The sequence below is a fragment of the Chionomys nivalis genome, chromosome 12, assembly GCF_950005125.1.
Source record: "Chionomys nivalis chromosome 12, mChiNiv1.1, whole genome shotgun sequence".
NCBI classification, from domain to species: Eukaryota; Metazoa; Chordata; class Mammalia; order Rodentia; family Cricetidae; genus Chionomys; species Chionomys nivalis.
Genome location: NC_080097.1, coordinates 51,458,143 through 51,530,231, shown reverse-complemented (window position 1 = coordinate 51,530,231; position 72,089 = coordinate 51,458,143). Strand labels below are relative to the sequence as shown.

The following is a 72,089-nucleotide window of genomic DNA, read 5'->3' as shown; positions in this document are numbered from 1 at the left end:
GCAGAGGATTTTTATTGGAGACATGAGGGAGAGTATAGTCAGAGGCATCTGGAAGAGTGCAGAGCAGGGAGAGAAAGCAGTGAATTGAACCTCCCAGCAGTGGAGCTGGGGTTGGGGTAGCTGGAAAGGAGGACTAAAAAAGGGAGCCAAGAGCAAATAAATAGCCTAGATGGCAGGATTACATAGGGATGAAATGCTGAGAGAAGCCAGATACTGCCCAGCTTGGACTTTTTGCATTTTCTGAAAGATCTGTTTAATATGTATAGTGTTCTGTCTGCACTCCAAAAGAGGGCACCAGATCTCACTACAGATGGTTGTGAGCCACCATGTGGTTGCTGGGAATTGAATTCAGGAACTCTAGAGGAGCAGCCAGTGCTCTCAAACTCTCTCCAGCCCCAGCCTGGACTCTTAACAGGTCCTTTCAATGCTGAGAGCCTGGAGGCCAGTGTGCTCTTTGATATGCTAACAGGCACCACAGTCAGCCATTTATCCCTAGTTTCTTTTGGACCTGAAAACAAGTATTTAAAAGCATTACAAAATTTTCTTGAGTTTTAGCAACACAGAACTTATATAGAGAAAAAGTGATTGTATTTAAAACCATTGCAAAGTTCTCTTTGAGTTGCACCAACAAAGAACTTTCTAGAAAAAGTTATTTCTTGCATTTTCATTTTTTTTCTTCTTCTTCTTTTTTTTTTTTAGAATTCAGAGGATCTCAAACCTAAGCTCTTCCTGCTACAGCCTTTCAATTGCTAGGATTACAGATGTGTACCAGAAAACTTGGCTAAGTTACCAAAAACTACAAAGTACTTGCATTTTGGAGGCTTCTAAGAAAATCATAATCGAGTTAGGCAGTAGTGGTGCATATCTTTAATCCCAGCACTCAGGAGGCAGAGGTAGGTGGATCTCTGTGAGCTCGAGGCCAGCCAGGTCTACAAGAGTTAGTTCCTGGAGACAGGCTCCAAAAGCTACAGAGAAACCTTACTTGTCTTGAATATCCAAAAAGACAGAAAAAGAAAACCAGAATTACTAATTTAACTTATGATAGCCATTATAGATTGTAAAGCTTTACTTTTGGGTCTTTTCTTAAAGACTCTAACCTGAAATTTAATTTTTAAATTGTTTTTTGAGATGGCTTGTGTGGTAAAAGCAACTGATGCCAAGCCTGACAACCTAAGTTTGATTTCAGGGGTTCAGATGGAAGTTTTCTCTGACCTCTACTCTTAAGGTGTGGCATGCGAGCAACAGAGCACACATGGATACACCTATACAAAAGAACATTGTTTGAATGTGTGTGGTCAGAAGAAAACTTGCAGAAATTTGTTCTTCCCTCTTTTACCATATGGGTTCCAGAGATCAAACCTTAGTTCTCAAGCTTGGTGGCAAGTGTCTTTACTCGCCTACCCATCTTGCTGGCCATGACTTGAAACTTTGATTCCAAGCTTGTTTTTGAGGGAATATTTCCCCCTTAATCAGATTTTTATTTTTTATTTCTTTTTTAAGATTTATTATGTAAACAACATTCTGCCTCGATGTTCGCCCGCATGCCAGAGGAGGGCACCAGATCTCAGTACAGATGGTGTGAGCCACCATGTGGTTGCTGGGAATTGAACTCAGGACCCAGTCTGGAAGAGCAGTCAGTGTTCTTAACCTCTGAGCCATCTCTCCAGCCCCCTTAATCAGATTTTTTAAACAAATAGCTTATTAATAATTTTTATCAAGTTGAGTTTTGTAAAATAATTATAAAAAAATGAACTGAAATATTTGCTTATATTCTAAATGAGTCATTCGAGAAAAACTTCATTGTAATAAACTAAACTTACCCATTTTATTGTTGTCATGTTTACAGCTTATAACCACAATTACTATCACTAACATTTCCAGAATTTGAGAGGTGAGGCGGAATTGGACTTTATGCATGCTATATAAACACTAGGCTGAATTTTTTTTATTAATTTATTTATTAAAGATTTCTGTCTCTTCCCCACCACCGCCTCCCATATCCCTCCCCGTCCCCCAATCAACTCCCCCTCTCTCATCAGCCCTAAGAGCAGTCAGGGTTCCCTGCCCTGTGGGGAGTCCAAGGACCTCCCACCTCCTTCCAGGTCTATTAAGGTGAACATCCAAACAGCCTAGGCTCCCACAAAGCCAGTATGTGCAGTAGGATCAAAACCCACTGCCATTGTTCTTGACTTCTCAGCAGTCCTCAACGTCCACTATGTTCAGTGAGTCCGGTATTATCCCATGCTTTTTCAGACCCAGTCCAGCTGGCCTTGGTGAGTTCCCGAAAGAACATCCCCATTGTCTCAGTGTGTGTGCAACCACTTTGGAAAGCAGTGTGGCGGTTTCTCGGGAAATTCGGGATCAACCTACCCCTGGACCCAGCAATACCACTCTTGGGAATATACCCAAGAGATGCCCTATCATACAACAAAAGTATATGCTCAACTATGTTCATAGCAGCATTGTTTGTAATAGCCAGAACCTGGAAACAACCTAGATGCCCTTCAATGGAAGAATGGATGAAAAAAGTATGGAATATATACATATTAGAGTACTATTCAGCAGTAAAAAACAATGACTTCTTGGATTTTGCATGCAAATGGACAGAAATAGAAAACACTATCCTGAGTGAGGTAGGCCAGACCCAAAAAGAGGAACAGGGGATGTACTCACTCATATTTGGTTTCTAGCCATAAATAAAGGACATTGAGCCTATAATTTGTGATCCTAGAGAAGCTAAATAAGAAGGTGAACCCAAAGAAAAACATATAGACATCCTCCTGGATATTAACCTTCATCAGGCGATGAAAGGAGACAGAGACAGAGTCCCACATTGGAGCACCAGACTACAACCCCTAGGCTGAATGTTTTTACAACACCAAATATAAATTTCATTTCACATTTTGATGAACTTAATGTGGTCACGGAAGTACAAAACTTAAGGACCTCCTTCCCCTCAAAGTACCTTTTACACCATGGGAAGCATAAGCAGGCATGGTAAAGGAAGAAGCCACACAGGAAACATGCTTTACCTTTCTATATTCTCAAACTCAAATTTAGAATTATTTCACTCTTTTTACATTATGTTTACAATACTATTATATAGCTAATGATCTTTTAGAAATAAACTTTTTTTCTAGAAGTTGGGGCTAGAAAAACTAGGCTGTACCTTAAGAACCTAGGAAGCATATTTGAGGGCCTAGGTTTCATCTTTAGCAAAAACCAACCAACAGGAGGGTTGGGGAGGTTGTTCAGCAGTTAAGAGTACATGTTTTTGCAGAAGACCTAGATCTGATTTCCAGAATGCACATGGTGTCTAACAACTGTCCATAACTCCAGGAATCTCATACCTACTTTCGATCTCTTAGGCACAAGGCACACAGGTGGTAGACAGACATGCATGCAGGCAATATACACACAAAACAAAAATGAAAAGATAAAGAAAAAATACACCACCACTAACAAAAGAACTCCACACATGTCTAGAAGAGCCTAAAGCTAAAGAATATTAACATTAAGAATGTGTTTGTTTTTGAGTATGGTCTCACTCATAAATCTTCTCCTGCGTAGCTTATACAGTTTTACTAATCAAATGTCACTTGCAGGAGGGCACCCCCAAGAATACTTTCAAAAGTATTTTTGAAGATATACTTCCAAATAACAGTAACTATATCACTTGTATCTTGCCTAATTAATTTTTTCCCACAGAACATAAAACTATCAATTTTTTCTTCAAGTATCCATCCACTCTCCACCAGTACTGTAAACTCCATGAAAACAAGGGACTTAATCTGATTGGTTTCGTGATATTTTCAATATTTAAAAATGAAGTAATATTTTTTAGTACAAAAATGGAAAAATTCTCAAGATGTCTCCTAGACTGTCTTGAACTCTCAGAGATCCACTTGCTCTGCCTTGAGAGCCAAGATTAAAGATATGTGCCACCATGCCTGGCTATTTTTGTACCTTACTGGCTTAATGAGACAGGGCTGGGATTACATGTGGGCATATCTGGCTTAAAATATATTTTTAGTGCTATTTGACAAATATTCAACATTTTCATATGACTAAAATGAAAATATAAAACTTTTATATAAAAATCTAATTAAAATTCAAATTTTCTAAATAAACAATTTAAACATACTATTTTATTTTAGCTCAGTACTAGACTTCATTGATTCACACTAAAATGACATTTTAAACTTTGCATATTAAAATTTTACATATAAGTATTCCTAAATATAAGAAAAATGAAAACTAGCATTTTCCAAAGAAATTACTTAATAGAATCACCAAAGGCAAATGGAGGAGCAGGGAGAAACCTTACTAAAGGATGATTCATTGGACATATTAATAAGTTAAGGCTGAAGAATATTTGGCAGAAAAATAGTTTCAATAGTTTTCTTTTTTGGTATTGGGATGTTTTAGAAGTAGAGCCCTTTTGGAGGTCCTGAGTTCAACTCCCAAGCACTAAAACAAACAAGCAAACATAAAAAGAAAAGGAAAAAGAATTAAGTGAAGAAACGAGAAAAGTGAAACGCCTAGGATATATTTTATGAATACACAAGGCAAGAAGGGTTACAATCCCTTAAAGTTTCTGATGGAGGAACAATCTGTGTATTAAAGACTTCAAGGGATTAGAAATAAACTATCCCTTAAAACTCTTCGCTAGATGGACTGTATTAATAATGCTCTTTCATTTATTTTCCAAGGAATATATTTACTGGATCCAAATCTACTCCCCTCCAAATCAGGACCCTATTCTTTCCCCTTTTCAATAGTATTTAATGAGAATCAACTCAGAAGAAATGCTTCCCCAAACCCCTGCAAAGAGAGACAAAAAAAGCCAAAAAGCAGAAAAAAGCAATTTTAATTAGAATGTTAGTTAACTTGTAAAACTGAGCATGTAAAACCTAAGAGCACAAAAGAACATCCATCTGTAATAATTTCTTCTTTGAAAGATGACTATATTATTATTAATGTAAACGGGCATAACTTTTTACTACTAGCTATTTGTTTCAAAATCAGTCACAAAGATGGAAATTAACTCCAGATTTCCAAGTCAGTGAAAATGTATTTAAAATAATACACTTAAATGTGTATATATGAAAAGAAGTTATGTACAATTAAAGTAATGCTTAGTGACTTTTCTGTTGCTATGAAGAGACACCATGACCAAGAGAAATTTATCTAAGTGTTTAATTTGGGGCTTACAATTTCAGAGGATTCGAGTCTGTGACCATCAAGGCAGCAGACAGGCACAGCATGGGAACAACTCATAACTCACATCCCCATCTGTAAACAGCAGGCAGAGAAGGAGCTAACTAGGAAGTATTCCCAATGACACACCTCCTCCTATCCTTCCAAACAGATCCACCAAATGAGGACCAAGTATTCCAACACATGGTCCTATTTCTTATGCAAACCACAATTACCTTTCCATGCCCCTCCCTCCCGCAAGGTTCAAACAAGTAGCACATATTTTATCACCAAGTTACAACCTAGTTTGAGTACACTAAGATTTCTTTGGTTCTTGTTGGTTTGTTGCTTAGGGTGAGCTGGAGCTGAAGTTGACTTTCAACTCCTGATGGTCCTCTCGTCTCCACTTCCCGAATGCTGGTATTATAGGGTTGTGTCACCTATTTTCTTTCTAGCCATAGTATTTAAAAATTTCTTTAGCTATTTTTAGAACGGAAAACAAGAATTAAAAATTTAATGTGGAAAACATTGGACAAACTATAAAGTCATTCAATAAATACTTCTAAGCAGGTTTTAATAGAACAAACTATGGATTTATAATTATTTAGTAATTGTTTTTCATATAATGGTTAAAACAAAGAAAAAAGTTCAGTGATTAAAACAAAACTTTATCATGATTTCTATGGAGATCAGAGAATAATTCCGTAGGGTTGGTTCTCTCATTTCTCCTTTATGTTGATTTCACAGTTCGAACACCAGCTGCCATGCTTGTGCAGCAAATGCTTACCCCAATAGCCAACAAAGACTTGCAAAAGAACCATCATTCTCATGTAAAAGTTAGTATTTTAACTCTGACCACAATAGGTATGATCTCTTACTACTTTATTTATGGACAGCCCCACCAGAAAAAAGTGGTTGTTCTTAAATATATATTTTATAATTAAATAAATTAGTTAAAATTAATTTTACCTTTAAATTAGAATTGAGTAGTAGTTCCTTTGAATATTAATCTTGAAAAGTAACTGTGAAATACATTAGGATTTCCACAGCACACAATATAGGTTAGTTGAAAAGGTTAAGACGATCCTTACAGGAAGTAATGACAGTTAAGTAATGACCTAAACAGTCAAAAAAGGAATACAGAGAGTACAAACAACATTTCCTTTGAACTGTAATTAAAATATTCTGACTATATTTACATTCATAAAATAATAACTAAACCACAACTTGGTTTAAATCTGAAGTTAAATATTAATAAGGTACAGAAGCCCTTCAGACTTTGACTTATTAAATGTCCTCTCTAAGAACTTAAGAAAATATTTTAGTAAAAATTATAAAAACAGCAATTATTAGTTAGAAGACATATCTGTCGCAAATTAAATTTCAGGTTGTTTCCTCAGTTACCCAATGAAAAGGCTGGTCATCTCTAAGGATTTTCCTACAATTGAAGTTTAGAAATTCAAAACATATTTTAATGTTTTCCCTCCATTTAAAATGAAAAAATTCTGACACATTATACTAAAGATTATCTTCTAAATTCTGTTCAAAATCAGTAATACTTTAAGATAAAACTTCAAGACAAGATGAAAATAAATTAATAAAAATTAATATTTATTTTCCTATCTTAAGTAATAATCTGAATTCACATTCACATAGAATATAAAAACACATTAAAATAAATTCTATGGTGCTTCTAAATTCTCTCAAGAAATTTTTAATGGAAATGCTGGGGAGAGATCTCAGGACTTGTCTGTACTAGGGAGTTAAGAGACTCTTGAGGGCATTCAACAATTAAAAAGACATTAAATCAGTTACAGTTACTGCTCCATCTGTAGATTCAACTGACCAGATTCAAAACACTGGAGTGGCCACCAAATGTGGAGGCACACACTTCTACTAATTAAAGCACTTGAGAGGCAATGGCAGGTTGATTTCTGATTTCCAGGCCAGCCTTGTCTACATAGTGAGACACTGTCTCAAAACATCAAACCAACTAAACATTTTTTGGTTTTGGTTGGGGGGGTGTGGAATTGCATTTGTATATTTTTTTCTTGTCATTACAGGAATAAGCTAAATAATCAATGTATCTGTGTAACATAACACCGCATTGCACATAAAAAGCAATCAGAGATGGATTTAAGTATAAGAGGAATATACACCGGTCACCAGTAGACATACCTTTTTTTTTTTTTTGAGACAGGATTTCGCTATGGAGGACATTATACCATTTTACATATGGTACTCATCTGAGTATCCCTGAAGCCCCAGAAACAATTCCTCCTAGACACAGAAACAATTATATGCTTTTTTTGGAGACAGATTCTCATGTAGGTCTTAGACTTGTTTTGTGGCTGACGATGACCTTAAATCTGATTCTCCTGCTTCCACTTCCTGAGCACTGGATTACAGATGTGTACCTGGTATGTAGTGGTGAGACTGGAACCCATGGCTTTGTGCCTGCTAGTCAGAAGCATGCTACCAACAATTACACAGCATTTTAACAGACACAATACATGTGGGAAGCTATTACATTATTACAGAATTATACTGAACAAAATCACTAATATAGAAAATGCAATAGAAAAACTTGAAACACACCGGTAGTATCAATATACATTAAATTATAGTTGTAGAGTATGGCCAACCTTACTTCAGCAGCACAGTTAATACTGGAGATAATTTTAGAATCTTAACGCCAATATTTACGTGCTGCTAAGGCACTGCTGACATTGCTATCATAGGAGCTATGAATATAAAACACGTGTTTTTTTCAGAAGATCAGATCCTTGTATTTTGAGGCAGCACAATATGGCCTGCACCTTTTCAAAATCCACAAACCATTATGTGCTGCTACTTTACTCCAAGGTTTTTTTGTTTTTGAAAACACAATAGCACCTAAATACTAATTTACAAAAACTCTTTTTAGGAAAAAACAGAATATATAAGAGCCATGTTTGAAAACCCTAACACTAGTAAATGCATAATTTTATAAGCTTCGAGTAGAAAAAAATTTATGTCCATATCATAAATTTAATAAAAGCTTACTGTATACTTAATATAGTGCTGTAATTTATAGTAATCATAAAAATGAGGAAAGCAAGCCATTTTTCTGTACCAACTTAATAAGAATGATTTATTAATAGCCAAACTTTTGAAAATATTTAACAAATGAAGCAATTATAAAAGTTGGCTTTTACCTTACTAAAAGGAACACACCTTTCAAAGCCCAAGTCATAGGATAAGGGTTAACATTTCAGAAAAAACACGAAACATACAAGAACTTAGTTTCAAGAAATTTATGCCAACAAAATACTTAGAAAAAGACTAAAAGTGACTTCAAAGTATTTTCATACTAATAATATGTCTCTGTATGTGTACAGACCACACACACACACACATACACACACACACACAATGTAGCCTCCCCCAATTCATACATGAACACTCATTATCTCCATATTGGAATGATTATTACTGTAAATTCAGTGTTATTTAATATATATTACCCAGAATAACATGTCTTAGGATAACATGTCAATTTGGTTTCCTAAAAAGATATAAAACAGGCATCCTGCAGCTCAAGCCTAAGTGACCATTTATTTGTTTCTCATTAAAATGGCTATTCTGTCTTAGAAGTTTGTATGCTTTCTATTACAGGACAAATCTATACCAACAAACCGTGAAATTTTCATCTCTATTCTAATCAGTTAAAGGAAACAGTCATATTTCATTCATTCTAATGTTGACAAGCAGTCATATTCCATTAGTTATATATTTTGTCTTCTATTAAAATTATATAGAGCAACTGTTGTTTCACCCATTTCATTATTGCCTAAAGTTTTAACACGATGTTTACATCTATTTAAGATAAATCAACACATACTTCAGTTTATCAGTGTCCTATTGTTTTCCACTGTTGTGAAAAACACAATCATAAACAACTTGGGAGGGAAAAGGTTTATTTCATCTTATAACCTAATATCCATCATGAAGGGCAAAAACTCAAGTCAGGAACCAGGAGGCAGGAACTGAAGAAAAGGCCATAGAGAAGTGCTGTATATTGACTTGCAAAGCTTTCTTTTATATCACCCAGGACCATCTGGCCAGGGATGATGCTGCCCACAGTGTGTAGCCCTGCCACATCAAGCATTAATCAAGAAAATGCTCACTAGATATGCCCACAGGACAATCTGATGAAGGCAATTCTTCTACTGAGATTCCCCCTTTCTAGATGTCTGTTTGTAAGTTGCCAAACTAATCAGCATGATCAATCAGTTACATGGAATTTTAGGTTCTCCTCAAACCCATCTCATTAAATTTTAAACAGACATGTTTATTTTTCACTTAATATTTTATTGAACACCTACTCTGTTACCACTATCCCATTTGTTACACTGTAGTTGGTACAGCAGTACACAAAATATAGTTTCTCTATAATCCCAACACTTGGGAGATAAAGGAGTAGGATCAAGATCTCAAGGCCATCCTTGGCTGCACAGTAAGTCTGAGGGCATCCTGGGCCACATGAGGCATTGTTACAAACATACACTTATCAAGGTCTCCCTCACTGTTCTTTGTCCCTGTACAGAACATCTACACATTGAATGATTATTCCAATGTCAGATGAATGATTTCAAAATTAAGTCAATCTTTTGTGTGTAAAATCCTACTTTTAAAAGCCAAGACAGCCAAACTTGAAACAGAATGAGTATTTACATTCATGCTCATGTTCATAAACATTAAATAAAAATCACAGTGAGAAATGCCCTTTATTTCTAAAAACTGGTCAAGCATATTTAACAAAATGCAGCACTTTATAGATCTCAGTTTGGTGGAATTAAGTGCATTTATACCCAAACACCGTCAACCCTACCACTTTAAATTTCTCACCTCCAACCCATACACTTTACTCATTAACACCAGCTGCCAAGTCCTATCTCTTAGTTATAAGAAATTAACTTTCTGTCTCCTAAATTTGCCATATCAGACAATCATATCAATAAATAAAGTCAAGAGGAATTTATATTTGAGTTGCTTCACTTATACAAATTTTAAAAGATTTATTCTCAAGCATATACTAGAATCTTGTAATTTCTGGGAGTAAAAACATGTGTTACTGTAACCAACTTACCATGCTCTACTTAGTGCTGGAAATTGAACTGAGGTCTTCTTGTTTATACAGCAAATGCTTCATTATTCTCCAGTTCTAATTAAAACAAAAACACAACACCTTTTATTTATGTGTGTGTACCTGTTTTTCTGTATGTGCCAAGTATGGGCAGTGACTAATATCCCTTAGAACTATAGCTATAGATTGTGAGCCACCTGATGTGTGCTGAAGGAATGCTGGGTCCTCTACAAGCACAGAAAGTTCTCTAAACTATTTCTTCACCGCACTCCTTAAATATCTATTTATGATGTATGTATGTGTGCACCATTGAAAACAAGTAGAAGTCAGAAGACAACCTCAGATATTTTTCTCACCTTGCTAGAGTAAGATAAGGTCTTTTATTTGATGTTACTTTATCTGGCTTATGTAGGTTCTAGGAATCCAAACTCAAGTCCTCTGTGTAGCAAGAATTTTATTCACTGAGCCATTTCCTCAACTCCCAGTTTTATTCTCATTTTGGAGCTTTATGAAATTTTTCTTTGATAATGTGTTTCTCTGAGACAGAATCCTACTAGTAACCCAGGTTGGCCTGAAACTTGCAATCCTACTGCCTCAGTCCTGCCCCCCAACCTGGCACTACAGGCATAAGACACTATCTCTGGGGACAGTATTTCTCTATGCCTCAGTCTCCCATGTGTGTGTATTTAAACTACATTTATTTGTGTATCAGTGTGAATGTCACCACCATGCACATGTATGGAGATTAAAGAATGTCTTGTGGGAGTTGGTTCTATTGCTTTTCTATTCATTCATTCATCCATTCATTCATCTATTTGTGAGCCAGGGTTTCTCTGTGCAGCCTTGGCTGTCTTGGAATTTGCTCTGTAGGCCAGACTGGCCTCGAATTCACAGAGATCTGCCTGCCTCTGATTCCTCATGATTCTGGGATTAAAGACATATGCCACCAATGGTGAGCAACTTCCCCCCTCCTCCCTTAAACCAAGGTTTCTCTGTGTAGCTTTAGAGCCTGTCCTGGAACTTGCTCTGTTAAACCAGGCCGGCCTCAAACTCACAGAGATCCACCTGCCTCTGCCTCCTGAGTGCTGGGATTAAAGGCGTGTGCCACCACTACCTGTCTACTTAAGGGAGTTTCAGTTTTAGACTTTTTTTAGTCTTTGACTATTTAGAATGAATTTTTTATGCATGGTAATAATGTCTAGCTTCTTTTTTTGTGGGATTACCTAGTTTTCCTGACATTATTAAAAGGCCGTCTTTCCCCTTTCATGAGGGACTCCATCTCTTGACAAACAACAGCTTTTACTATTTCATTTCATACCAAATTTTCAATTCAAACTGGGTTAGTTATGTAGCAACCCACTCCTAGTATATATGGTCCATGCCATTTCTCGATTCCTGTACCTTAGGTCACTTGAAATATCATACTGTCTTTAAGTCCTCAAATCTTTGCTTTCAAGTGTGCCAGCTAAAAGAAAAAGTATGAAAATCATTACATTACAGGTAAAGGTTAGTAAAAAATATTTTGTTCTTTTTGTAACTTTAAATTCAGTAGTTTATATTCTGGCCCAAGGACCATTTATTTTCTTTGTTGTTTTTTGAGATAGTTCAACATTTTACTTAAGTTCTTAGGAGAAAAACTAATTTTGAAAGGTGAGATAAAAATAGGTAAATTAAATGTTTTGTTTAAGAAGTAAACTCTATGGGACTTTTCATAAATACCTAAATTAATATTCCTTGTATAACAAAATAGAATAGCAATTTTAAAAGACAGAGCAATCCGCAATTTCCGACCTTTCCCTCAACTCTACTGTTTACATTAATATTTTTGTTTAGAAATATTTACTACTTTTTTTTACTTTAAAAGACTTTTAATATTAATTTATCTTGTTTCCATAGCATTTCACAAAACTTAAGAGATTTTAGGGATGTTGTCTAAACTATAACATCATCTTGACTGAATTTTTTAAAAAAAACTTATTAATAAGCATCATAGTTTGTTAGAGCATAATGACAGAATACAGACTGTGAGGGCAGAACCCTGGCATTCTATCCCTTAGGAGACCTTATCTTGGCTCAGTTACTCTAGTACACTGACCCTGTTCTGGTTCCTTTAAGGTAAAATGTGGCAAATGCCTACCTCATTTAAATTTATACCTTAAACTTATATGAGCACATTTAATAGTGACTAGATGTTCATTAAATGCCTATTCAACCTAAGTTCTCCGTAGGGTTTGCATTTCTGACGAATTCAGTGTTTCAGTGAACTATTTCATTGCTAACCTGATATAGTTCCTACATGGGAAGTGGTTTTATCGCTTTTATTTTTACCAGCATAATCTGAGAGTAGTCAAATTGAGTAGGTTTCCTAAATTAGAAAGTAACTGGTTTCTGTTATTATTAAATTACAGGATTATCAATACTGACAGGACTGAATGTGAATTTTTCTTCATATTTCCTTTCTTTATTAGGTTAATATCTTTGCTGTTTTATATTTAAAAGATAAGTGTAATATTCTTTTGTTTGTCTGGTTTGTCTTGGTTGCCATGGCTGGAACTTGCTCTATAGATCAGACTGGCCTCAAACTCAAAGAGATCTGCCTGTCTCTGCCTCCCGAATGCTGGGATTAAAGGTGAGCACCACCACTGCCTAGCATAATATTCTTAAATGTGAACAACGCACACCACAAGGTTTTAATCAATAACATGTATTTAAATTAATTTTACTGTGAATGTTATATGTAAATAATGCCACAAGTATGTGGGTGCCTGCCGAAGGGTGAGTGCTGGTTCCCTTGGAGCTGGGAACAGTTTGCTGTGAGTAGCCTGATAAAGGTTGCTGTAGATTCTGGGAATCAAACATGGGCCTTCTGAAGAGCAGCAAGTGCTCTTAACCAAAGCTCAAATAATATATTTTCAATTTGTATAATATAGATAATTTAAATTTATATAGCTAAAAATGCCATGTGAGAAATAAAAGCATTTATAAAAAGAAAACAAAGGAGAAAAAGAAAACTATGACTTTTGAATTTCTTATTTTTTAAAAAAAGATTTTATTTATTTATTTATTATGTATACAATGTTCTGCCTGCATTTATGTCTGCAGGCCATAAGAGGGCACCAGATCTCATTATAGATGGTTGTGTGCCACTATGTGGTTGCTGAGAATTGAACTCAGGACCTTTGGAAGAGCTGTCACCTTAACCTCGGAGCCATTGAGACTTTTGAACTTCTTAAGTAACCAAAATTTCCTATTAGAACTTTAAACTGGAAAGTGAACTATGCAACTTGGAAAAATGAGAGCAACACACTACCACTATTTAATTGAGAACACGTAACATACTAACACCATTATGCCACTTCTAGGACGCCCATATTCTACAGAAGGGCTAGGGATAAAGTGCTTGCTCAGATTCCTGAAAAAAAAAGTCACCTCCATCAACAACAACAAAAAACTTTCTCTCTTACACATACTTCATAAAGGAACAGCTTAAAAGAAATTACTATGTTAAAAGAAACTATGGTATTAAATAAACACCAAGACAAAAACCACACAGTGTCATGTAAAGTGGGTCATAGCAGGAGTCTACACTAGCAGTATAGTATCAACTAGAAAACTCTTTTTTAGTAACTTAAGTTAAAAGGAAGGCTGAAGCTGACTTCTAAGGTTTCAGTTAAGAAATCCAAGCCTGGACTGTGTAAGATTCTTTAGGGATTTGCAAATATTTTCACTGAAATTTCCAAGAGATAAAAATATGAAAAAAATAATTTTTATATAAAAAGGTAGGATTTTGCTGCTAGTAAAACAAAGTTTTCAGTATTTAACTTATCTCCCCTTTGTACCCCCCCACTTTCCCCACCAAAATAATTACATCCTCACTACTTGAGTTGAATGGTTGATCATCTTGACATTAAGTCATCTAACATACACAGGTTTTAGATTACTAATGCAATGTGTGAACAATGGACAGGCAGCATCTGAAGCACTAACTTTCATTTAAACTGGGTCACCCAACCCTTAACACCATTAGGATTAGAAACATGAGTCTGACTTTTTTTGAGAGATGCAAAATTAGCTCAACGAATCTTTTGTTAATTTTAGAATTTTTTTTTTTTTTTAGTTTTTTTTTTCTTTCTTTTTTTTTTTGGATACAGGTTTTCTCTGTAGCTTTGGAGCCTTTCTTGGAACTTACTCTGTAGATCTGGCTGGCCTCGATCTAAAGAGATCCATCTGTCTCTGCCTAAATTGCTGGGATTAAAGGTGTGTGCCATAACGACCTGGCAATTTTAGAGTCTTGAATACTTGCATAGAAATAGTTGTCTGTGAGCATTAAATATGGCTTATTAATATGCTAGTTTTTCTAGAGATATATTTATTTCAGCTAACCTGTTAGCATTATTCTGCTGTAATTTATAAACTTTCGAAAAATTTAAGTCAAGAAAACTTTTAATGTGTGCAAATGTGTGTATATTTGTGTTCGTAAGTGCACAGACAGAAAAGGGATTGCTTTTGCTGTTTGCCCTATCTCCTGAAGTTTTAAGAGCTAAATGTAAAAAGCTTCTCACAAGGAAGTCTATTTTCAAGTTATAAAACTTTAAGATCAATAAACCTGAATAATGATAAAAAAAATACCATTACTGGGGCTAGACAGATGGCTCCTTGGTTAAGAGTATTTCTTGCTCTTGTAGATAGATACTAGGGTTCCCAGGACCCACATGGTGGCTCACAACCAACACCCTAGAACTGGAGTTCTAAGGGATCTAATGTCTTCTGGCCTCCATGGACACCAGGCACAGTACAGATATGTAAATGCAGTCAAACACACATATAAAATAAAAATATGTAAGCCTTTAAGAAAGATCTTTACTTATCTGTAAACTTTAGAGAAATGATTTAATATTGTGATCCTCACACTTGGAGATTAACAGGGCCTTTACTTTCCACACTAGTAAAATACTTTCCACACTAGTCAAGTTGCCTAAGGAAATGAAATAATTCTTGCTCTAAACTATTAAAATCAAACATCAATAAATAGGGAGCTAAGGAGAAATTTAAGTTATTCTAGAATAGAAAAATCAGAAATGAATGGAAACGTGATAGCAAACAGTAAATTTCTGTAGTTAATAGTGGTGAGGAGGGAGCTGGAAGCTAATACTTACAAAATAATTGTTGAGCTACTTAGAGGGCTGTTTTAGCAATATCTTCATTTTATCATTGTTAAACCTAGGAAAAAAGAGTGAAGACTTTAAAATTTGAGCTTATTACATAAGCAAAAGCATTTTCAACTGGTGTCGGCACTGTTTTCTGGTTGTTCTACATTACACAATAATCACAGATTACAACTTGCCGGCAGCACTATTTGCGATTTTAATCCAGTGCACTGTCATTAAGTCTGTAAAATGTGTAAAACTACCTTCTGAATATTTAAAACTCAAGTGTGTCAAGTGTAGCTAACACTACCGCTTTGGTGTCTAACCTGGAGTATGCTGAGTTTCTGAGGACATCATAAAATTCCAAGTATTTTACAATTTTACAATTCAAGGTCACATCCCAAGATTATTTCCCCTTTTCTCAATTCACAGCACACCCACAATCACACACACAAAGTCTACACGAACTCTAATACAATGTAGAAAACCACGAGTTTAAAATGTGTTGAAAAGAAAAAATCAGTGGAAATAAAACATTTGTGCTATGACCACAACAAAAGAAAATATTGTTCAGAAATTGAAGCAAAAAGTGAAAGAAGTGATAAAGAAATTGTTTTCACGGCTGTACTTTATCTTGCAGAGAAAGGATTCAAAACCTTTGAAGTATAGAAGAATACTAAAGCCCTGCCTTTAGAACATCTCAGTAACTTCGCTGGTCACAGTATTTTACTTCTGTAAGACATTATAAACCGTGCTTTTATTTTTTAAGACAGTCTTGTTACTATGGTCCAGCTTGGCCTTGAACTTGAGATTTTCTTGCCTCATCTTCCCAGGTGCTGGGGATTACTGGAATATGTCAACATAGCAACATACAAGTACTTATTACAAGATACAGTATAGAAAGAATACACAAAATCTTTATGATTTTGCCAGAGCATTCCAAGAATATATTACAGATTACTTTCTCACAAAAGGGTCAGCATTTCTTTTTATTTTAAAATAATCTATTTCGCTGGGCGGTGGTGGCGCACGCCTTTAATCCCAGCACTCAGGAGGCAGAGGCAGGCGGATCTCTGTGAGTTTGAGGCCAGCCTGGTCTACAAGAGCTAGTTCCAGGACAGGAACCAAAAAGCTACAGAGAAACCCTGTCTCGAAAATCCAAAAAAAAAAAAAAAAAATCTGTTTCAAAATCCACCAATTCCCCACTCTAATAATGCCAATGTGAATTTCTACCCCAAATCTAGCTCTACTGAAATCTAAACAATATCCCAATTATACATAAAGATCCAGATGTGCCAAGCTAGATCTCATTCCATTCTTAAGATGCAACTACAGTCTTGAATTTTCTATTTATTTTCCATGCATTTTTTTACACTATAACTACAAATTTAACTGTTAAACATATACGTATTTTCCTCAAAGGTTTATTTTTTGCTGAATTCAGTCATTCAGAATAATATATACATGCAGTGTATGAGACTATGTCACATTGTATAGTGGGGGGGATCTACTATAAGTTCAACAGTACTATGACATTGCCAATTGCTCCACAAACTAAACAAAAACTTTTGTATTTTCCCTGACATTTGAAAAATTCATTTAAGGTTGGGCAGTGGTGGCATATGCCTTTAATCCCAGCACTTGGGAGGCAGAGGCAGGATCTTAGTGAATTCGAGACCAGCCTAGTCTACAGAACAAGTTCCAGGAAAGGCTTCAAAGCTACAGAGAAACCCTGTCTTAAAAAACCAAAATAAAACAAAATAAAATAAAAATTAAGAAAAATAGCTACTCCTGTGTAGAAATGAACATTTTTTAATGTTGAGTTTTTTTTTTTTTTTTGGTTTTTCGAGACAGGGTTTCTCTGTGGTTTTGGAGCCTGTCCTGGAACTAGCTCTTGTAGACCAGGCTGGTCTCGAACTCACAGAGATCCGCCTGCCTCTGCCTCCCGAGTGCTGGGATTAAAGGTGTGCGCCACCACCGCCCGGCTTTAATGTTGAGTTTTTATTTTTTATCTTATTCTTGACATCTATTATGTGTATGGGTGCTTTGCCCAAATGTATGTCTATGTACTATTTGCATGGCTGGTTCCCACAGAGGCCAGAAGGTCTCAGATTCCCTAGAACTAGGGCTGTGAGCTGCCATGTGAGTTCAGGGAACTGAATCTGGATCCGCTGCAGGAGTTTAGCAGTTGAGCCATCTCTCCAACAGTTCTCAAGTGATCCATCTCTTCTGCTCGGAAGTGTGTATCTAACATAGGGACAAAATTTGTCCCAAAACAGCTTCACAAAAATGAAAGTTGTGAAAACAGATTGCTCTTCATATGACTGAGAAAATACCAAAACTTAGAAGTGTTGTAGAAATGATAAAATTTCTAATTAGATTCTGAACTTTGTTAGATCCAAGATAACCAACCAATAGCTGGGGATGGTGGATGGGCCAGATATAAATGGTTTGGTATGAATAATCCTTCCCACCCCCGCCACTCTACTGGCTCATTTGCGGTGCTCCTTAAAAAAGAGAAGGGGGGGGGGGCAATCCTTTAGAGCTTGTAAAAACTGTAAATTGTAAACATCTAGGATCAGAGATTTTGATTAAGCAGGTCAGGAAAAATGTTGTATTTTAGCTCATTCTAGTAGTCAGTCCACAGACATTCAGCAGGAGTCCATCAAGGTGGAAGATATTTTCAACAGAGGATTAGGTAGCTAACTTTTAGGTTAAACATGTGCAATATTAATGTCTGTCAAACTACATCAACATATTAAAAACAGTAGTAGCCTTAAAAAGCAATTTCAATTTACAATTGACTATGCTTAATTTAACAATACCAGAATAGACTGTGGTCTCAATTATTAATTCAGATAAATAAACACACAATATGACAAATGCCATTTTTTGTTAGTAATACCAAAGAAATGATATTCTGAGTTTACTATGACTGGTAGAGCAAACATTAAGCATGGAGATGGATCAGAAGTGATTTAATGAAGGTAACCAAGGAGCAATGATGGTTCTATCTTTTAAAATACACCTGCAAATGTCAGACTTTAAATTAGGACACTGGCTAACACAAAACTTGTAGTTTTCTACCAAAGCTTTATAAATGAAACTAGAACTTTAACAGAGGTCCACTATTCACTTATCCAGCACTGTAATTATATAGCTAAAAGGGGAGAACAACATATGTAGGGTATGCAAGTTTGTGCAAATAGAAATACAAGTCTACAAAACCAACTTACTTGAAATTACAAAGTCTAATTCTAAAAGATGTAGAATATAACATGGTATCTTTTTAAGAACTCATAAAAATAGTTTAAGGGTTTTCACCTATGCCCTATGTTGGTTCCAATTACTGACAACATGAAGAATAGGATGTCTTTATTATAGTGAAACTAACAATAATTCAAGCTTCTTTATATGAAGCTATAAAAAGAAGATCTATGCCCTTAAAGTAAAGGAAATACTCCTGTATGGCCACAACTTTTCTTTCTTAAACATATATCTGAATTTGTGGCATCAGCAACCTAGTTACTAATAGGTTTTACTATTCTATTAGCTTAAAAGTAAAAAGTACGGAATAGCACACATACTTCTAGAATTCTTCAACTCTAACAGATGAAATTTCCTGACTAAAAATTAAATACACCACCACTGAATAAATGGTTAATAAAAGTCCAAGAACCACAAATATTTACTATTCTCTTAAGGGTGCACTGGAAAGAAAGTATCTTTCAAGGGAACTATTCTGCAAACCACACATGGAAAACCCTTTCCACCTGGGTGCAAACTCCTTTGGCCACTCTTATCCCACACTGACAGTACTCTGCAGAGCAGCCAGCTGATAAACAGCAGTAACTATTCAACTCCAGTGCTTAAAAGGGACAAGAACAACTGCTATGATGGTGATACTTCTTCACCACTGATGCTCCTACTACTGAAAAAGCACTCCTCGAGAAAGGCATATGCAGCTAACTCAGAGAAAGAAAGTACTCCAGTACAATTCACTTGCCAAGTCCATTTGTATCATTATTTAAAAAGGAATTTTAAAAGGGAAGGGTGAAGAGAGAAGACAAAATTAGTATTTTGGTTAGAGAAGGGAACCTACAATGTATCTAAAAAAGCTAGTAACAAATAACAATTTCAGCTTCTATGGCTACATTTAACTACTCAGTTACCAAAACTCTCTTAAGAGTTTTAATCATTTGTCAGAGTGATCAAAGAGTACCTTCCCTAGTGGTACAAATTCTAATCAAGACATAAAATTACACTTTTGCTCACAAAATATCCCTGGTTCCCTCCCAGGCACCATTACTGAATCACTATCATATGCTGACTTCAGATACTACTTAGAAAAACAAAACAAAAACAACAACCACCCCACCCCTGAGATTCAAGCACTGGGTATATAGTTCAGTGGTAGAGAATATGCTAGTATAAGAACTTTGATTCAATCTCTAGAATAATAAATAATAAAGCATTAAGACTTCAGCCAATGACTTTTTTTTCCCTTTGGTGGTTTCAGGGACTGTTCTGGGGCCGTGGCATGCTAGCCAAGTGCTCTAACACCAAGGTATAATATTTCCTAGACCTAGCCTAAAAGAGTTAACAAAAACTACAACTGAGGCTGGCAATGTGACTCAGTGGGTAAGGGTACCTACTCTGCAGTCCTGACAATCTTTGAATCTCATCCCTGGAACACACTGAAGTGGAGGGAGAGACTGGACACAATGCTGTTCTCTGAACTCTGTGCATACACCACCCTATCACACAATGATAAAATAAAAATTTTAAAGTTCACAACTAATCAAATATTTTCAGGTGCAATCTATCTTAAATGTATATTATGTATATTATAGAGGGAAAGCCTTAGTTAAGTCCATAGTATCAATTTGTAAGAGAAATAAGTTTATTGTTAAAATGCTGTCTACAGATTTACAACATTAAACGCGAGTCATCTTTCAACACTGTAAGCATTGCTTCAGAAAGACCCAAAACATAAAAGTTTGAATATTATTAAAAAATAAAAAATTAACAGATTAGACTTAGATATTAAATTTAAATAATACTTAGCTTTGAATGCTAGTTTTGAGATTAAAAAATTAAAAGTGTGAAATTGGAGCAAAATAGTAAATTTAGTTAGTTTGCAAAAAAACCCAAACCCTACATCTTTTATCAAAATAAGATGTCAATGAAGAATGTTAGAAATAAAAAACACATATAAAAACCCCACAAAATTAACAAGGTAATTTTGAATAATTTATTTATTGTAAAAGGAATTAAAAATTTATGAAATTTAGACATATAAAAATAGTAATGGAGTGATCAATTCCAGAAATCACATTTAAAACATGTCACATTTTCTTTCAAGTGATTCTGACTGTCGAAATAGCAAATTAAATGTCCAATATGGTTAAATAGTGCTGAGAACAGAAGTCCTACTTTAAAACCACAATTTTAAAAAATTTAAAGCCTTAAACTAATTAAATATTGCCTATTGAAAAAAGCTGATCAGAAAAATATTCAGTTCTGATTAGGCATTACTTGAAGAAAAACAATATAAATAAATTAGGAATGTTATTACTTTTAGAAAACCACAAAATATATACATGCAGAAAACTGCTTCAAATAAACATTTAAAATGTTTACATTAATTGTGTCTATTATTAAGCAAGTCTTTGTAATACTTTAAAATCTCTACCAAAGAAAACTTGCTTCCACTGATATAAGTCATGTTCATGAACTAGCATTATATAATCAGTTAATAATTTAAGTCCCTTCATCAACAGATATTAAATTACCCCATCCTAGTTTATTAAAGTACTCTTTTTACTCTAAGATAAATACTCCACTAAGAAATATAGAAACGACAGTACAAATGTTTTTTAAAGACAATTATTTTCCCCGAAACCCTGATAATGCCTTTAACTGAAATTTATAAATCTGTACTTGAGATATAACTCTATCACTGGGAAAAAATTTAATTAAAAAATTGAGACACCAATAAATCTTTCCTCAAATTCTTACCTAATAAACTAGGTATTAAGAGGATTGGAGAGATTCGCAAATTTGAAGTATTTAAACATGTCCTTTAAAGGGTGATTAAAGGACACATAATCCTATATAACTGTAATAGCTTTTATTATTAGCCAAGTTATGGTCTCTTACCCTATCAGAAGTAATCAACTATAAGAAAACTTTTAATATCTATACTAATGCTTTTAGGTACTAGATGATTTAACAAGCTAAATTCCTAACTTCATAAGCTAGTTTATTACTGTAAAGAGAACAAGAACATGATAATGTCAAATATTTGTGTTCAAACAGTAAATTCTCTGAAATCCTCAGGTATTATAAATCTTGAACTCTACATTAGGAATGACTGTGCATTTAAATCTTTATCTACACTATTAACTCATATATTGCTTTCTCCCTCATTTAACTCATTAAAGCTCTGTCAACTATCTGGATTAAAAGTGATAAATAAATTAAAACTCAATTTTTTCCAAGACACTCCATTTACATGTTAATACTGTCTAACCTGGAAAACATTGGCTAAGATGGGGCCGAGTTTTTATTCATTTTTCACCCATTAAAACCATTTTGCTATAATGTTTAAGATCAAAGTTATAAAGGCACTCTATTCTTTGTATTTATCTAAAACAATCACCATCTAATATAACATCAATGTAACATAAAGCACCAGAAATTGTCTGATTTCTATTTAGTTTGAACATTTCATTTTCACCTCAACTATTAACAGATATGCATTTCCGGACTTTCTATCTCATAAGCATCAAATTCTAGTTTTTTAGTATTTCAATATTGTCTCAATATTCTAGCATTCTTAAAGACACCTGAGAATTTGTTCTAAAATGTTTACACCATTTAAAGTTAAAAGTAGATTTATGAGCAGGAAAATTATAATTTACTCTTAAGATTAAATTACACTTAAGAAAACAAGCCTTTGGGATTTTCTATTTGTTACTTACATATTTTTAGTTAAAAAATTCTAAAGAAAATTGTAGCTACATTTCAGCCACTCTCATTTTATTTAACAAACATTACTAAAACTTATAGTTAACACTACACTAGAAAAAACCTAACCAAGTAATACTTAGTAATAATGCTCAGTAAACTCCCTATTACACCAGAATACTACCATCTAGGAAACAAAAGTTGTTTAAGTAAATACTTTCTGAAACGCTCAACTAAAACTATAAAAATCAAGTAAAACAGACATGAGAAACTGGACTATCATAAGTGTTTTGGAGGTTAAGATAACAGTCACCAGAAGTTTAAGCATTATATTACATTATGTTATCATTAGACTGCTGTAACTTCTGATATTAACAATGATTGAGTACCATGAGTAAGATAGTTTCTGCTTAAGAAAGTAGGTATTTCAGTTTCAACCAAATCGCGACTTTTGGTTAGGACAGTACTTGGAATACTTCAAATTTTCTTACAATATTTTCATTAATCTTATCTAATTTTTAGGCTGTACCACTTCTCCACTTGTCAAACAGCCGAGTACCAAATTCCACTTGACTTAAACACTTCATTTTGTGAGAATAAAGTCCACTACATAATTAAATACCTTACATAGCGCACTGTAGTAACACCCTTAAGGGGAAAAAAGACAAAACATCATGTGTACTGTTGGGGGGAGGGGATAAGTGAGGTGGATCTACCACAGCACTATAAAAGCCAACTATATTCTTAAAAATCTAGAATTTGAACAAGCAAGACACTTTGATTCTGCCAATTTATCAGATTTCTGTTTATTCTTTACTTATATGACTTAAACATTTCAGCATTACCATCAATTATATTACAAATTATAATACAATGATATATGACAGGTTTTAAAACTTCATTACTACAAAGCAGACACACTGACACATATTTACAATCCCAGCACTAAGGGGAGGTCAGGGCAGGAAAATCAGTAGTTCCAGGCCACCTTAGGATACCTAGCAAGTTTCAGGCTGGGCTGTAGAGTTAAGATATTGACTTCAAAAAACAAAAAAAAATGAAAAACACATTAGTATACCTTAATCCTCTATCATGTTCCAATGCATTATGTCAGTATTCAGTCAAAGAAACTTAGCTTGTTTTCCAGAATTGGTTCTCTTCTAAAGCTTAAAATCTGCAATAAAAATGTCATGTATTATTATATGAAGACACTCAACAGATATAAATCTCTTGTACTTCTAGTTGATCTCTGAACAGAGTTAAATCTTGAAATAAACCCATCTTGCAATGCTTAAAGAACCTGTATGAAAATGTTATTCAAACAGAAAATAACTTATTAAGAACACCTGTGATATGCATTATTACCCAAAGCCTGTTCAAACAAATAAGTTTCTGCTTTCATTTCTCTTTATGACATTCATTTTTAATCTATGGATGAGTATGCATAGGTAGCTTTGAAAGGAACTAAGGAAGATTATCAAAAAATATTCTTTGTGTTTCTAAAATCCAAATAGCTTAAAAACTATACAAGGAATAGGGATAAAATTTGACTACCTTTCCCTGAAAATTACTAAATGTATCAATGACGACAAATTACCATTATTCTCAACTTTGGTCTTGTTATTCCTGAGTGAATATTTCTAAGTATTTTATTACAGTTCTAACCAATTTAAAATTTTAAAATCAATAGACCACTACTAGTCTTTGTTGAATGCTTCCAAATATAGGCGAAATGCATCTTTCCCCCCCCTTGGTTTCTGGATCTTAAAAACTGAACTGACAAGTACATTAAAATACACATTATTAAATTACCAAAGGGATAAATGTACTACATATGAACCATAATGCTTTGTGGGAGTTTTCTACTTTTATTTAAGAATGGCTGAAAAGAATGAAAACCAAAAGCCCCTTTATTCCTCTGTTGCTAAATATTTGATTGTTTAATAGAGAAAATAAAATAAAAACTCCACACCATTTTATGTCTAAGAACCACCAGTTCAAATATCTTATTTTGAAAGGTTAAAAGAAATTTTTGCATTATATTTTTCAAAAGATAGTTTTTTAAAAAATGAGTACCTTGAAATATAAGACCACAAATTTAAAACAACAAAGAAATGATAGAAGATTAAATGTTAAATTTTAATACAGTAATATATGTTTTGAAGTACTGTAAAAATACTAGACATAAAAGAGGTTTGGATATAAAATATAATGTGTATGACTAAAAGAAAAATCTCCGAAAGTAAAACTCAAATTATTAGTTTACTTAGAAAACATCAACAAATATTTCCTGTATAACCTTTCTTTGGTGAAATAAAATAGGCTTAAATAAAAGTACACTAAACTCAAAACTTCCCCCCCCAAAAATATTAAGAATAAAATTCAATACACACACGCACACACACGTATTTACTATTAACTATATTATTTGAAACCTTTCTCAAAGAAAAATCCTTTAAAGCATCTTTTATACAGGCAAGAAAAATAAAAAAAAGTTATGTATCAGAAAGTATTTACATAATTTATGAGTATTTATATACACTAACAATCAAACATATTAATAACATATTTTAAAATAGACATCACATTTAAAATAAGCTATCAGTTTTAAAATTCTAATTCTGTAACCTCTTAAGAGGCTTAATTTTCAACACTTTGTTAAAATAAAATGGTATTTTATTACTGATTTCCTTTGGTTTTTATGAGATTTGAGACCACAAAGTTACAGCAACTCCTAGTTTGAAATCTAATTATATGCTAAAATTAATTGTAAAGTGTACAGTGTTTCTAAATTTGTGTAATTAAAAAATAAAAAGGACAAACCATGTATAGTCTTACAATTCTTTCTAAAATGTGTTGTTCTAATTATAATCATACTAATCTGTTTCTCATAAAAGGGGTTAAAAAGAAATCAATGTAGGGATTAAGTGTCATCTAAACAAAATAGAATTAAAAAAGACTAAAGACACTTTAAGATGGGAAACATTTTAAGATTTGAGGTGAATTTTTATAAAATTTCCATAATTGTAACTTTATAATCTAGTTGTTGAAAGCTTACTGAAGAAATATTAATTTTTTTCTTTCTGTAAACTAAGTCAGCTGACTTAGGTTTCTTCAACATTCTTAAGTTACTACAAATAAACACATAAATAATAGAAATAAAACTGTACACAGACTTCAAAAAAACCCAAAACTAGAAAGCAGCAGAAAAGAGATGGAAACATGGAATCTACAATGTGAACACTACTTTGGAATTTTTATCCTTAGGTGTGGTTCCTGATAAACATTAAAACATATACCAGTGTAATCGCATACAAAAACCTGAGGCTATATTGTACAAATGAACAACAAAGACAACAGTTTTTTAAAAATTGTCTAAAGTTAGACTTTGAATTGGAAACAGTGTAAAGAACAGACAGATGAACATCAAAGCTGCCAGGGAAGCTGCACTTTTTCCCCTCTCCCTGTAGTATGAATGCAGCGCCAGAAGAACTGCTCCAGCAGCACCATTCTCCAGGGCTGCTTCCCTGTGCTAACAAATGACCTCTGCAGCCTTCACAACAGAATACAAAATTAGAGTCATCAATTTCTACAGGAAAACACAGATAACACAGAAAACACACATAAACAATTAAATAAGTAGGTATATACCTTCTGGAATTCTTCCTCTGATCTGGCATTACATAAAAGACAAACATATTTTGAATGTTGTGGAATTATATAGCTGCTAGTGTATTCTAAAGCTTTAAGTAAATTAGTTTAATAAATAAGGAATCCATTACTTCTTTCAAAAAGTTGGTAAAACAAACAGAAGGGAAAAAAAAAGCCCTTCATTCATCACCCTCAAAACAAAATAAATCCCATAAACCAAAGTGCCAAAAAGCATGGTTTGGTGGAAAGTAAAGCTTTCCCTGACTCCCAGAATTCTCTCCCGGTCACATAATTTGAATAAAAAATAAATTCAAAAAACCAACAATAAAAAACAAAACTCATTAGCACTAGCACTTGAGATATAATTATATAAAATAGAAATGAGATCTTCTAAAATTTTAACTAAATCAAAATTTATAGTTAATTTAAGGAAATATCCAAAATATTTTGTGAAAATATCCAAAATAAGCAGATTCAGAAAGGATTGTGGGTTCAGTAACAAGTATTACGAAAGTAATACAAAATAGAACGTATTTATTAATAGAAATGAAAATGTTTTCATTTGGACATTTCTAAATGTCCATTTTAAGACAATGTATATTTGTCTTAAAGTGAAAATAGAAATCATGTCTCAAAATTTCAATTATTTATAAAATATAAAAATTCCTTTCAAAAATCATCTTCTCTTTCAAAACCACACCGTCTGTTATCAAGATGCAGCTAAAAGAAATGGCAAGCAGGGGAATAAATATTGACGACTGTTTCAAGCAACACTAAACAGTAACTGAAACCAACCAAATAAAGCAACATATATGTACTACTATATATAACACACTTCCTCTTAATGGATTTGTCAGAGGAATGCAATAATATATAAGCTCACCTGTATATACTTACCTGTTATATTTGCAATTAAAAAACATAAAGGTCTTGTAAATTAAAAGTTTTAAAACACTGAAATGAATGGCTGAGTTAGAAAAACATTTTAAAATAGATTTTCAAGTTTTAAGAATATATCCAATTTCATGAAAAATGTGTAAGATAATTTAAAGTTTACTTTAATCATATGAAAGAAGCAATTTTCTCATGATCTGCATCCAATAAAAACATGAAGACGAAGACGAAACATTTCTATCAAAGGAAAAAACAAACAGCGTAGATCCTTTGGCGCAGTTTTCAACCAATGAAGAACAGAGAGAAATATGTCTTGTTAACTGCAACAGCAGAAATACAGTTTTCTGAAAATTGTTTCTCTAGTTTTACTTTTTAATACACGTTTCAGAACGGTCAGAAAGGCTTTTATGGAAGAAACAACTCTATTAGGCACCAACTTTGTAAGAAATCTCCGTTTTTACTTTTCCGTATCTATCTTGAGTAATTCTCTGACTAAACAGTTTTTCCGTAGGTGGAGAACTATCAGCTCCGCGTTCCACATTCAAACCCCCCAGTCCCGCTTCCTTCCAGCCAATCAGGGGGGAAGAAGTGCGGCGTTGGGGAGCTCCGTTAGACACAGTTTGAAAAACCTCGCAGTGCGCTCTCACTCTCCTGGAAGGGATCTAAATGAGGGCGGGTCCCCAGGCTCCCCAGACCCGCACCAAAGCCCCGGTTCCGCTCAAATTCCAGGGAGAGACTCTGCAGGGGGCCTGCCCGGGACAGCAGGTCACCGAGGTTCCCAGGGAGCCTTCTCTCTGCGAGTAAACCGAGGAGCCGCTGCAAGAGCATCTCCAGAATGTTCCCAACCCAGACCCGTGCGACCCTCCTGCGGAACATCACGTCAGCACAGCCGCAAAGGGTTAATCTAGGGGCGCTCTGGGGAAGGATGGGGTTCATGACCTCACTTGGGTACAATGTGGACACTTCATGAAGCCCAGTGCCCGGGGAACCTACAGTCAAAGCTGTCACTGGCTGACTCGAGTTGTCGACGCCGGCTTGACAAAAAGCCAACAGCTAAGGAAAAAAGAAAGCCCTGAAGGGAAAGATAGCCCCGCTTTCTTCCGCCTCGGCGACAAGAGTTCCCAAGCCAGGGGGAGACCTGCGAAATTACCGTTAAATCGCCGCGGCAAGGGCTCGCCCGCGGGAAACAGCGGGTTTCACACTACTTTCCCTTGAGACGCGCGTTTCAAGGGCTGGAGGAGGAAAAAGTCTCCCAAGATCGCGCCGGGAGGGAACGGCAGGCTCGAAGCCCCATCTTTGGTTTCACCCCGACACCCCACCCCCGCGAGACCGAGCTAGACGCGAGTGTCCCGACCCCGGAGCGGTCGGTCGGCCGGCGCCGCCTCCGCCCCGCCGCGCACACCGGTTCCCGCGGGCAGCCGGCCCTCCCGCGCGCGACCCGAGCTGCCCGTCTGGGGACGGCCTCGGCCGCCCTGCCGCCCCGCAATGTCCCCGAGTCGCGGGCGAGTCTGTCCCGCGCGGGCCCAGCGCCCCGGTCGGCCGGTCCGTCGGTCGCGGTGACAGGTCGGGCGGCGGTTGCTCGGCCGCGTCCCGCTCAAACCGCACCCCCCCCCACGCCGCTCCGCGCTCGCTCCCGCCACCGTCAGCCGGACGCCGCCCCCTCGCGGGTGGACGGACACCCGAGTTCCCGGTCTCCCGGGGAGTCTGCGATGGAAGGGGCAGCGGACGTCGAGTCCGGTGCCTGCGTCCCCCGCGGTCCGCGGTCCCCCCCGCGGCCACCTCCCAGAGCCGCTCCGCTGCACTCCGGGCTCTTACCGTCTGCGCCAAACTTGCCGAAGCTCCGCCGGCTGCCTCCTGGCTTAAGTTATTTTTTCGCGATTTTTGGGGGATTTTCCGGCGCGATCCCGGCGTCGCGCTCCGCTCGCACAGGTTATCCCTTCCGTCCCGCTAGATTGATGAGATCAGGCATCACTCGAAAATGGCGCCGAAAGCGCTGTGGCTCCTCATTCAAATTCGTTAGAGCCAACCCCGCCGCCCCGGGGCATGCCGGGAACGCGGGCAGTCTCCACAGCTGGCCGCCGTTCCCCCTCCTCCCCCCGCGACCCTGCTGCGCATGCGGAAAACTTCTACACCCCCCCACCCCCATCCCCACGCCCCGCACATGCGCAGAAACGTCGTGGCGCAAGGTTCTCACTTCCTCGGTTCCAGTCCCCCGTGTCCTGCGCGTGCGTGTGTGTGCCAGCGTCGCCCTTGTGCCTCCGTGGAGATGTTCACCTTTCAGACACCACTCCGGTGACACAAGTTCTCTACCTTTGGAAGGAAACAAATTAGGGTCCATCTTAAGCGTTTCGTTAAAAAACAAAAACAAAACAAAAATCAAACAAAACCCGCCTTTAACTGGACTCCTAACACCAAGGGTGCCTCTGAGGCTTGCACGCTACACGGGAACTTAAAGCGCGCCGGCGTCGAGCCCTCGCTCTCCGCCAGCGCCTCACAGATCTGTCACACCTAAGCCTCGAAACCACTTCACGAGGTAGGAACTTGACGCTCCGTCCGACGACCAGTGCGCAGCTGTCACACCCCGCCGCCTCCCTCCCTCCCGACCCGGAGGCGCGCGCGACCCGCCCTCCGTCCGCAGCCTTTCACCCGAGCTTTCGGTTCTGGTTTGGAGACGGGGATGTACAATCTTTTGGACTGCACTAGAGTATTTTTCAAAAAATAAAAAAAGTTTGTAATGTGTAGTAAATTATGGTAGTGGTGACAGTCGCGGGGCACTGATAATGTAGGGCTTTGTGGAGTAGACCTTTTCACTGCCCACAGCACCTCCAGGAAGCATATAGTATTTTTGTTTTACAGATGCTACCTGATGTTCAGATTAGAAATTCTGCCTTCTTACAGCTCGTGAGAGCACAGGCGCTAGGCAAACCGCCTGTTAAAACGGACACAAAATAAAACTATTTTAGCGCTTTGCTTACAAAAGCATCTTTTGAGTATTTGCTTGCACGACATCGTCCCTACCACTAGGCCAATTAAGATGAAATTTTTAAAAAGAGAAACTGTCATTGCTCCTAAGTGTCTACAGTTTAGGGTTATGTTTGGTTACGTTTTCCTTAATTCTAACGGATTTTTAAATATTTTCTCTGTATGAGTGTTTTGCCCACACGTATGTATGTGCATCCCATATGTGTCCTCAAATGTCAGGAGAGGGTGTGGGATTCCATGGAACTGGAGTTAGGGATGGCTGTGATCCAGTGTGGGTGCTGAAGCCAAGCCTCTGCAAAATCAGCAAGTGCTCTCAACTGCTGAGCCATCTCTCCAGCCCTAGCAAATGATTTTTTTTCCCTAAAAACCCAACTGTTTAAAAACCAGGAATATTAGTTATGTTTGCTCTAGTTTTTATTATAAAACAGCTTGTGGTGAATCATAACTTTAAAAAACATATCTTTTTATGGAGTTTAGGCTGGCCTAGGACTCAAATTTTGTAGTCCACGCTGATATCCTCCTGCTTCATTCAGTCTCTTGAGTGCTGGGATTTTAGGTTTGTGCCACCACACCCTGAAGTGTAAATTTTGAATATAAAAAGATGTACCCTGAGCCGGGCAGTTGGTGGCACACGCCTTTAATCCCAGCACTCAGGAGCCAGAGGCAGGTGGATCTTTGTGAGTTCGAGGCCAGCCTGGTCTACAAAGCAAGAGCCAGGACAGCCTAGACTGTTTCTCTGAGAAACCCTGTAGATGTATCCTGTTCTTATGAATGTTCAAACAGTAGATAGGAGACTTCCTTAAGTACTAAAGAGTAAGGGGATTGGAGAAAGCGACCATGATTTGCATTATTGAGGCCCAAACTGGAAGAGAAGTGGATTTTAGCAACCAGATCAAGAAGTGACATGGCTGGACAGTGTCCAGTCATCTACATTTGCTCAGAAAAAAATTTACGTGGTGATCTCTTTTAAAATATTTGAGTCCAGTTTTGTTTAAAATCTTATGTAGAAAACCATGAGTCCCGAGTCACTAAAATGGGAGAAAGCAAAATCTAGTCACAGAGTTCTTGAGCCTGAACAGAAAGCCAATTATCTTTCCACCACAAGAGGGTGCAAATTCCTGGGCTAAATTTCCATGGGGGAAAGAAACATGATTTTTTTTTTCATATCAGATCATCACACTCCAGTAAAGACCTTGGAAGAATATTCAGTTTGACTTCACACCCCCAAACCTGCTACACCTTACGAGACTAAAGGTCCCATTACTTAGGTGGTATTTGGTATCTGAGTACCAGGGCATACATTCCCAGCTGTCTTCTAGAAAGGCTTCATCATCTGTGTCCTGCCCACTTCCTCCCACTTAGTTTTAGCTCTGTGTACTCTTGTGATAGAGTACAAGTCATATTTAAAATCTGAGGCTTTTACTTTGGTACACTGGAATGCAATTGCCAACAAATGAATGATAAATGTGGGTCTTTTGGAAAACATGTCCTGAAATCTCAGGGCCTCCACCCCCCATACTGTTTCTAATGAGTAAGCTTCATCTGAGGGGGTACTGGCTTCCACATGCTAACTTATCTAGTTAAGACTATAAAAGCATCATTGCTCAAAAAGAATCAGACATCAGGAAGCATTCTGAACAGTAACTTGAAAACAGAACTCACAAGCAAATTGTTTAAAAACTATTTAGCCATTTGCAGTTTTCTTTCTTTTCATATCCTCCACCACCCCACCAAAAACACCCCAGACAGCCTCTCACTGTGTAGTTCTGGTTGTCCTGAAATTTACTATGTAGACTAGGTTGGCTTTGAACTCACAGACATCTATCTGCTTCTGCCTCCCCAACACACCACTACACCCAGCTTATGTAATGTTTTCAAGATCCCTTTATGTCTGTTATTTCTTTAAAATGAACTAAAAGAAAAAGTAATCATATCAATTTCAAATTTATAAGAAGTTACAAAAAGTTAAAAGATTATCCGTGCCATTTGCTGCCTCTCTTTCTCTCCAGATAGATGTATTTTCAACCCCGCCCAACCTCCTTTTTCCTGAACTTTTCTCAGCAATCATGGGTCCTGACTTCACTTCTATATTCCTGAGAGTGTATTTCCTGACAGCGTGGCAAACTTAACTTACACTTGAACGTATACTTTTTTTTAAGCATCCCATGCTTTGGAAAACTTCCAGTCTTTGTCTTTTAAGTCCTTGATGTATTTTAAGAATCCCGTTCCAAGCTGTATTTGAAGGGAGCTACACACTTTTTGGGGGATATTCATTCTGTGTTTTATGTTCACCCACAGCTGACAACTGCGCAGATTCTGTTGCATGTTTCTCACAGTACCGCTCCTAGAGCATACGCGATATCCGTCTACTCACGGATGGTTGTAATTTTGATAGCCTTGTCAATGTGTGGCCCATACTTTCTACTGTGCAGTTAACTGTGTCTTGTTTTGTGTTGTTTCTCCCTTTCTGGAAATAGCAATTCGTGAGGAGATTGTATCCTGCTCATCAGAAGTTTCCTTCATATTCAACATTCATAATTGCTGGTACAGTTTATACAATGGATGCAAAATGACTGAACAATCTATTAGCCTCTCCACATTTTCAGCCCACAGCATTCTACTGTAAACAAAGCCCTTCTGTTTCCCTACTTACCTATTCATTATCTACAGGAGTAGGTCTGAATTCCTGCCTTTCCGTTTCTGTATTTGCTTAATCTCATTTATGACTTCCCTCTACAACACACACACACAAACACACACTTGGTTTTTCAAGACAGATTTTCTCTGTATAACCCTGGTTGTCCTGAAACTCAATGTATGGCCTCAAAATCAGAGATCCAACTGCCTTTGCCTCCCTAGTGCTGGGATTAAAAATCTGTGCAACATTTTTTTAATTTATATTTTTTATATGTATGAGTGTTTTGCCTGTGTGTATTGTGTGTACACCATGTGTGTCTTGTGCCTTTAAAGGTCAGAAGATGGTATCAGATCATCTGGAACTGGAGGTAAATAGGTTGTGAGCCACCCTGTAGGTGTTGGAAACCAAACCCAGGTCCTCTGCAAAAGCAGGAAGTGTTCTGAACTGTGAGCCATCCCTCCAGCCACTCTGCCAGTATTTTTATTTGTGCATTTGTGTACTGTTTTTCTGAATCACTTAGGGTAAGTTACATACATACCTTTCAGCTCGAATGATCAACTGTGTGTTCAACTATCTGATATTCAAATTGTCTTGTGTGTAGCAGCACTTCCTCTTGTAGCTTCTGTCAGCATTACTTCATTTTTAAAAAGCACTTCCTTGCTTGCTTGTATCCTGAAGTAGAACTTGTTTATCTCATTCTTACCTTGCTTTAGCCCTGGAATAAACCTTTTTTCTAAGGAACCCAATTCCTTTTTAAAAGGTCTGTTTCCATGTTATTGGAGAATGGTATTAGGAGACTACGGTTCAGTATGCTTATTGATACTGTATTATTTGCTTCTTGGAACTTATAGGAGACAGAGCTGAGAAATATAAGCATGTATATATTGTATATATATTTGTATGTGTATGACCACAAATATTTATACATAATTCTTGCAATATGTGAAGGATATAAATTCAATTTTAAATGATCTTAAATATAAAAGACTATTATAGTGACATTTATAACATTCTAGATAAAAGAAATAAAGTCATAGCCACATCAACAGATCATATAGTTTCCATGTTCCCTCTCAGTCACTGTCTCATAGTTCTCTTAATCCTTTTTCACTTAACATACCATAAACATATGAGTTACTATATAATTTTCATAATCTTCATCTTAAATTACTCTGAAATATATCATTAGAAGTTTCAATTCCTGAACATTTAGCATATTTCTAGTTTTTTCTGTTATGATTTTGAAAAGAACATTTTTATACATATGCCCTTTTAATTTACTGTTTTAATAATCGGTTGGAAGATTGTAGAATGTGATTTCTCACTGTGGGTTTTAATATATGTTCTCACACAGAATGAAACATTTACCAGAATTCAAATTAAAATCAGTGACAGAGATTAAAAAGAAAAAAAAAACAGTAATCTCTTTTAGTAGACAGTTGAATATATAGTGAAAAATAAATTCCCAACAACCACAGCATGAAAAATAGAGAGGAAGGCCATGTCATCCATGGGAACGGATGACTCAGGAAAGTTTTAAAGGAGGTGGTAAGGGTGCTGTTTGTTTCAAGACACCTTGGAAGGAATTTACCAGATTGGGATTGGACTGAGTTATGTTGGGTTAGCAGGGAAAGGAGAAATGGGCCATAGAAAGCATTTTATGTAGAATCATTAAAGTGTTAGAACGTGGAACAGCTGGAGAGAAACTGGCATTTCAGACAGCTGGATAGTTTGCTGTAATCGGTAGCTGGGTATCTCTGAGAGCAACGAGAAAGGCTGGCCTGCTCAACTGCATAGGGCTTAGACCATGAATGGCTTATGTGCCACTTTTATGCTGATGCAGTCAGAAAAGTTTAAACCAGTTAATATGAGGTTTGTATTTTAGAAATGTACTTAATGAAGGGCTGGAGAGGTTAAGAGTACATACTGCTCCCAAAGAGGACCTGAGCAGCAGGCATGTCTGGAAGCTCACAACTGCCTATAATTACAGCTTATCAATGCGTTCACAGTCACACAGACACACAAATATATATAATATATATTTATTAAAAATAAAAATTAATCTTCAAAACCCTCGAAGAATTTTCTTAATGAGAGTACTAGAAGGCAGAAGTGTGGCAGCGACCTCTTTGGAGACAGCTGTATCCAGGCGAGAAATAATGAACACTTGAACTTGGGGGCACAGGCAATGAGAGTGAAATGAGGTATACAAGAAAGAGGAATTATTTGTTCAGTATACAGGCAAATATTCCTAGGTAACTGCTTAGCACTTACTCTGTGCTGTGTGTATTTTGTATTTTTATTAGTTGTTGAGTATGTTAAGGGCAAACAAAATAACCACTTTTTCCTCTTCTGGTCTAATCTAATGAGAAAAAGCAGGTATAAGTCATCTTACAAATTACAACTCTCAAGAGTTACAGGAAAGTACAGGGTGCTGTGAAAACCTCATACTATGGGGAGCTAGCACTGGATCTAAACAATTTAGGGGGCTGGGGGAAGGGGTAAAAGTGCCATAGAGTGGGTGCATTTGGAGGCCAGAGGACCTCAGTTCTGTTTCTACCATGTGGTTTTGGGCATTGAACTTCAGCTGTTAGGCTTGGCAGCCAACACTTTACCCCACTCAGCTACTGCTCTAGCTGAACAGTGGAGAGCTAGTAAGTTCTTTCTAAGATGGGGCAATACTTACGGGGAAACAGAAATTAGCTGGACCCAAAGGGAAGAGAAACCATGCTGGGAATGAAGGAGACAATGTGTTAGTGTCCTGAGCAGGGAAGACCATTGTGATTCAGTGTCCAACTGTGAGGAAGCCAAGGGTAAGACTGCAGAGGCTGAGGAGTCTTGGGCTATGGAGAGTAGCAACAAGGAGGTTCACAAGAGTGACTCCTTGGGATTTGGTTATGGACAACTGGGTGACTGCTGATACCGTTTCCTGGCAAAATTTCAAATCCTGGAAAGCCTGTCTGGGGGAAAGGATCTAGGAACAAGTCATACAGGAATATGTTTATTCTGCATTAAATATATTAGCAAAAGTGGGGGTGGGAGTTGAAGATGAAATATCTAATAAGTTGGGGTGTTTGTCTGTTATTGCCTTTTAGTAAACTGAGAAAAAATCTACTGGGTTTTTTAGCATCATCAAAAATAATGCCTGTTAACATTGAAGAATGTTTACAAATCAAAGTATGAAGTATAATTCAGATGACTACAACTACTTATAAAAACAGAAAGATAGGGCCGGGCGGTGGTGGCGCACGCCTTTAATCCCAGCACTTGGGAGGCAGAGGCAGGCGGATCTCTGTGAGTTCGAGACCAGCCTGGTCTACAAGAGCAGTTCCAGGACAGGAACCAAAAGCTACGGAGAAACCCTGTCTCAAACACACACACACACACACACACACACACACACACACACACACACACACACACACAAAACCAGAAAGATACAAGAAAAATTTCCAACTCGAACCCAGGGTTTTTTGGTTGTAGTTTAAAATAGGTCATAGAAAGCCACTCTAACATTGTGCACTGACGTCACCATAGAGTGCTGTGAAGAAACTGGGTGTTATTAAACTGTGAAAGATGAAGACACTCGGAATAGGGTGCATGTGAGCAGTCTGCAGTCTCAGGGACGGATGATTGGCTGTGGGGTTCTAAAGAAAGCCAGAAGAAAAGCTAATTGTACATATGGTAAACTGAATGATAGCCCAGGAATGTTCAAAGGTTGCTGTGTCTTCACCTCTGGAATTTGAATACATAACGGAACAAACACGAGGGAATTCGGGAGTGACTGAAATTAAGACCACTATGTGGTCTAAAACTTGATTATCAGATTATCTCTGTGGACCCCTCCATCATTATAGGGTCTAGTAAGTGTAGTAGAGGAAGCATGAGGGGTGGCAATGGTCACAGGAGAAAGCAGGCCTTGCTGCTTTGAAGATAGGAGGCCTGGAGCCAAGGAAGCTCCCAAGAGCTAGCAGCTGAAAGGGGTTTCCTAGAGCCTCCAGAGGGGGCACAGCTCGGCCTTCATCTTTTTTGTGGTACTAAGACTCATTTTGGATTTCAGACCCTCAAAACTTTAAGGTAATGCATTCCTGTTGTCTTCAGTCACTAGCTTTATAATTATGTAATTGTGTAGCAATAGGAAATATGTAAACAACCATTCTCTTTGCTTTTCAGAAACATTTATGTGTATATGTGTCATGGGGAGGGAGGTTCATGTGTGCCAAATGCATATGAAGGTCAGAAGACAAGGTAGAGTAGTTGGTTCTCTCCCTATATCATGTGGGCCCTGGGGTCAAAGCAAGGTTATCTATCAGCCTTGGCAGCAAGTGTCTTTGCCACTAAGCCACCTTGTTGGCCAGCAAACTGCCATTGTCCGTGTGTTGTATATCTGTGGTAGTATTTAAAAATATAAATAAAATATAAATAAAAATACCCTTAATATTAAGTATTTTGCTGTACTTGTTGATGGAGGAAGGTCATTGGTTAAAAAATAAACTGCTTGGCCCTCATAGGTTAGAACATAGGTGGGTGGAGTAAACAGAACAGAATGCTGGGAGGAAGAGGAAGTGAGCTTAGATGCAGGGCAGCTCCTCTCAGGCAGACGCAATGAAGCTCCGACCCAGGATGGACGTAGGCTAGAATCTTCCTGGTAAGCATACCTCAAGGTGCTACACACATGAATAGAAATGGGCCAGGCAGTGTTTAAAAGAATACAGTTTGTGTGTCTTTATTTTGGGGCATGAGCTAGCCAGGCAACCAGGAGCTGGGGCGGCAGGAACACAGCCCGCAGCTCCTACAACAACTTGTTTAGAAAAATTCATTGGTATTTTAAAATTTCTTCTTTTAAGGTCTATAAAGTATCAGATGAACAGCTATTACAGCATCTAGTCTACTACCGAAATTATACACCTAGAGATCACATAGTAATTTGTTGGTAGGAATGTGGAGAGCTTTTCTTGTGGATTTATTCATCTATGTATTCTACTCAAATCTGAGATTTACTTTACGTTGATATTTTCTTTGTTCAAATAAGTTAGATATTATGTTCCCTATAGTAGCTAATGGTACTTGGAAAGAAATCCTTCTTAGAGAATATTTATATGGTATGGGACTGTATGTTTTGTCCTGTGGTGGGGGCAGATGCAAGTTGTAAATTTACCTGTGGAGGCCCAAGGACAACAATGGGTGTCATTCTTTGGGTGCTGTCCACCGTTGTTTGTTTAGTTTTCAGAGTCTGAAACTAGCCCCAGGGATGTACCTATCTCCACTTCCCAAGTGTTGGATTACAGCTGCACATGCCCGACTTTTTTTTTTTTTTTTAAATATGGATTCTGGGTGTTGAGCTCGTGTCCTCAGGCCTTCAAGCCAAGTACTTCACCAAGTGAGCTGTCTCTGTAGACTTAGAACTATATGCTTTAATCAGTGACCAGATTATGAGAACATAGTGTTTAGATGTAGATTTATTGTACAATTTGAATGGATTTGTTTCATGAAAGATCAGTGTGCACACCTTACCTTTTGTTACGTGACTCCTAAAGGTGATTAGAGTCCGCTCCACGGTGTGGGGGGGAGTGTTTATGTATGTGCCGGGAGGTGTATTTCTGTCTTGGGACATGAGCCTTGCATCGTTTATAGCTCCAGTTTCTCGAAGTGCAAACTCACATGTACAGCGTCTCCAAGTCTGCTCAGTGTGCAGGGCTAAGAGTTTCTCACTCATCTTTTCCTGTACACATCATTTTGCCTTCATGTTCCTCACCACAAGTCACCATGGACTGTAGTACAACTCATTTTCAATTAATAGTTGAGAGTCGAGAGCTAATTAACTTTTTAAACTCTCCACCAGTAAAGAGAACTAAAAGGGGACAGCCCCTTTGGTTGAGTCACCTGCTTTCTAAAGTGGGTGTGAAAGTGCTGGCTTTGAATGACGCAGTAGACATAGTGCTTTGAAACTCTGCCCTTTAACGTAAACTTCTTGAGAACTTACTAAAAGGAATTGAGCCTATTCAGGGTTGGAACCACAAAATCCTAGAGTTAAAACACACCTATTGTCCAAGTACCCCCGAAACTGTAAGAACAAATTTGTCCCACTTGGAACAGCTTTTTTTTTTTTTTTTATTCTTTTTTAATTAAAATTTCCACCTGCTCCCCGTTTCCCATTTCCCTCCCCTCCTCCCAAATATTGCCCCCTCCCCCCACTCCCCTCCCCCTATCCCCACGCCTCTTCTCCTCCCCCCATACCATTCCCCCTCCCTCTCGATACTGAAGAGCAGTATCGAACAGCTCTTTAAATGTGACTATTATTACTTTCAGCCCCGATGACAACAGAGTCCCCACTTGCTAAGGAGCCTTAATAGGCTCTTTAATGCTTCCTTAGTAGTTTTATGACTTAACCCTTCAGAGTCTAGGCTTTCTTCTGGTTAGATTAATTTGACAGGACCCCTCTTACAAGATGACAGCCAGAATTATATATTTGTTTAGAAATATATACCAGGAGTTGGCATTCACTTTTTGTCCCATCCAGTAAAATTCCTAGATTTTTGGAAGTAAATTTAGATGACAAAAGAGACTCAGAAATAATAAAAATGAACCTGTCCTTGATAGCTTATTTTAAAAAAGATTGAGGCCCTTGAGGATTCTCGCTCATGAGTCCCACTGTCAATCTTGTTGACATCTCTCTTTTAATCTGTCTCACCCTGTTGCTTTGGATAAAGTTACTTGCTACTTTTGCAAAAATAATGTCTAAAAAAGTGGAGGGGATAAAGGTGCTTGCTGCCCAAACAGATGGCCTGAGCTTAATCCCCATATACATTATCCCACCCTCTGCACACATGTACAAAATTAATAAATGTAAAAATACTAATTGGGGGAGTAAAACTTTATGTTGGGTAGTGAACTTCAGATTATACCTGATTGACAGAGAGATTTCAGTGATTTGGGGTGCATTTGGTCCTGAGTTGAGAAGGACAGGAAATCAGGAGTCTATGAGCTTGACTTTCTTAATTGATTTTTAATACGCAGAAGTGAAATTGGAATTATGGTTCCTGGGATCCATGGCTGAGAACATGTGACCAGTTCTTCAGGACAGCTGAGTCGAATGCTACATTTCTATCCTCACTGTGTAAGGTTTGTTAGAACAAACCTGTAGGAATCAGATAAAATGTGTCAGAGCCCCTACTGTTTAAAATAGGGTGACTATTAAAGACAGACAGCTCTGAAGAAAACTTATGCAAACAGGTGAGTTTATAGCTTTTAAGGGAACACTATTTTTGTTCATAAGAACCCTATGTTAATTTGGTCTTTAAATTTTTGCTGTTGATGTTTAGTTAGCTGATGACCCCATACTATTAACTCTTAAGTCCCTGTGAAGTCAGGAAAATAGATAGAGATAATACACCTAATTTTAAAGAAACAAAAAACCAAGATAAATCTGACAGAAAACAAGACTGTATGTAACAGTTATAACATAAAAATAAATCCAACACATTTTAAGTATACAGTTTAGAGGTGTTAAATATATTCATAATGTTAATAACCATCATTGCTCTCCATCTCCATCCAGCAAAGGTCTGTGTAGTCATTAAGGCTACTGCACCTCAAATGGTTGTTTTTTTTTTTATTTTTGTTTTTTAAGCAAAAGTATGGTTACTAGGAGAGTGAAAAGGTGCCTTAAAAATCTGGCCCCAGACTAGCTTTTCTTTAGCTTTATGTTTTGTCCTAAATGTAGCACGAATGCTCCATTGGTTTAAGTATAGTGATTATGCCGTTTTTTCCAAAGTCTGAGTGTAACATGATGTTTTAGAAGAGCCCCCATTTTTTTTTTCTCCTCTAGTGGCTTTTAATCCTCTGGGTCCACAGAAACAGTCCCATTCCCCACCTCTGCGGTAGTCCAAGCTGGACTCTTAGAGGCAAGGTTCTAGGCCATTTTGTGGTTGTATAACATGTCCCTTTTAGCTTCCTTTACAGCTTAGCCAGGCTATCTATAGAAGGCTGTGGAGTAGAATAATTGATGTTTATCTCCCTTGAACATGAGTGTGTCACAGAAACTGAGAAATCAGAATGAGTGTTCAGAAGCATCCCTTTGAATTACCACACACTTCATCATTACAAATGCACAAAACAGTCGTGCTGTGCAAACAGAGTAATTTCACGTGACGACTAGGGCCATACCCCACCTTCCAAGGAGTAGACATTTTTTTCATCTGTCTATGAATAAGGAATTTTGAGATGGGGTCTCTGTAGCGGAGGCTGGCCTCTAAATCACCATCCCCCTGCCTCAGCTTCCTAAACACTGAGATTACAGGCTTGTAGCACCCAGCCTGGCTTTGCAAACTGTCTGGCTGTAATAACTTTATTCTTTACGTCCAAGTGTAACATCGGGGGACTGCAGCCCATGCTGACAAATGATGGCAACGCTGTAGTAAATATGGATTCAAGCACCACGCTGAGGGTCTTTCCAGGTATAAGAGACTCTTTGTACCCTCCTCAAACCACACACCATCCAGTGCATAACTAGTCTCTTCCCTTCCCTTTCCTTTCTCCCAACTCTTCCCTTCCCCTTTTGGCTTTCCTTTCTTTTTCCTTCATTTTGGGGAAGTGTAACTTTTAAGACCCCCAATTCTCAGAATTAATACATTAAGAACATTTTGGTATACTTAAAAGCCTGTTAAGAGGGTAGACCTTACAATGAGCATACTACCATAGGAGACACACAGACAAAACTTGGGGTGTTTCCCAAGGAACAGAGCAGAACATGAGAATTTTCTCGTCCCTAATGCTTAGCAAATCAGTCATTCAGCTCAGGTCAGGATAATTTTAGAAAAAAAATAAGAGGCATAAATGTGGTATTGGACGTCAGAAGGCTAGAATAAAAATTCCTCTTTTGTTGGTAGAAGAAAGAATAGGGTCACAAAACCATTCAGCAGAGTCTGAGTTTTTATTATCTATTTCTTCTTCTTTTTTTAAGCTTTGGCTTTTTTTTTTTGTTTTGTTTTGTTTTGTTTTTGTTTTTCGAGACAGGGTTTCTCTGTAGCTTTGGAGCCTGTCCTGGAACTCCCTTTGTAGACCAGGCTGGCCTCGAACTCACAGAGATCCTCCTGCCTCTGCCTCCCAAGTGCTGGGATTAAAGGCGTGCGCCACCACCGCCCGGCCAAAGCTTTGGCTTTTTGAGACCTGGTTTTGCTGTAGCTTTGGAGCCTGTCCTAGAACTCACAGAGATCCACATGCCTCTGCCTCTCGAGTGTTGGGATTAAAGGCGTGAGCCATCACCGCCAGCCCGGTTTTTATTATTTCTAAAAGGAAAATGTAAAAAGGTAAAGGGTTAAGCCCAGTCACCCTGTTTTATTCTTAGAGGTGATTCAATTGCAGCTGGTAGGCCAAACAGAGATTCTCTTCTGTGATAAATGTTTGATTCAGTAAAACAAAAGAGCTTCATACAACGTGTGCATCCCCTGTAGCTAATATTTCAGGGGAGGGAAAGAGTAGACCCAAGCTTGTTAGAGACTAGATTTTGTTCAGAACATTAGAATTTGCCATCAGCTATAGGCTTACGAATAATTCTGTTGGCTTGTGCCCATTCAATGGTCTGCTGTTTGTACATGAAAGAGTTAGATAGAATTTAATTTTAGTACTGGAATCTGTTTAGGATAGCATTATTATTAATATTTAATTAAAAACAATAGAACTCTAGTATTAATAAGCTCACACATGCAGATAGAACCAAGCAAGGATCTTACGAGAGAGTCTCCCTAAGTTGTGACTGTCTCAGGTGATTCATTTTTTTCTTCTTTATATGTCTTTAATGAATTAATTATTTTTCTTTGAAAAGGGGTTTGTCTGTTAGCTCTGGCTGTACTGGAATTTGCTTTGCCAGGATGGGGCCTCAAACTCAGAGATCTGTGTGCTTTTGCCTCCTGAGTGCTGGGATTAAAGGTGTGCGTCACGATGCTTTCTTTTTTATTTTTATACATTTTTAATTAAAATACAACTATATCACCTACCCCTTCCCCTTTCCACCTTCTAGGTGATTCATTTTATTTATTTATTTATTTATTTATTTATTTATTTATTATTTATTTAATAGGTGATTCATTTTTAAACCACTTGGAAACTGTGAGGCACCAGGAAAAGATAGTATCCAGTGCAGCTGTACAATTCTCCTGGCTTCTGCATATTTTAGTTTGGTAGGATTAAGTTGCAATATATGGTCAAGTCTGTTCCCCATGTCTATATTTTTTAACACTATATTCACAATTTTATGCACTGCTTCAGGGCAATTCTAAATCCAAAGTCACCTTCACTCACAAAGAACTTCTGGAATGTCCAGTGCCCTAAATTTCTCATACCTAAATTTTTCAGAGTATAATTATTTTTGTTGGTTCAGAGCATAATTTTTAATGAAATGATGTCTATCTTCATTTTTAAAATCAGAAATGGGATTAAATATGTTCTAGGATCAGTTAGCAAGCCTTTTTCTTATCTAAATCCTAACTTTAACAGATTACCTTGCTGCATTTATTCAGCTATCGTATTACTCCCTGCACAGTGAGCTGTAGACTGAACTCTGACAAAATTAAGACCAAAGGATCAAACTTTTCAAAGTCATGTAACTGCATCACAGAATAAAGCTTAGAAATGTTTATAGAAATAGAAGAATGTCTAGCAACATGCCTAGCATCTAATTAAAGACTACTGGATATATAATGAAGCTGAGAAAGTGACCCAAAATGAGGAGAACAACCAATCAAATGAAAATGGCCTTTTATGGTCATGTGTGCCCTGAAAGGGGCATAAAACGGTATTATAATAATGACATGTGTTTGAAGAGTAGAGATATAGAACATATTTTTTTAAAAATTGAGGGATGAAAACTGTAATGTTTGGGATGGAAAAATTCAACTAAATGTGCTTCAGGGCAAATTAGACATGGCACAAGACTAGTAAACTTGGAAGGCCTAGCCACAGAAACTATCCACAGTGAAAGAGTTGGGAACTAGAGAGGTGGCTCAGCAGTTCAGAACGGGTACTGCCCCTGCAGGGGGGACCTGAGTTTGGTTCCCAGCCTCCACATGGGACAGCTCACAGCTGTCTAGGGCCTCCAGCTCCAGATGATCTGACACCTCTTCCAAGGTCAGAGGTCAGTCCACCCACCCGCCCAAACAATTAAAATGTTACAAACAAAAAAATAATGAAAGGTAAAGACATTAATTTGTTTGTTTGTTTTGAGACAGAGTGTCTCTGTGTAACAGTCCTGGCCATCCTGGAACTTATTTTGTAGACCAGCCCCCCCCCCCCCCCCCCAGCTCACTGAGATCTGCCTGCCTCTGCCTCCCAAGTGCTGGGATTAAAAGTGTGTACCAACACCACCTGGCAAATACATCACTGACAAGAGAATCAATGAGCTGTGAAATAAATTTCCAGGGATCTCATATACATGAAATTGGAGCAACGAAAGGAGATGAGACACAGTGGTAGAAGAGAAATGAGAAAACTATTAGCCCAAACCTTTGAATTTGCTGAAAATTATTACTGCACAGATTCAAAATACTCAAAAACAATAAGAAAACTAAGCCAAAACACATATAACCATATTGTTCAAAACCAGTGATAAAATCTTGAAAAAAGCTAGGAAAAATTCTCAGCCAAAGGAATATTTCAAAGTAAAGATGTGTTTAGAAATAGCCCATGTAAGATAGCTCATCATTGTAGGCCACAGTAAAGAAATATTTAAATCCTTCAGACATAAGGAAAATGGGAGCTGGGGAGATGGCCTAGTTGGTGAAGTACCTGTGGGTCAAGGACAGAGCTGAGATCTCTAGGACACACATAAAAGCCAGTTATGGTAGCTCACACCGGTAACCTAAGCACTGAAGTGGGGTTAGGACAGGGAGATAGACAGGCACAGTTCTTGGAGGTCTCTGGCCAGCAGCCCAGGTAGTCAGAGACACTGCCTCAGAAAAATAAAGTAAGTGGAGGGCAGTTACTTCACAGGCATAAACACAAAGGAGAAGGACAGTGCGCAGGACTATGCAGATGTACACGAAGAAACAGAAATGGTTAACTACCTTGGTAGGCTGTGCTGGCTAGTTTTTGTCTCAGCTTGACACAAGGTAGGGTCACCTGGGAAGAAAGAATCTTAATAAAGAAAATGTCCTCATAGGATTGGCTTGTAGGCAAGTTGATAGGGCATTTTCTTGGTTGATGTGGGAGGGCCCAGCCCATTATGGGTGGTGCCACCCTGAACAGGTGGTCGTGGAAGTATGAGAAAAGAAACTGAATAAGCCAGGAGGAGCAAGCCAGTAAGCAGCACTCCTTCGTGGCTTCTGCTCCAATTCCTGCCTTGAGTTCTTGCCATGGCTCCCCTTGGTGATGGACTTACAAGCTGTACAATGAAATAACCCCTTTTCTCCACAAGCTGTTTATAGTTATGGGGTTTTATCACAGCAATAGAAACCCTAACTAAGACACAGACATATAAGAGTTGTTCTTAGTATTTAATTCTCCTTTAAGGCAATCAATTATTTAAACAAAACTACTACCAGTGGGGTCAACAAGATGGCTCAGAGGATAAAGACACTTACTGAGAAGCTTGACAGTCTGAGTTTCATCACAGAGCCCACTTGGTAGAAGGAGACAGCCACTTCTGAGGGCTGTCCTCTGACCTCCACATGTGCACTGTGGAATGCTCATCCCCACATACATACAAGTAAACAAATGTCTAAGGAAATAACAGTAGTGGAAAGACAGTGGCACATACCTGTAGACCTAGTTACTTGGGAGGCTGAATCAAGAAGAGTTACTTGAGCCAAGGAATTTGAGGTCAGCCTGACAAAACAGCAAGATCTTGTCTCAATTACAAATAAACAACAGCCAGGCACTACGGCACATGCCTTAAATCGCAACACTCGAGATATAGGGACAGGCAGTTCTCTGTGAGTTTGCGGCCAACCTAGTCTACATAGTGAATTCTAGGAGCTAGTGAGACCCAGAGAGAGGGAGGGAGGGAGAGAGGGAGGGGGAGAGAGAATTAATGAATGAATATGAATGGTGTGGCCAATGTTGTGTGGGTGTGTGCTTGTGTGTGTGTGAAGGCCAGGGGGTATATGTTGGGTGTCTTCCTCCGTTACTCTCTACCTTAGTTTTTGAGACAGAGTCTCTCACTGAATCTGCAGCTTGCCAACTTGGGGGATCTTGGTGGCCAGTAAGCCTCAGGGATCTACCTGTTCCACCTCCAATATGCCCAGCTATTTTTTTGTTTCTTTTATGGTGTACACGTTTATATGCCTTGGTAAGTTTAGGTGTACCGTGTGGGTACAGGTGCTCATGGAAGCCAGAAGGCCTTAGAGCCCCTACAACTGGAGTTCCTAGTAGTGATGAGCTACCTGATGTGGGGGGGTCTAGGAACTGAACCCAGGTCCTCTGCAAGAGCATTAAGTGCCTTTAACTACCGAGCTATTTCTCTAGCCCTTTGTGCATGAATTCTAGAGATCTCAACTTACTTCCTTGTCCTAATAGGGCAAGTACTTTACTGATGGAACCACTGTAGTGCCAAATCCCCAGCCAGATTTTGACATCTCCTTCAATAAATTGCTAGAGCAAGTATAAACGTTAACAAGTTAAACTGACACAGTTAACCGGATTACAATTTTTACTTTCCTGGAGCAGCTACTAACAATAGCAGAATGTACATTCTCTTCAAAACAGCGTGTGAAACACAGTCACCAAACTACGGCACAGTAGCCTCTCCAGCCTGTTTTTGTATAGGGTGTGGACAAAGAATGCTCTTAATATTTTCAAGTTTTTTTTAACAAAGAAAGAAAATATATGCCAGAGTCTATGTGTCCCATAAAAATTAAAATATTTACCAATTTAACCTTTATAGAAAAAATTACCAGCCTATATTCTAAGCCATAAAACATGTCTTGGTAAATTTTAAGTAATTTAAGTAGTGAGAAGTATGTTCTCTGACCACAGTGGAATTAAATTAGTAATCAGTAACAGAAAGTTATATGGAAACTCTCAGTATTTTGAATTAAAATACTTCTAGATAACCTACTGATTAAAAAAGAACCCAGGGTAAAATCAGAAGGCATTTTTTTCCCAGCTGTGGTAGCGCATGCCTTTAATTTCAGCACCTAGGAGGCAGAGGCAGGCAGATCTCTGAGTTCGAGGCCAGCCTGATCTACAGAGTAAGTTCCAGGACAGCCAGAGCTACATAGAGAAACCCTGTCTCAGGGGAGGAAGGGGCATTTTGCATTTTGAACTGAATGAAGATTAAAAACACAAATTTTGTGGCATTTCACTAAAGCAAAATGTGAAGCGTGACATTTGAAAATAAAATGCCTGTGTTAGACAATGAACTTGGCTCCTACCTTATTAAAGCAGAGAAGTTAAACATACACCCAAAGAAAAAGGAAAATCAGTTGTGTCAGTGAAACACTGATTTTTTTTTTATCAATGAATTGATAAACTTTTAGTCAAGCATGATTAGAAAAAATAAGAAAGGCATTGACAATATGAGTGGTGGTGTGGTGGGGTTATCTATGATCCCAACACTTGGGAGGTTGAGGACAAGAAGTTACAAGTTAATCACACTGGCCCTGGAGGCCAGCCTTGGCTGCAGGAGACCCCTTCTCAAACGAGCAAAAAGGATTAAGGTGTTCTGTTATAACTTCATGGTAGTTTAAATCACAAGGGATATTATACAAAGTTTTAGGAGATAGATCTAGAACTTAGATGAAATTAGATTCCTTGAAATAGTTATTTAGAAGTTCATTCAAGAAGACAGAGATAACCTGAAGAATTTTGTGAAAATCGAATTTCTAGTTAAAAACATTCCCACAAAGACATTCATGGATTTTTCCAAACACTGAGGCTAAAATGTACCAGTTATGCACAAACTTCTAGAACACTGGCAAGGGGAGGTTACTTGCTAGTTTATTCTTTGAGGCTAGCATTATCCTGACACCCAAACCACATGAGGATATTACAAAAGAGAATTCCAGGCTGGTTTCTTTCACGAATATAGATGTGATAATTCCAAAGAAAATATTACGAAATCAAATTCAGCAATCTCTCTAAAGGGTAGTATTCTTACTAGCTGATGTTTAGCCTCCGAATACATGGCTTGTTTAACAAATTCAGGGCTGATGAGATGGCTCACTGGGAAAAGGGATTTGTTGCTAAGCTCGATGACCTGAGTTCAATCCCTAAGATCCAACTGGTAGGAGAGAACTGATCCCCACAAGTTGTCCTCTGACCTCCATGCATATATCCTAACATGCACGCATGCACACGCACGCACACACACACCATAAAAACATTAAATTCATCATAGTAAAAAAAAATCTGATTACCTCAACAGGAAGACACAATCCTAGGACCTTTAAGACACTGCCTCTAGGCGACTAATAATGTACTCTGAACCCATATAGCATCCACAAAGGCCTATGTGATACAGGTATGATCTCCAGCTTGTGGGACAGCTGGGAGGTAGTAGAGCCACTAAGAGTTGGGACCTAGTTAGAGGAAGTTACATCATTGAAAGCATGCCCAGAAAGGGTTTTTTTTTTTTGTTGTTGTTGTTGTTTTTTTTCCCCTCTCTGCTTCCTGAGGTGGATGGAACTTGTACACTTCTGTCCTGGTACACTGTGTTACTGTAGACCCAAAGGGTCAGGGTCAAATTACCACCGATTGAACCCTTTGAAACCATGAGCCAAATAAAGGCCTTATGCCTTTCTTTCTTTCTTTCTTTCTTTCTTTCTTTCTTTCTTTCTTTCTTTCTTTCTTTCTTCTTTGTTTTTTTGATTTATTTTAGAGACAGGGTTTCTTAGTGTAGCTTTAGCTGTCCTGGAACTCACTCTGTAGACCAGGCTGGCCTCAAATTCACAGAGATCCGTCTGCCTCTGCATCCCCAGTGCTGGGATTAAAGGTGTGGACCTATGCCTTTTAAGTTGGAATTTTCAGGTGTTCTGTCACTGGAAAGCAAACTAACATGGACAGGTACTTCTTCAGACACAAAGATTTCTACAAAGTCTGTCACAAAGACCTATCTAATGATGCTTCCCCTCTAAGATCAGGAAAGATACAAAGTTATCTGTTCTTACTCAAAATCAGTCAAGAAAATGAAATAAAACTGGTGGAATCCATCATCCCTGAGCGTTCCCAACCTCTTCATAACCTTTCCCCTCCCACCCCTCTCCTTGGGGATCATTGCTCGGCTGACTATAGATTTTAGTTTGCTTGTTTTAGAACACTGTGATTGGGAACCATGTGGTATGCATGCAATTAGTCTGAACCTGATAATCTTACAATCAAAGTTCATAATGAGCCATTTGATGCTCATTCGATCCCCTCTTCAGTTCCTGGAATTCCAGTTTTTCTATTACAGTAACTTTCATATGTTTATCAAAAGGTCTGATAGCTTACCATCGCTGTTCTCTCTCCTCTCTCTCCTCTTCCTCACTCCACTGCAGGATATCTCTTCTAATTTTTCAACTGTTGATGACAAAATTTTACACCAAGGTTACAATCTTTGTTGATTTTATTATTTTCTTTCCCTCCCATGGATAAAGATAAGCCATCGCTAAACTTATTTCTCCTTTTAGTTACCTCTTCCTAACAGCCTCTTGCCTCTTGGTACCAACCCTTGTGCCTTACCTTACTAGACCCCTTTCTCCTTCAACCAGTACAGGCAGAAAATGCTTTAATCAGACACCCGAGGGAAGTATAGCTGGGCGCATAAGGAAAACCTGCTTCACTGGAAAAAGTGAGGAAGTATGATAATGCGTTTTTCCTTCAGTGACTACACCAGGAAAGAGAGCAGAATCGCCAAATGGCCTCCAACTCTTTATACAGCCCAGGCTAGCCTCAAACTCTTGTTCTTCCTCTGTGAGTCTTCTGATTGTTGGGATTATGGATGTGAGCTACTGTGCCTAACTTCTTTCTAGTATTTATGCCTATCAGAATGCTTGGGAGATAACTACTTTCTTCCTCCTCAGCAGTTTTGTTCATTGCTATGTCTAGTGTGTTGAACATATACTGAGCAAGCCAGTCAATAAGTCTGATTATCGCTGGGTAGTGGTGGCACACGCCTTTAATCTTGCACTAGGGAGGCAGAGGCAGATGGATCTCTGTGAGTTCGAGACCAGCCTGGTCTGTAAGAGCTAGTTCCAGGACAGGCCCCAAAGCTAGAGAGAAACCCTGTCTTGAAAAATAAATAAATCTGATTATATTTTTTCTCTGGTAATCCAGGTCCATCACTGCTTTAAAATTAGACACACACATATACACACTGTATTACTTATATAAGTCTGCCTGAATTGGGTGTGGTGGTTTGCTCATGAAAGGCTAAAGTGAGAAGCTTATGAGTTTGAGGTAACCACGGATCGATATAATGACACCTTATCTAAGAGAAAAGCCCTTTTCCTCTTCCCTATATTTTCCGATCCTAGTAAATTTCAGTTTTCAATCACTTCATATTATACATTGTTAGCAATTATTTAGAGCTTTTACTTCATTTTCACATTACACATTCTAATTATTTATAGTTTTTATTTCATTTTACACGCATCTACTTTTCTTATATACCTATCTACTCTATATAGTTATACTTAAATTAAAAAACAGTACTTCAAGTATCATATGCATTGTGTGTGCTTTAATGTTGTGTGTGTGGCAGAAAAGTGGACACTGACATTGACGGTGGTGGTGCCGCCTGCAATCTTAGCACTCAGGTGGTATAGGCAAGCAGACAAGTTTACATCCAGCCTTGCCTACATTATGAGTTTGAGGCCAGTCTGGGCTATGTGAGATCCTCTCTTAAAAAAGGTAGACACTATCAATAGACAAAAACAGGCTGCCTTTTTGTCTTCTAGGACGTTTTCCAAGTCTGTGGTCTTTCAAGAGAACTTAGATACAAAGATTCTATAGTTTTTGTTATTTTATTCATATTATGTATGATTTTTAATAAATTGCTCCCTCAATGTTCAGCTTAAAAACAAGAAAGTTTCCTAAAGAAAAGCATATAAAGTTATAAAATCATTTATATGTTGGTAAAAATGTTTCAGAAACAAAGTTATATAAAAACTGTATACTAGTCATTTAAGTCTTGGCATTTTCATAGAAATTTTTATGGGAATCATGTTACATAGTTAATATGAATAATTAGCTTTAGGAAAATCCCTAGTTTATTCTTTACAGAGAGACAGGAAAAATTACCCTGGATCTCTGCAGTACTTAAACTATCCCTCGTTGCCTCGTGAAGGAATTAATGCGGTAGAACACAGCCAGAGGGTTGCTGAGGCGTCAGAATAAGACCATAAAAGTGTAACTCATGTTTTCTACAATAGATTTTCAAATAGCTAAATTGAGAGTAAGTCGTTCTCTGACCCCCTCTCCACCCACTGTCTTCCAACAACACTAGAGTCAGGCAGCAAATACTGAAGCGGGTTCTTCTAGTGGTGGCCGGGACACAGCCTCTCTGTCCACTGTCAGAGTGCCAGCATACAGGGTGTGCACAGGTCTTCCCCCGTGTGCCACGCTGTCGGAGTGCTGCCGTCATTCCACGTCCTTTCTAGTGCACACAGAAGCACACATCAGCATAAACTATGGAGAAGATAAAACCTCAGCTACAGAATGCTTTGTTTTACCGACATTTATATAGCAGACTTCCTGTTTATAATTTCAGAAGTTTGGCCATGCAATACTATTAAAACCTCAGCTGCAGGATAGTTTGAGGTTTTTTTTATTTTTATTTATTTTTTTTGGTAGTCACTTCCCAGTTGAGAATTTGTGTACCGGTAGTGTCTGTGGTGAACACCAAAGCAAATAACAGTCCTGAGCTAGACATCAAAAGTCATGTTCTCACTTTTGGCCATATAGAGAAACATCATATGTTATTTTCCCTGTTAGGTATAGTCATTATTTGACTAAATTATAGTCAGTGGAGTGCATGGAATGATGTCTGTTATTTTGAGACCTACCCCCTAAGAGACTTTCCTTCTGGGCTGTGAGTGTAGCTCAGTTGGGACAGTGGTTACCTAGCATGCTCAAAGCCTTGGGCTTGATCACTAACACCTCTAGGTAGACAGGGAGTTCCGGGTCATCTTTGGCTATATATCAAATTCTAGGTCAGTCTGGGCTACATGAGACCTGTCTTAAAAAAAAAAAAAAAAAAAAAAAAACCACAAAATCATCCTTTAAAACTCTCCTTCCAACATACTAAAATAGAAGACCCAAAGGAAGTCTTGGTGCATTCAATTTTAAAAGGCTAAGTGAAGAAGTGCCTTCAAAACTCCTTGTTGAACTATTGGTTTTCTTCAGGACGAAACAAATATAACATATAAAATATATTCAGTGTCCTCATAGCATACAATTTTGGTGGGTACCATTTATATTATAACACGTGAATGTATTTCCAGTTTAGAGGCTGTGGGTATTTGTAAACATTCCTTCCAGGAGGGGTGTGATGCACTTAGCCACACTGACTCTCATTGCTCATGGGTTTTATTGTGGACAAGCACCAAGGAGTGTAAAGGCAGTTTGTGTGTTTATAGTAACAACAGTGAAATGCTACTCACTATAAAAACCTTAAAACAAAGGCTGGAGAGGTGGCTCAGTGGTTAAATACTCGCTGTCTTTTCAGAGGATTGGGGGTTCTGTTCCCAGCATTCACACTGTATTCCGGGCTTCAGGGACTCTGACACCATCTTCTGACCTCCATGGGCACCCAGATATACTCACACATACACTTAAAAAATAATTTAAAAAATAAAGTCATTATAAAACAAATTTAAATCTAAAAAAAAAATCTAAGAAGATAGTAAAAATGAAGTCCCAAATCAAGTCTTTTTCTTGGATTTGTTTAGTATATGCAACCATCACTGGGTTTTTTTGTCTGTAACAAGAATGTTAAGAGCCTTCTCTACTGAAATAGCTGGGTAGGTATGTCGGAGCATACAGTTCTCAATTACACAGGTATTTTTCTCAGCTCTCCTAACAAGCTGATTGCGTGGCCCCGCGGTGCCCTTTCTTCTCTGGCATTCTGTAGTATATGATTGCAAGTCTTAGTGGAACCATGCTGTGCTGGAAGTCATCGTGAACTTGAACGCCCCTTCAGATTCCAAACTGAGAGCTGCCTAGTAGCAACCTCAAGATTTAGAAACACTGTGTTTGAGGGAAAGTATTTGCTGGCACATGCTGATGTGTGGGTGTGGAGTCAGAGCATAAGTTTTGAGAGTTGGTGGTCTCCTTCTACCTTGGGTTCCAGAGACTGAACTCGGGGTATCCGTCAAGCTTGCATGGTGAAGCTTTTACCCAGAAGTCATCTGGCTGGCCTAAGAATAGTCTCTTAAGTGCTAATTTTCAGTAAAAATAGTATTTTTTTTTAAGATCTAGGTATTTTGTCTGCTTATATATGTTCATGTACCACGGGTGTTCCTGGGACCCTCTGGAACTGTAAGTTCAATTAAATAGTTTTATAAGTTGCCTTGATCATGGTATTTTATCACAACAATAGAGAAGTAACCATTACAAACTCTTTTCTAGATAATTTTCCTCTTCGCAAATGTTTAGGGCCTGCCCCTCCTCAGCCCTGGCCAGCTGTGTCATCTCCCCCACATGTCATGTTTCTGTTTTGTTATATCTATGATTTAGAAGTGTTAGAATTGGCGTTCTGTCCCTGATCCTTCTGCGTTCTGGATTCTAATTCATGGCTTTGGCCAACAACTCCACTTGAACGTCTAATAAAGACTTCTGAGCTAGACATTTAAAACAATTCTGTCTCTTCTATAATTCATTTTTTCTCTGTGTCTTGTCAGATGTAAGTTTCCCAATTTTAATCAAGTGATTATGTTTAAAACCAAACTTGAAATCAGCATCCTCCTCCTTGTGCCAGCTCATGTCCCTTCTCAGCAGTCAGCCCTCATAGAGCCTGCTTCTGTGCTGCTACAGCGGCTGCTCTGAAAAATCTCCTCCTACGTTCCCAACTGAACTCTTTCTATGTCCCATCAATGATGAATAAGGAGAGGAGGGGAAAAGTCAAACAGCAGAAAGAACCTAAAAGCACTGCTTCATTTCCAGTCCCCAAAGCACCACCCCAGCTACTTCTTAAATACAGGGGCAGCAAGTGGCAAGCACTTCCCCCTCCCAGCTCTCCCAGTTATCGTCCCTCCCACTTTTCCCAGTAGCAAGAGCAGTAGCTGCTAACAGAGGTTACTCTTACTTTAATAATGTTTTTCTTTTTCAATCCTATACCTGTTTGACCAAATCCTTCTCCTTCCTCCATTCCCTTGCCCTGAAATAGGGCCTCACACTATGTGGCCATGGCTGGCCTGGAACTCACTATGTAGACCAGATTGACCTCAGATTCATAGATTCATGTGCCTCTGCCCTGCCTCCTGGGTGCTGGGATTAAAGGCATATGCCAATATTACTTGGCAAGGTACAATCTTTCTACTCTGTGGCGGCTCTTGAAATATTTAGCAGCACCCATCAATATGTTTCTCACATTTAGAACAAAACCCAAACTTTTCTATGGCCTACAATTTTTGTGATTAAACCTATTTCCCTAGCCTCATCTCCTATCTTTTCCCTTGTAATTCATTTGACTTTTAAAAAAATTATTAATGTTGTTATGAGATTGGACCCAGGCTTATATCCATGCTAAGCAAGCTCTCTACCACTGAGCAAGACACTTGGCCTGTTCTCCCTCTGTCTTGAACACAGTGCTCTCTCCCGGGCCTTTGCAGAAGCTATGCTCAGTATCTAAGTTGCCTGGGTCTTTGCCTAGTTCACTAGCTATCTGTATTCAGTTCTCTTCTCAAATTCAGATTTATAGCCTTCTAACAACTCTGTCTAAAGCAGTGGTTCTCAGCCTTCCTAATGCTGTAACCCTTTAATACAGCTCCTCATGTTGTGGTGATCCCCAACCTTAAAATTATTTTATTGCTACTTTATAACTGTAATTTTGCTACTGTTATGAATTGTGATGTAAATATCTGATATGTGACCCCTGTGGGGGTTACAATCCACATGCTGAGAATCACTCAAAGTGTCTCCTGCCTTCTAGCTTTTGATCTGGGTTCTCCTCACCGCCACTCCCTGTCACACTCATCTGTTTCATCACTGCAGTATAAACTTTATAGAGGCAAAGGTGCCTGGCACAGAGAGCAGGCGCTCAGTAAGTTCCAGGAAACAGGTAAAGTTAAGGAACTTCAGGAATCGCATCAAATGAAGAAGGAAACAGACCAAAGTAACTGCAAAGAGGACACCGCACAAGTCAAACAAAGTGACACATTACAGTTTCCCTCATCTAGAACATAATAAAATAAATGAAATAAAAATGTACTTCAAGATGTAATAGAGTTTCACAAAACTAGTGAGAAAACTGGATCTGCAGAAAGTGTTCAGAGAAAACGGGTATATAACCTTGAATGTTGGTTAAGCCATTTTTGTTGTGTGAGTGGGATAAGGTCTCCTGTAGTCCAGGCTGATGCTGACCTTGATCTCCTCATCCTCCTGCCTGTACATTTTGAGGGCTGGGATTCTAGGCTCCCATAGCCAGCTGTGGGATAAGCAGAAGATCATACGAAATGAAGGAAAAACCTTTTCAGACCTCTGGGCAGAACATACAATCGCTTAACAGGAGGAGGACATCATGCTGACCTTCCTCTAAGCAATATTCATCAGAAAGAGAAAAAAGAAAAGAAAAAAAATTACTTTTTTTTTTTTTTTTGGTGTGTGTGTGGGTCCAGACAGGGTTTTTCTGTAGCTTCGGAGCCTATCCTGGAACTTGCTCTGTAGAACAGGGTAGCTTTGAACTCAGAGATCCGCCTGCCTCTGCCTCCTGAGTGCTGGAATTAAAGGTGTGTGCCACCACCACCCGGCAAAAATTTGCAGTTTTCAGCAAAGGCAGCACAACCCTAAACTGTTAATCTAAGTAACATCACCCAAGAGTTAATGAAAACATAGCCAACACAACGGTTCAGTGAGTAAAGGTGCTTGCTGCCACGTCTGATACCTCAGTCTGTTCCCCAGGACCCACATGCTGGAAGGAAAAGACCTGACTCCTGCAAGCAGTCCTCTGACCTCACGTGTGCACCACGGCACACACAAACACATGCACAGGCACAAACACACAGTCCAATAAAATAGTTTTATAAAAAAGAGAAAGGTGCATATATATGTGTACACACACACACACATGGCACATACAGTGCCTGTGAGCCTATGCTGGGGAAAAGTAGCCAGTGAAGAGCAGAAATGAAGCAGGATGGGGGCTAAGGTTTGTTAAGAACATTAAAATTTTAAATATAGCTCAGAGCCAAACCACCAATGAAATTAAGATTACAGAAAAGAACCAAACATTATAAAACATCTAGTAACCACACTTTTCATGAAGGTGACTCTAATTTTGAAACATGCAGATATAGCATTTTTTTTTTACTTTCAGTATGTAATAACTAAGGTCATTTGTGGCACAGAAATATTTTCCTATATGCTCAGCAATTTCTTCAGTTTCTATTCAAATCTCCACCCATGTATTTTTGGTCATATTCATAAAGGACATATCAAGGCTTATGCTTAATGTAAGACTTTGTTTACATGATGAAGAAATACGTATTTTAATTGACTTTGGAAATATTCCTTTCAAAAATAAACTGTAGAACCTGGGGAGATGGCTCAGTAGGCGAGAGCACTTGCTGCCCAAGCAAGAGGACCTGAGTCTGAATCTCCAGAACCCATGTTAAAACTGGGTGTGACCACACTACCTCTAAACTTGTGTTGACACATAGAGAAAGCAGATCCAGGCAGTCTTGCCAAAAAGTCCAGCTCCATGTTTAGTGAGAAACTGTCTCACAAATCAAGGTAGCAAGCAGTAAAAGACAGCCAACACTCTCTCTGAGCTCCACATGCTCATGCATGGGTGCACACACAGGTGCACACCACAAACACTCCAAATTATATTTTGAACTCAGAAAGGTAAAGGAAAATAACATAAGGAGTTTGAGTTATTCTAGTTAATGAAAAGACCATACTTGGCTCTTATTACCAGTAGCTAGAACATTGCTGCTACTAGCTAGTGTGGTTAGTTTTATTGCGGAGTTCACTGCTGTCCTTTTTCAGATTTATGGAAGTTAGGTGCTGGTTAATTTCATCACAGAGCTCATTCTCTTCCTTTGTTAGTCTATCCAGACGTGTGAGGAGCAGCCAACCAGCATCAGCATTTTCCTTACTCTTCCACAAATTGTCGAAAGTTTTATACACAGACTCACCAAATCCATTGCTTCTCACACATGGTGGATCAGGATAATCAAATTAATTTGTCTCCTGAAGTTTGTAAAACAGTTCACACCAGGAGCTCTCAGTACTCTCCAAGCTCCCAGGGGAGGCGTCAGTAACTTAGGTGTTGGCAAAGCGCAAAGCCCATTCCAGATGTTTAAAAAATTCATCCTTACACTTCTGCTACTCTAGAACCACTTCTGGTACCCAAATCTGTGATTAGTCAGAGTTCTCTAGAGGTACAGAACCTACAGAGCGAATCTATGTATGCGTGGCTTACAGGCCATTGTTCAGCGAGGCCAAAAAGGCTGTTTACCAATGGAAGGTCCATGAATCCAGTAGTTGTTCAGTCCGTGAGGTTGGATGTCTCTGCTGGTCTAATGCCAGCGAAGGAATCTACTTGCTAGGGAGTGGAAGCTGGCAAAGAGCAAGAAAGCTTCCTTCTTCCATGTCCTCAGAGGCTGCCAGCAGAAGGTGTGGCTCAGATTAAAGATGGATTTTCCCACTCAAAGATCTGGATTAGAAGTGGATTAGAAATCCTCTCACTTCAAAGGATTTAATTAAGAAAAAAGATTCCCTCACAGGTGTACCCAGACATTTGGGTTTTAGTTAATTCCAGATGTAGTCAAGTTGGCAACCAGGAATAGGCCATCACACCAGGGTAGCAAGCATTCTGGCATGTGGAAAAACAGCATGTGCAAATCTGTGTGGTAGAGTTTGGTTGAGTCCCTCCTTCAGGAGGGCATTATGTCATCTGGAAGTGTTTACTTAAGCTCCCCTGGGCTGCCTCCATGGCAGCTGTGTGAAGTCACAGAGAAGTTGAACTGTCTGGGGCCTGATAACAAAGTATGTTAATGCAATGTGAATGCCGTGTGCATTAAAGACATCCCTGCTGTAGGAGACTTTAAAAACAAAAGGACTTCAAAAAAAATCATTAAGTGATTCACAAAGGGCTCATAAATATGTATTTGTCCACTATATGTATATACTTGATTTTTTAAAGATCTACTTTTATTATTTTTAATTATATTTTGTGTGTGTGTACGCACGCATGCACATGCATGTAAGTGCCACAGAGGCCAGAGGTATCAAATGTCCTTGGAATTGGAGTGACAGACAATTCTGAGTTTTCCCAGCAAAGGTGTTGCGAAGCAAACTCCAGTGCTCTGGAAGAATCGTACATGCTCTTAACAGTTGAGCCATCTCTCCAGCCACTGGATGTACTTACTTAAAAATGTACATATTATGAACTTATAGTGCTTTTGACTCATAAATATAATTATGCAACTATAAGAGTATGTTTATCTCCTTTACAATATGAATTATTAAAATAGCCCAACCACTATTTCTATCTCTAAAAAAGGAAGCATATTTAACCTAACACTAAAGACACATAAATAATAGAAGCTTAAAGAGAATTGTAAAAGATACCAGTTTCTAGAGGTTATGTGATTTACCTTGATTATTTACATAAAGGTGGTACTTTTAGTTCCCTAGACATAGTTAAGCCCATTTGCCAAGTAACGGTCGATTTGAAAGAAAAACAACTCAGAATGTACTGTAAAGACGGGAGGGGTACATTCAACTCTTAGGGTTTCTTTTCCACAAATAGTCTAAGTCTTTCCTGTCCAGTTTGATTTTGAGATAGCTATATTCTGTACTACATTCTGGTCTTGAACTCCTCTCAAATGGAGGCTGTTACAGGCACTAGACACCATGTTTGGCTCTTTGTGGTCTTATGAAAGGAGCAACAGAGTTCTCTTTATTCTCGGACAGCAGGACTGATGTTATGGTAGCCAGGAACAAAGGACACCATCACTTTAATTTGGCTTCTTTAAAGCTCCAGACTTGCCATAACCGTGAGTATTCCCAGAGTTCCTGGCTAACTAGATAGCCTCCTGGTCTTCTTAGCCTCATCCTGGCTTTAGTCACCACCTACAATTCAGAGACCACAGAGAGCCAGACTCCAGCACCCCTGGGAAAGGTCTCCCATGGTTTAAACGATGTGCTGCTGCTCCTGCCCTGAGGTCAGAGCCTCCTTTCCCAGCCAGAGACCAGAACCTGTGCAGTCTTTGCCATCAAACAGCTAATGACATCACTTGGAATCATCGTTCCAGTTCTCCTGTCTCTGGGTACACAGCAGAGGCTCTAGCACTTTCTTTAGCTCCCAGTTCTTTTACATTCCAGTTTTTAAGTCTCTAGGATCCTGACAAGGCATATGACCACCGTTTCCAGTAAACACCTTCGAGTTTTCCCTTTCTAAGGTTTTGAGCCGAGACATCACAGTAGTTGACTCACAGAGTCGCCCTTGGAAATTCTGTGCTAAATTTTGTTGATTTGTAGGAGAGGGGAAAAAAAAAACATCGCTTTTTTTCCTATCAAGAGGGTATCTGTTCACCCTGAAATACTAAAAATAAAAGTTTAGATTCAGGCACTAATACAAATTCCTCAGCATGATTACTCTGAATAACGAAGACCTGACCATCTATTTGTCCAGCTTTCTTCCTACCACCATCCATACCCACATCTATCTAGCTGACTGCAGGCCCCAGTGTGCACTCTGCTTTGTTCTCTTAGGATGTTCTTTTTATTCTTAGCTAACCTAACTTTGGCCACACAAGAAAACATCATCTTTCTTTCAAGAGACACGCCAGGTCACACTACTTATGGGAAGCTGTGCAGGCTAAGAGAGCTCACTCAACTCTTGCCTCTGGCTGGCAGCTTTACACTCTAGCATATGCCTCCTAGATTTCTAAAGCTGGGGCTGGAGAAGAGTGTGGGATGTAAGTATTAAAATCATGAAACCCAAACAAGCAATGACTTGTGTGGCATATTTACACACTAGTGAAGAAATGCAGGGTATAATACACACGTTTCCGTTGCACTTTCTTGGAAGAAATTTGTTGATAAACATGAAAGGTATAATTCCACCAGGGTAGCCTTTTGATGCTAGATAAATGTCATGCACACCTTTCTGTTATAGAATATTGTGTAGGGTCATTGTCAGCATTTAGATTCCCCTGATTTTATTCTCTTCAATATGGGTATTCTGTGCTTCAACTCTCTAGGAGAGCCACTGGGTCTTTACTCCTGGTTCAGTAACCTCCATCCAAAAGGCAGTTCCCAAATTGGAACAGTTCTCAAATGGACAGTTCCCAAATTCTCCATTTACTCCGGAAAATTCTCCATTCACCTTGTTCTGAGTTGTCACCTGAACAGTGTCTTCCTTTTCTTTTCTTTTTTTTTTTTTTTGAGACAGGTTGTGTAGCTCTGGCTGTCCTGGAACTCAACACGTACACCAGGCTGGCATCGAACTCACAAAGATCCACCTGCCTCTTGCCTTCCGAGTACTGGGATTAAATGCCTGCGCCACCACCGCCTGTCTACAACACATATTCTAAAAACCAAAGTTTTCTTTCGGAAGACTTAATTGTTGCTTCTTAACAGACAGAGATCTTTTCTGTAATAGGGTGGACTGATCCTAGCGAAGCGTATTTCCCTGTTCTTAACTCACCTACCTATAAATAGCGCTCACCGAGCTGAGTCACCAGAACCCAGAGTTTCCTCAAAATAGCTCTTAAGGACTGCTGGAATTGAGTCGCTCCAGTGGTGAGGACTCTGACCACACACCCACCAAGCCGGGCCGTGGAGCCCTGCCACAGAATGGGTTCCTAACCACCTGGCGCCCAGAGGGCGAGTCCGGCGGCGAGTGAGACCCTAGTTCCTCGGACCTCGAAGTCTGGACTCAGGATCCAGCTGGTGACTAGACTCAGCTTTGACCGCACAGAGCCCTCCCCGCCCTGTAGGAGCAGGGAGCCGCAGGGGGCTGGCAACCAGCACCGCCCGCGCCCACTGAACGCACAATGGGGCGAATCGAGAGGTCGCCTGGCTCCAGCTTCAGACCCCCGCGCTGGCCTCCCAGTTGCTGCCAAACCACCTGATGACCTCGGACGACTACTCAACCCTCTCAGGGTGCCAGAAGCTGAGGAGCAGCCCTGGGGGGAAAGAAAACGGAAGTGCCACCCCCTGCAGGCAGGGTGGTGACGTCACCCCTACAGCCAGCCTGTAGCGGGGGCGGCTGCCCGTCACGTGATCCACGCCCCTCCGAATCCCGCGCGCGCGCTCCCCTCCCTCCCCGCCAGACTCCCACCTCTCCCGCCTCCTCTCCCCAACTTTCACCCTCCCAGTGCCCGCACGGCTGTCAACAGCGCCAGCTCCGCCCTCTTCCTTGACTCCGCGCCCCCGCCAAGGCGACGCAGCGGTCTCCCTAGCTCAGGTCCGGCCCCCGGAGCGCAGGGTGCCCCCTCTCCCACCCTGCCCCCAAACTCCGGGTTCGCAGGGTGCGTGGGCCCCAGAGTCCGGGGCGCGGTGGCAGCGGCAACAGAGCGCCTCACTGGTTCCTCCCTCCGAGGACCAGGCGGACCCTGCAGGTCTGCGCCCAAAGGGGAGCCAGAGGCACACGCGGCCTCCTGGGAGCCCCCTCCCCTCACCCTGCGGCCCGCCCTGCACCCCCAGCCCTCAAGCCGAGCTTCGTCTCTCCTGGGAGCCGTGCACAGATCGCCGCCTAGAGCCCCTCACTCATACCTCCCTCCCCGTGCGCGCTGCTGGGGTTACAGATTATTTTGGCTGTTCCTGCTGCGCCTCGTTCTATTTTCTGCGTCCCCCCCCCGCGCACGATTCCCTTCTAAAAGTGGAGGCTGGAGGAGGGAGAAAAAGAAGCCAGTGTTGAAAGGGGCGGCGCGCACTGACCTGTCAGCGGCGGAGGAAGACCCCCGGTCCGGGCGAGCTCTCCAGCCAGCGGGAGCACTGGAGCGCAGGGCTCGAGCGGAGCGGTAGCTGCGCTCGACCAGGTGTCCCCTAGTCGGGTCTGCGCCGCCCCCTCCCTCGGCGTAGCGCTCCCCGCCCCAACGCCGGGGACCAGGGAACCCCCCAGCTCGATTTTTTGTGCAGTTTCAGCAAAGCTCCGAGGAAGTTGGTCCTTTTGTTCCACTATTTATAGATTGCGTCAACATTGCGAAAAGAAGAAGGCGGAGCGGTGGCCCCTCCCCCGCCCCTCGGCAGGCTCCCTGGAGAGAAAAGCCCCAGCACACGACCTAAGTACACAGCGCGCCAGCCGCCCGCCCCCGGCCTCCTGCTCGCCACGTCCCCCTCCCCCAGCTTGGGCCCGGGCGCTGCCAACCCCGTCACGTGCCCTCTCGGGAAAACCAGCTCCCCCGGGCTGTGCGCCTCCCGCCCGGTTCCGTGGCAGCGGCCTCCGCCCAGCTGTGCTCCCCAGCTCGTGGCTGGGGTCGCGAGCCCGGGTGGTGCGCACGACCTGGGTACGGGCACTCTCGCCACCCGACGGGGGATTCTCGCACGCACGCCTCGTGCGGAGTGGCCCTGAGCGTCCTGCGCGCTCTTGCGTCTCTACCCTCCTCGATCTCTGGGAGCGCCACCGCCCTGCTTGCAGAGTGCGCGCGCGTTTGGGCCTCGCCTGGGAGCCCACGGCCTGGACAAGTCCCTCTGCCCCCCTCGTGCGGCTGCACCAGCAGGCGTTGGGTGCTAGGCCTCGCTGCCCGCACTGGTGGCCAACAGGCGTGAGGGGTGCGGGGGTGGCTCGCCACCGCTCCCAGGCAAAAGCGCGGGGCGCGGGAAGCGCGGGAAGGACGTTCGCCCTCCGCAGGTGCAGCTAGCTTTGCGCTAGCTTTTTTCTTAAAAACGGAGGAGTTTGCAGACCCGATCCTTGACAAGGGGAATACAGTTATTGAGGACTTACTGTTCCGTCACAGGGGTGTTTGAGGCAAAGCATTAAAACTTGCCTTACCCCCCCTCCCCCCCAGGACGACGTGATAGGCCCCCTCCAAACCCCGAAGTGAAACTGAGCTCCCTGCTGGCCTAAAGCCTAGGCTGAGCTCGCTGTAAACAAGAAGGGCGGTAAACACACGACAGGAAGGCCTCACAATAAAGGCAAACACAAGTGGCTAGTTTAAGCGTAATTAACTTCCGTAGCTTCTGGTCCTTTTCCGAAGTGGTTGTCTTAGAATGCATTTGGACTTTTCGAGATGAGAATAAAATAAGTTAGCCACCAGATCACTGGTTCAGGAAAACAGGCTGAGCTGAGATGAGGACAGGAAACGTGCCGGACCTTTCCCGGCAACTGGAGAGTGGCAAACAATCTAGAAGGACCTCCCCCCACCCCAAGTTCGGGCCACCAGCTCTTGTGAGCGGGGGTCCCCACACCCTGAGCGGAACTTCGAAGTTGAGTAGAGGGGCGGGTCCAAACCTGGCAGCGCTTTCCCAAGAGCCAGTTGGGGATGCGATAGGTTTGCCTGGAGTTGGAAAACCTTTCCAGATTTAGGCCCGCTTTCTTTTCCTTTTTAAGGGAGACGACCTTAGATTCTAAGGATTAGAACGTGAGTTTCAAGCTTGTCGTGTGTGTGCTTGCTTAAAAAAGGAAGCGAGACAATATAAAGCGAACTTTTGTAGTGGTCGCTTCCTTTCCCAAGCTTGGAGCTGCAGGCCTGACAGGCTTTGGTCGCCCACTCCTGGCGGTCTTGTAGAGTCAAGCGCTGAAGCTCATTTCCTTCCGTTGTCTTTGCAATCTATCCAGCGGCCCTAGCTGCTCACCTTCCCGCCTTTCTACCCCGATCTGCTTTCAGCATTTGGAAAACAAACCTCTTAAGAAAGCAAATTCGTTTCTTTGACAGTTTGACGGCAACAATATCTACAAATCACGTTTCTTTGCCTTAATTAAACAAGTCAGGGCCTCTTGATCCTTCCCACCCCTGCAAGAATCAGAGTTTGTCAAGGTACGGTCATTGTTCCGATCCCCTGTCCCCTGGCTAAGTCTCAGTGTCTCGGCTACTTTGTCAAGACACCCGCTTTCTTGTCCCACGTTGTTCTTTCGCGGTCTTCCCAGCCGCGGAGAAGGGGGAACGAAAGTAAAACGAAAGCACTCGGAGCGCGTCCGTCGCAGCCACTTCCCTCAGGGAGTTAGACGTAGGCCAGAGTGTGGGGTCACGAAGATTGGCCGAGGTGGGGGTAGGCTGTTCCTGGAGGAAGCCCAGGAGTTGCCAGGATCTGTCCTGGGCTGCGAGGCTTCCCCCACCTCTGGAAAAGCAGACGTGGATACTATATCAATCTTGCTTGGGAAATGGGGTCTGGGTCTTAAAGTCTGAAGACTGTTTGGGACCCTGCAGAAGTAAAGTAGGGTGGCACAGAAGCGAGTTTGGCTTCCGGTGACAGAACCCTGCGGAGTCTTGGCTAGGAGAGCCAGAGCTAGGCCAGGTCGCGTAAAGGCCTCTTGGGACTCAAGGCCCACGGAATTCTTGCTCCGCTGAAATTGGATAAGCACTCCTCCCACACGCAAACAACCAAAGTTCTACACAATTTAAAAGACTTAACGAAACTCGAGGGGGCATCCCTCTTCCCTCCTGGGAGTCTCTGCTGCCACAAAGGCGGCCTCCGCAGGTTTGAAAGAGGCCGGTGGGCGGCCTTACAGACTGCAAATTTTAGTAGTTAAGGGAAGGCTTCTTCACGAGGTGAAGGTAACCAAACACAACTGGGGTGCTCAGGAATGGCAGCTGGTGTCAATCTGGTCAGCTAAAACAAGTCCTTGCTTCCCCTTCTCTCCCCCCACCCCCACCACAGAGAACCAACCCAGACAGACCCGCCAGAAGCCGCTCACACAAGCTTCACTCTAGCCCCACCCCCATACTCTCCTTAACTTACTTTCCTTTATTATTTACTCTAACGCCTTTGTTGTAGCAGTATCTGTAGGTCCGGACAAGTGCTAGGAAGAGCCTAAGTCAGTCGAAAGTGGAAACCGTTTTCTCGAGGGTTCAGTTGGCTCACCCACACCTGATGAAGGACTTAGCAGACGGCCATTACCCCTCCAGCTGCTCGGAGGCGCTTTCGCACTGAGGTCATTCGCTCTGTAAAACCGGAGACAGGAGTCGTGTTTGTATCTGCATTGTTCAGACGAGGCTTCGCCAATAATTTATTTAACCACAGGACTCCAGAAATGGCCTTGCCTTTCAGAGCCGCGAAATGGAGTTCTCTAGGTCGAACCTTGAGAAGGCAGAGATGATTTCCAGCTAATGTTTTGTCATTCCAAGTGATGAGTTGGTTTTTATTTTTACCCTCGTAACCACATTGGTAAATATCAGACAGCCCTAACTGTGAAAAAGGAAGGCCCACTCTACCCACATTTCTCTCCATATTGGTGAGGCGAGTTTCCCGTGAGATAGACCCTTAGGCTCTCCTTTTTAGCCTTCCTTCATTTCTTAAAAATAAAATTACTCAGCGAAAGCTGGTTTTGACTCAAGAGATTATAAAAAAAGGTCTGCGTTCACCAAGCTCGCCTTTTAGTTTCGTATATGGCTACTTTTCTCACTCTCTTGCAAGTGACATTTTCGTGAACGGGTTCCCTAGGGTGTTGCAGCTAAAGCGGGCGTCTGTAGTTATGAAGTTCGTCTTCCACCTCGGTTCCCTTTAAACAAACAGCACGCGCAAAAAAAAAAAAAAAAAAAAAAAAAAAAAAAAAAAAAAAAAAAAAAAAGCCCGTGTCTTTTTTTTTTAAAAAAATTCAACACTGTCCGTTTTATAGTAAAAAATTACAATAAATGCTTTGACTGAGCTAAGATTAAGATTTAAACGCACAAACTTCTGTCCCTTTGTGTCATCGAATACCCTATTCTCTGAGTTTGCCACTGGAGCCCGCATCAGAGACCTCGATGTGGAGTCCCACTCTCGAGGTGAAATGGGAGCATGCCCAAGCGATGGATCTGGCTTTAGATTTTATGAGGAATATGATCTGGAAAAGGGAACGCCTGTTTCAGCAGGCTGCACGCTCTGTTATAGTCCTCCTAGAATTCTTCCTGCAAACAGCGCGCCTGGCCTCGACCCACAGGGCCTCAGGCGACCTCTGGGCGCTGGGCTTTCAGTTAACCCCACAGCAGCTAGCTCTTGTCTCGGCCTCAGCTGGGGTCGCTAGCTGCGGCTGACTTTTTAACCAAAGGAGAAAGTTTAAGGTTGTAGAAAGGGTGTCCTGAAAGGGGCTGGAAAAAGGGAGAGTCTGCGGTTAGCGCCAAAACCTCGGACACCTCGCGCTCGCTATGAGGCGAAGAAAATTCCCGAGGGGGAAGCACTAGCGTTCCCGAAACTTTGCCAAACTCTCCACAGTCCTGGGGTAGCGTTCCCACGTCCGCCCACCACCGGGTTCTTTCGCAATCGAGTCTGTGTCTGGCGAGGACTTCTGCGTGGGCTAGGGGCTAGGGAGAGGTGCAGCAGCCGAACCCTCAGTTTCCCGCCTGCTCAGCCCAGGAAACCCCGAAGCGGTTTTAAAAAGGCGCGGCGCAATGGGGCACGGGGAGGGTGACACGGTTCACTCGCTGTGGGGGTAGGGTTCGGGGCCGGGTAGGACCAGAGGGGAGCAAGCGGTGGTGGCAGGCAGTCCAGGGTTTCTGCTCTAGGGGGCTGCTTCCAAGAAAAACGCGGCCGGGAAAGGAAAGGAGCCCGCAGCAGGGAGCCCCTGAACCGGGTTAAGTCAGGAGAGTGCTCGGGCACCCGCTCGCTGCCGCGAGAGAAGAGACTCCCCCGTGGGCTTCTCCCGGAGTTGGGCTGGACCGGTGCCTACCCCGGGGCACCGAGGTCGCCTAGTCGCCTTCAGAGCCCGCGGCTGTGCTTTGCCATTCAATGTGGAGGAGAGGGAGGCTCGTCGAAACTAGCACCCCTTGTCTCGAGGTCCTTTGCCCCTCGGAGAGGGAAAGGGGTGTTGGCAACCAGGAGAAGCTCAGCTGAAAACGACCTAGAGTTTTCAAGTTTGTAAAGTGACCCTGGAAGCTTGAAAATCTCACAAAACTACGCCCATTTCCCCTTCCAGAAGAAAACCAAAGCAAACCTAAAGTCAGCCCTCCCGGGGGCACACGAACTTTGCGTCCCCACCCCGCCTGGCCTTGCGGGCCCCGGGGCGACACTTCTTGGGTGGCGGGCTGTAGGGTGCGCGCGTGGGGCACAGGGCCCGTCACCGCCAGGGAATCACCGCAGGAAATGCTTCCTCGGGCTTTCCATCACCCAGTGAAAACATTTGGTTGAATCTCGAGATAACTTTTTTTTTTTTTTTTTTGGTGGTCCAGAAGAAACAAAACCCCAGCACAAATAGAATCACTTTCAAACTTGCACCAGACAACCATTTCCCCGGAACTATAGTGAGATCCCCTTCCCCCATTAACTGCAGGAACTGAAAATTTGAAGATTTACCTGCTTCCTTCTCATCTGATTCTCTCCTTTTCCTCTCCCCTTTCTCCACTATTAATACCCCTTGCATCATGCTTAGCCCTCTGAGCCTAGATAGACTATATGCCGCATTTTATACACCCTCACGAAAACGACCAGTGTTTTGGTTCGTTTTACTGCGCAACCATGGACGATTATGTATTGTTTGAGGGTGAGCGCGCTCTCTCTTCCTTCCCTCCCCCAACAACAATGCGGTCCCAATTACAAGCTTGGTCTCCTCTCCAGTATAGACAGGGCTTTATTTCTGCAGGGACTTAAAGGACTAGGAGGAAATCACCAAGCGCTAAGACGCAGCTCCACTTTTATTTTTAAAGACAAATATCAACCCTAAACGCTGTAATCAGTTTTTTGAAAAACCTTAAATATTATTAAGTATGGATCTTTTCATTAACTTTGACTATTTTTCACTTCCAATAAGGAAGTGTTAAAAACGAATTATTGCGAATAAAATTAAATTATGTAAGCTGTACATCTTAGGTTTGGAGGAAAAAGATGGAAATTCCAGGTTTTTTTTTTAATAAAAAGATGTTTTACGGAGGGCAGTTATTAGTATAAAATAAAATGCATACAGCTAGTCCTATCAGGTGCCTGCACGTAGTAGGTGCTTACTGAGCATTTAGTCTCCTTCCCTCTTGTTATTTCTTTCTGCCCTTAGAAATGTTGGCAGAAGATACAGGCTTCCCAGTGTCTGAGGAAATTATGCTAAACTTCGCTTCTGGTCAATGTACTCTCCACTCACATAAAAACTCACCAAATTTATCCAGGGAATTTTAATAAGATATTAAAACTTAATGGAAAGAGCTAGGTAGAATAAAAGTACTGTGATTACATATAAATCTGAAACACGTTAAGTTAATTCGACTTTTTCAGTGGCAGTAATAGTAACAGTATACCTTCACCCATTTCCTTAGTAGGGAACGAAATTTGTGGGTTGTTACTCATTTCTAGCCTCTCTGGTAGAGCATTCTTCGCCCACTGCTGACCTATCTTGCCCTTCTATCTGTCAGAGTGCAGTTTTTATCTTTAAGCTATTTGGCTGATTTTCTTTTGATAGAGGTTTATATGCATTTTTAAAACATAAAATCAGAAATTGGAGAAAACGTTTGGCACCCACGAGCGGAGAAAACCTACCTACGCGCTCCTCCGCTCCTCCTGCCCTGGGTGCGGAGACACTGGAGGCTGAGAGCTTGCAGGAGCCACTTGGTAACATCGCTCAAGGTCATCTAGTCCTGGATCATTTTCTTTGCGGCCCATTCAGGGTAGCAAACAGACGAGAAGCTGAGTTTCCTGGCAACTTTGCATGGCTCTCTCTAACTAGCATAGAATTAACGCAGTTTGGCTTTTTTACTTTCTGCAGACTTTCCTGTCCCAAATAGTTAATAAAAAGTGTTCCGCTCCACTCCTTCCAAATGACTGGGCGGATATAGTAGGTGACCTCTCCGTGCAACAGGTCCCAGTGCTCTGGATCCGGGTTAGAGCACTGGGGAAAGAAGAGTCGAACGTAATCAACGTGGAACTCTTTCGAGATGCGTGCTTGGACGCAGTGCATTTGTTTCAAACAGTACACCGAAGTTCGCATCGTCACGTGGGATAAGAACTTGAGGTGTCAATTTTTTCACACACACGGCCCTTACGAAATCTGTTCACACACCGAGGGGCGCACTGGCAACCTCAGGACCATCTCTTTTGTGGCTTTGCTAGTTCTAGAAAAGTACACCACACACCAGCTTTCTGAACTTTCTCCCGTCTCCACTCCAGTGATCTGCAACCCGAGGCTCCGCTGTGACTTCTCCGGAGTACGGTGCGGGAGTTTCTACAAGCGCAGAACCGTGAGCGCCGCGCAGCGCAGCGCGGAGGTCATGATAAGTTCAGAGCAGCATGTCCGCAGCGTAATTGGAAAAAAACCTGAAACATTTGAGTCATTCACGCCGGAGTGCTGTCAAAGTCCTCAATGCACGAGAACTGTGGATCCTTGTTCAAACTGGACGCTGCGCGGGGAGGACCACTACACAATTACATACGGTCAGTTGGGGTCCTAGCATCAGCGTGACCAAGACATATTCTTATTTTTGCAAACTGAGATTTGAGCTCATCCCTGGCCTCTACCCGACCTCTACAGTCCAGGATACTTTGGAAGGACTTCCCACTAGAGTTCATTAGAGTCCGAACTGGTCGTGGCTGCCCGAAGCGAATAGCGCTCTTACCTCCCTGCCTGACACCTTGGGTGCTCCGCTGCCATGCAAATATCCGGACGGAACCAAGGGCACGTAGAAGCGACAGCCAGCCAAGAGAAACCTATGCGGCTCCCACGCAGCGGTATTTGAGTCGCCTGGCCCGAGAGTGAGGGGCTCATAGGGGAAACCGCTTTTCAAACTTCATAGCTCAAGGAATTCTGGTGGGAAGAAGGGAGAGGGCGGGAAAGAACTGTCTTCGGCCAGTCTTGGCCAGTCCGCAGAAGTACTGGGAAGGTTGCAGAATCCCTGAAGCCCACCGGGAGGGGGAAGGGAGCCTTGCCTGCCCCAGGGCAGCTAGACATGGCAGTTTGCCTAAGACTTTTCGGTTCTGGAGAAGGTCTGGCCTAAAATCCTCTCGGATGAGGGCTTACCCGGAAGCCTCAGGCACCAGACTAAATTTAGGCAGACAATTCACAAGGGTATTTCCAGGACCCAATAGCTCCTGGGCAGAGGTTAGCTCAAGTTTCTTCTTTTGACCAAGACTTACCCAAGTTTTCCAATTCTGCCCACTGCCTTCTTAGAAGCCTGTGTTTGGGGCTGTCCAAATACATTTGAAATTTTGTTCTCTTCTAGTGAGGGCTGGGTATGGGCCCACTTTCTCTTATAAATACAAGGAAGTAGTTACTGAGAGAGTGTGTTGTCTCAATGCTGAAATGACCAGGAGAGGTCCTACCTGTTTTGGGCAAGGGGGTTTCCTTGTGGTCAGAGGCCTCTGTGGCCCACTTGGAAGGGAGACCCTAGGAGAGACATGAAAATGTCCAGCAGATAGGACTGGGCATCTCTCTCTCTCTCTCTCTCTCTCTCTCTCTGTGTGTGTGTGTGTAGGGAGGGATGGGTGTATTATTATGAGCACGGGCCCCTTGTTCCATCCCACCCAGCTAGTTTATGCCTGAAACAATCACACAGAGATCTGTATTAATTAAATTGTTGCCTGGCCATTAGTTCTAGCCTCTAATTGGTCAACTCTCACATCTTGATTAACTCATTTCTAATAATTTGTATGCCACCGCAAAGTCGTGGCTTACCGGGAAAGATCCAGCATGTCTGACCTGGTGGCTGACTCCGTGGCCGCTCTCTGCCTGCTTCTCTCCTCCCAGCATCCAGTCCCCAGTACCCCCCCCACCTATCTAAGTTTTGCCCTATTAACTAGGCCAAGGCAGTCTCTTTATTTAACCAATGAAAGTAACACATAGACAGAAGACCCTCCTATACCAGATGGGGCCTTAGGACAGTTCTTGCCCAGTGTCAGATGTCTGGAGCTAAAAGGAAGAGTGGTGAGCCCATCTAGAGGTAGAGAGTGCAGGGCCAAAGCCAATACCAAGCTCAGACCAAAGTGCATATTCTCCCGATGACTAAACACACTGTATTTTAAGCTTCTTTTCCATTTAGTTGTTATTCACCCTTTAGTCAACTGTCCTCCTCTCCCCCTACCACTTGCCAAATGTAGGTAATTCAGCTAACAATTACATCATCTATTAAGAAGCTGTGGCCTGGGCTTGGGCACGTGGACAAGATAGCTCTGACTGCACAGTTGACAATCCAGATTCTATTGTTTTTCCTATAGAGAAATATTGAAGAGTTACTATGAAAGGAGATAGATAGGCATACCCAGGGTGAAGTGAGGATGGCTAACTTCAGTTTGGTCTCCTTGGAACACAAAGACGGCACAGTGGAGATAGAGGGGAAGGTAGGGGATTCGCCTGTGTCTGTAAGTTCAGCCTGGGAGCTCCATAATGCCACAGGAGGTGAAGCTGGGAGGCTGTGATGCTGCATTGTACCCACAGGTGTGCTTTCTACAACTGTGATAAACACTATGATCAAAACCCATCAGGGTTATAGTACAGGAAGTCAAGGCAGGAACCTGGAGTTGGGAACTGATACAGAAGGGTGCTGCTTAATGGCTTGCTCCCCTTGGCTTGTTAAGCCTGCTTTCTTACAGAACCCAGAGTCATCTAACTGAGAATAGCATCACCTACAATGAGCTGGCCCCCTCCATGGCAATCACTAATCAGGAAAAGGCCCTACAGCCTTGGACTTGCCTTGCCTACAGACAATCTTATGAAGACATTTTCTCAATTAAGAATCCCTCTTCCATTATAATTTCTAGGTTTGTGCTGGACAGACAGAGATGTTTGGTTGCAGGAACATGAGAAAGGCAGCCTGACACCTTTCAGCAGAAGGAAGAGCGCTCACAGGAAGTAGGGGTGAGCTACAAAACCTCAGGATAGGATCCGGTGACTCACTTCCTCCAGGGAGGCTCCTCCTCCTCCAGGTCCCATAACCTTCCAAAGGATAGCCACAAGCTGGGGGAGGGTGGGCAAGGGTTCAAATACATGGGCATGTAGGTATACTGTGGATATATGTCACATTCAAAACACAACATGGCCAAAACAAAACAAAACAAAAAAAAACCACCACCGCCACCACCACAATCTCCACCAATCCAAACACTCCCCTGCCCCTAGCTGGTCCTTGACAGTATTGAAGGGATGTGGTGCTGTCCTCTAGCAAAGAAAGATAAGAGTGTAAGCACACAACTATGGTTAGGGAGGTAGCTGGGGTGTGAGAAGGCTGATGGGAAACCCTCAGAGTGGGTATAGATGGCGTACGTTACAGCATATTATAAAATGTGCTGCAACAGGTGTTAGAAGTCTTTTTAGATCTAGGATTATACTGAGGTGTATCTATCCAGG

The 72,089-nt window shown here is 40.6% G+C and overlaps 1 long non-coding RNA gene across 1 annotated transcript; it reads right to left on the bottom strand.

Annotated features, from left to right (window-relative positions):
- Positions 1-39,532: 39,532 nt before the first annotated feature.
- Positions 39,533-61,836, bottom strand: LOC130884631 (uncharacterized). The gene is made up of 5 exons (XR_009058099.1): positions 61,637-61,836; positions 49,034-49,102; positions 45,363-45,430; positions 44,671-44,725; positions 39,533-39,749 (listed from the first exon to the last, which is right to left on the bottom strand). It is a non-coding gene; the product is annotated as an uncharacterized LOC130884631 (long non-coding RNA).
- Between the last annotated feature and the right edge of the window lie 10,253 nt (positions 61,837-72,089).